Source organism: Aythya marila (genome assembly GCF_965140915.1).
Source record: "Aythya marila genome assembly, chromosome: 10".
Taxonomy (NCBI): domain Eukaryota; kingdom Metazoa; phylum Chordata; class Aves; order Anseriformes; family Anatidae; genus Aythya; species Aythya marila.
Window position 1 is genome coordinate 4,237,920 of NC_139051.1, and position 69,665 is coordinate 4,307,584.

Genomic DNA, 69,665 nt, shown 5'->3' on the forward strand with positions numbered 1-69,665 from the left:
CAGAATAATGGCAGTATGTTATTTGATTTATTTTAATATTATAACATTATTTTGTCACTGTGGCTTTCAATTTTTATTTGGTGTAATCTGTTATCACGTAACTCGATTCACCCAAGCTAGCAGAGCTCCTTAAAGGTGGCTTAGGAGAAGATGGTGTGCCTCTGCCTGCTGTTAGGGAAGCTCAGCAGTTAACAAGGCACGAACGCCTCAGCCGAGCTGCACTCTTGGATGGAGATGAGGGGGAATATTGGTGGAGCTCACATGAGAGGTTTTTCTTGGCACATGCCTCAAAGGATCAACTTTAGCCTGTCGAACATGTAATTTGTGGGTTTTCTATGAAATACCGTGCGACTTCATGTTTACTCGCCAGTCCCTGTAGCTGGAATCCTAATAGTTTGTGTGAGCTTCGCACATTTTTTGCTCTCAGACATGCAAACATATGCTGAAGCTGGAAAAGTGAAGTCATTCATCCTCCAACAATCAGTGCTTTTGCTGCTGGTGGCAGTGGGGGATTGAGGAGTTAGCACGCCTGTATGAAAGCAAACACCTGCAGTACTCAGAGAAGATGAGAAACGTCCCAGCGAGTTTACCAGGCACCTGACACTGGGCTCCAGAGACAGAGAGGAACCACTGGAGCAGCTGTTTTGCCAGATCCTTGTTCATCTTGCACGCATTAGAAAGGGAGGTGTCTAGAGAGATAGGATTGCATCTTCCTGACTCAAAGTGGCCCAAGCCCAGAGCTCCTCTTCTGAAACTTATGCATTTTGCTGTACCCTTTGCACTGGTGATAGAGCAGCTGCGCAGGGGGCAGCAGGCTTCAGTCCTGTAAATAAATAAATTAAAAAAAGATGGTTTGCATTCGCGTGGTCACGAATGGAAACTCTGGAAAGCTGCCCTGCCCTGACCTGGAGATCACAGACACTGCTGTGAGGAGATGATTAGGAGGGGCGGGGGTTGCTCTTAACCCAAAGGGCTGGGCTTGTCGATGAAAAAACAGCTTGTTCTAATCCTAATGCAGAAACCCAGGAGCACTGCAAAGAGCCTTCACCTGGATTTAAAATCAAAACTAAAACCTGATCCTACCACTGTCACTCAGTGGGCTCCCCAGAGAGTGAGTCTGCAGAGGAGGAACCCAGCAGGAGCCTGGTGTTGCTTTTCTGTCCTCTTCTAGCAGCACAAAGCTTGCTTAGTATCATCACGGGCTTCAGTTCACACCCAAGGGAAAATCAGGAATGAAAACAGAAGCAGCCCAAATGCGTGTGTCCCATCTCTTATTCCATTCATCTCCACCGAAGCACACCATCCTGGTGTTCGAAACAATGAGACACAGCAGGAACCACCAGCCCTGCTCCTCGTCTTCCACGGGTGTAAATCACCAGTGACCCCAGTGAAGGTAATCATCCTGGTTTATATCAGCACGAGCGAGCAGGCAATTACATCTGATGACTGCCTTAGACCTGCCAAGCAGGGCTGCTAGGAGAGTTTATCACACAAGAGCAGAGCAACTTTGTAGTTGTAATTCATGCCAATTAACTTGTGGGATCAGGCATTTATCTGGGTAATGAGAAGAGCCCCTGTTACGCTAGAGAAAAATTCACTCCCTGGTCAGGAGGGTGGAGTGCTCGTGCCTGGCAGCCTGTGCTGGTGAGGGCATTAGGAAGGTTTTTTTTTTGAGAGATGCCACCACCTTGCTGTCCTCGAGGGGCTTCTCCCACCCTCCCTGCCTTGGCTGCCCTGCCTGCAGCTGCTGAGCAGAAGAGCTAAAGGCAAAACCTGCCTGTCCTTTATTTTATTATTTTTTTTCTGCAGTGGAGTGAGAAAAAAAAATAATTTAACTTTGCTTTACAGTGATAAACCAGTGACCACCAGAGTTATTTCAGAACATAAATGGCTGTGTGTGTCCCTCTGCTTTTCCCTTGAGCAAGCTTTTACCTCAAGGGGCACTTTGCCCATGGTAATGGATGGAAAAGGTGGCCAGCCCCAAGCCAGCCCTGCCGTTAGAGGTTTTTTTCAGGGAGTTGTGCTACTCAGTTTGCCTCAACATCACCCCAGCACTGCCTTCAGGCCAGGAGCAGCCTCCTCATATGCCTGCAAGGAAGGGAAGGGGGCAGGCCCTTGCAGCAGAAATCAGACAAGAAAAGAGTGCAAAACTCCCACAGTCCTAGAAACACCTTTGAGGAAGGGAGAAGTCTCATTCTCAGCACACACAGCTTGCCAGGTGCTGGAGAGCCTGCTGTTAATGCCTGGCTTTATTCACTCTGCTTAGGAGATCTGTGCTAATGCTCAGCTTAATTTGATTAATACTGGAGCAATATTATTAATTATTAATACAAACATGTGTATTAATTTTTAATGTTATATTAATATTGATATTACAGATATGTTACAGAATAATGATGATATCACACCAAATGGGAGGAATTTCCATGTTTTTCACTAGGTTTTGGCTCAGCGGAAAGCCATCGCAGGAAGGGACACCACCATACACAACAGGCTGCTGCCTTCATTTGGTTACGTGCTTATTAGGAAGGGTGAAGTGAGGTGCTTTGGTCTGTGGGTGCACAGGTGGGAGGGCAGGTGTGCACCTGTAAGCCTGGGGGCTGGGGAGCAGGAGAAAACCCAGCTGAGGCTCAGCCTCATCTGCATCCTCCTGCCCACAATTCCCCCCCTGGGAAAGGTTGTCACTGCTTAAAAAAGGTTGTAAAGTCTTTGAGTGTAGGGGTGGCACAAAATAAATCTTCCTGGTTCCTTGGCAAGTGGGATTCAGCTCAGAGCAGGTCTATAGCGTGGACACAGATAACCCTAACTGCACTGGCTGTACAGGAGGGGTAAGTGAAGGGAGAAGAGTCAATTTAAGGATAGAGGTCATGCTGCAGGTTTGGAAAGCTCCAAAGAAGAGCGTGTATCTGTGTGGGGCAACTCTAAGGTAAGTGGAATGTACGGTTGTGGTTTTGTTCCTGTGTCTGTGTAGGTAACCTGGAAATCCTGCATTTCCCATTATATTGTAGCTCTAGCACGTAGGGTGATCTCATTATGTACCTCATAAAAAGGCCCTTTGCTGGCCTGCCTTGTCAGCATAACGAGCCGTAATGATATACAGCACCAGCGAGCGGGACTGCAGCCTGAGGGCCTCGCGGGTGCCCTCCCACCCCAGTAGCTCTCTGATTTGTTATTACTGCACAGATGGAAACTCAAAAGAAACAGAAGGTGCTAAGAGTCCCTTGATTTAAACAAGATGTCTCAGGAATTTGATCTTGACAATGTGTAACATGTTTTCCAGAAGGAATTAGAAAATTGCAGGAAGAGAAAAGACTGTGCAAATACAGGAGGATTTTGATAATAGCAAAATCAATGTGCCTCTCTCTATTAGATAGAAACGAAATGCCAAACCAGCAGGGGTGCAGCTGTTAGACTGATCAATGCTCTGAGCACGGGAAGGGAGATGAGTTTAATGCACATCAAACTTACAGCAGATCATCTTCCGCTTGTCAGGGAGAGCCGTGGCTGCGTGTGGAGCCAGCCCAGGGCAGGAGGCTGCTTTTTGCTGGTTTGGTGGGGAGGAATTCCCCGTGATCCAGCTGCCTGCAAGGACAGACAGCAGCCTTTGGGTCCCCCGAGGCTGTGAGGAGCCTCCAGGTGCAGGAGGCTGGAGCTGAGCGACCCCAGCCTGCATGGAGGGAGGGCGGCGTGCTTCGCTTCACGGTGCAGGCCTCCGAGGCCTCCCCGCCGCTGAGCCTCCGCCACCAGCTCGCAACACGTGGAAGGGATTAGATGTGGCTTTAAATGCAAGGCAGCTCTGTAAACCCCACGGCTGTAACGCTGCTCAGCGGCAGACTGGAAGTGTGGCCGGGTTCCAGCGACGCGAGCAGGACCCAGCCCTCCTTATGTACTCTTGCCCTCACACACGTGAGCGTGCTGCGTGCTGCTTCGTGTGGGTGGACACAGTCTTGCTGTGAGGAGCTCACGGATGGGCAGAGCTGCTGTTTGCTTCAGGGTGTGCCTGCTGGGGCCTCTCTCCATTTATTCCTCTGTTAGGGTACGGCAGAGCCCATCTCTGGAACGGCCAGCCTGAGGGGAGGCTCTGGTGAGGCAGCTGCAAGCGTGCTTGGCCTCTCCAAAAATTTCTCTGCATCCTGTCAAGTCAGCAGATTTTTCCCCAAAAATTTCTTCTCTCACATGGCTGAAACTTTAACAGGAAGGCACATATCCCTGCTCCTTTCAATTCCATGGCAAAGCTTCCTGGCTGCTGAGTTGTCATAACTTCACCTCCACCTTGGTCTCATTGAACTCTTCAGCATTGCTAACAAACCTTTCACGTATTGCCACAGAGCCCTCCATTACCTGGGTGTGGTTTCCAGCAGTACTTACACTCAGATACTGCACAAACAGAGCAAGGGGAAGCCCTCCTGGCTGAGTGTTTGGGATCTACTGGGAAGAATCACAGGGACATCCATGCCCGGCTGTGTGCAGGTCTTGCGGGGCCTGGTTTCTGCTGCCACCACCATCTTGGTGCTGGGAGGCAGCGGTGGTGTCGGCCTGGCCATGCCCTCCTCCCTGCCATGTCGCGGCTCCGAGCTGTGTCCCCACGTGTGGCACTGCCAGCTCCTTGGCTTGGGTGCCTGCCTTCTCCACCTTGAGTCACCATGAACAGATTGCATGGCCGTCCACCTTCCTCCACACCCAGATGTCTCCTGCGGGGCCTGCTGCCATGGCAGCTCGCCCCACGGGGATATCCCCTCTGCACCCTCCTTGGTTCTGGTGCTGGTGTGTGAGGCCTGAGGAGAGGGGGAAGGAGCAGAAAGAGCCCAGCTGATTTACTCGGCTATCGAGCTCGTCAACTGCTTCCTTTCCATCACCCTCCTTCAAGCGCTCGGGTGACAGATGGGAACAGATTGAGCGGTTCGACGGAGGGAGGTAATATTCCACTAAATCATTCCCTGCTCTCTCACTGTCTGAAAGCACCCAGACCTCAGCCCTGGCTTCTGAGCCATGTGTGTTTCCCCCCCTCTGGATTTTTTTCATGACAAAGCCATTTGAGCTCTACCTCTGCTAAAATTTCCAAGAGAAGCCGGTGCTGGTATTTATAAGACAAAATGGGTGTTGTAACACAGCGAAAGGAAGGAGTGAATCACCCTGAGACAGAAAGGACGCTGATGCTGTTTGCTGGCATCCCTGAATTTTGCCACCCCATGTGCCCAGCTGAGCCCCGGGCACAGCCCCGGCTCCCGGGCAGGCTGGCCGTGGGCTGGCACGCAGGCTCCTGCTGCACAGCTCACAGATGGAACATCCATTGCTTCCCTGGATGACTTGTTCCAACGGTTAATCATTCTCACACAAACACAGGGTTTTGTTTTTTAATGACACATCAGTCAGTAACATTGAGAGGCTTTAGGAAGGGGTTTCTCTTCACCGGGTGATCTCTTTTTTTTTTTTTTTTTTTTTCTTTTTTTTCTCTTCTTCCTACTTCATTAGCGCTGTGATGACTGCCTAAAATTAGCCGGGACTTCACAGCTTCCCCTTGCCCTTGCAAGACTAGCTTTGAACTTGAAAGCCTCCTACACGAAGTGCTCTCTGGTATCAACCTGGTCACAGCAGAGGTGAAAAATGTGGCACTGAAGAAAGTGGCTTTCCGATAAATACATCCACAGTAAAACCATGCATGACTCACAAGATCAAAGATGCAGTGCAAGTACCGAGGTCATTAAACATGAATAGAAATACAGAAATGCAACAGCTTGCATTAAAGGCTTAACTTGACTTTAAAGTGAAGTGATGAAAGCTTATGTAGTCAGTGATTGTTCACCCCTGATAATGCTCTGCTTTTGCCACCGGTAGTTCTGGGCTTTACATAGGTGAGTAGGAATAATTAATCATTTGTCGGATAAAGCACCGAGGCATGGGGCAATCAATGCTTCGTACCAAGTGAAGACAGGCTCAGGGCTGCTCAGCATCATCAGCCCTAGGGAAAACCCAGAGTGGTGCAGACATCAGGCCCGTCTGAAATTCAGCCTGAGGCTTCCAGCTCGACAGCTGACAGGTGAGTAAGGATTTAATCCACACAAGGTGCTCTGAATGACATGGTGCTGGAGGTCACAGGCAGGGAAAGGGATTTGGGGTAAGGCTTCCATCAGCATGGCCTCAGCCCAACGTGACTCTATGCCAGCTTTTACGAGCCCATCTGCGCTGCTGGTCTTCGGCTCCATTCCTTGGGTTGCTGTACGTGTTATCATACTCTGAAGCCCACCAACCCCACCGCATGGGAGATGTTTCCTGGTTCATGTCACAGCAGAGTTAATTGTAGCCTGGGCAGTGTTTTGAGCAACACTAAAAGAAGCTGTGCTAAAGTTGGAGATTTTAGCAGACCCCTGAGAGAAAACAGCCCCCTGCTGTGTTTCTGGGAATACTTTGATTTGAGGCATGGCTAACTAATAAGGTTTCTGGGGTATTCTGCTATCACAGAATCACCTAATCTGCAGCCTAAATTGGTGCAGTGCCTTGAGATGCCATTCCCTTCTGCCAATACGTGTGTGTCACTGTCCGAGCCTCTGCTCTGCTGGGGTGGTTTGCTGGCAACTCTGAGCAAGTGCAGGCGCTGCACTGAGCAAGGTAACTGTGTGCAACCGTGTGGGCAGGTGGCAGAGATCCAGCCAAGCCCTGCGCATCCTTTGCTGGGAAGGGAGGGACGATGCCAGCTCTGCTCTCCTCTGAGCTCAGCACAACGTGTCCTAGGGCAGCCCCGCAGCATATGGCAGAGCAGCCTTCTGGAGGTGTAGCTGTATCACATCCAGGTAGAGCCCTAGGAAAGAATTGTTGCTACCGGAATAAGCCAAAATCCTGCCCTTTTCCTTAAGGCTACTGATCTCACACCATTCTGGGAAGCAGCCTTGTCTCCCCTGGTGCAGACCTGGCACTGGCAAAGCAAACAGAGAGAGCTCGTGGGCTACGCATCCCTGCTCATCCTCCAAGGCTGAATATGTGACATTTACCCAACATCATAATTTGGCTGGGATCAAATATTTCAGCCCCTTTCCCAGCAAACTTTCCAAATCTGACCAGCAGAGACAGAGAAACCCCGCAGTACTTCAAGCTTCAAGTGTTGCAAAGCAGAGATCGCCATAGCCAGTACTTGCTGAGATTTCAGATCAGTGTCATTTTTCACGCTGGTCTGACATGTAAGTTTATGCTAAAACCTCCACTGACTTCAGCACAGCAAGATTTCTACTGGGAATATTTGCAAGGAATGTGTTAAATACCTGGTGAGTGAGTGAAGATGCCAGCAGCGATCAAGATTTTCCAGTGCGGCACGGCTCACAGAGCAACTGCAATTCTTCACCACAGATATGCAAAAGCAAGCGTGCTGTGACCTCTGAGCCAGACAGTGGAAAGTCTCCAGGGGAGATGATGATGGTATTTCCCGTGATACTGAGCACTCTTGTTGCCCAGAAGACGGAAAACTATCATATATATGTCCTGTACGGGAGGCGTACAGAGAGGATGTGATCTACATCAACCACAGGCAGGTGGAGGAGGTGGGAGCCCTGCAGCTCATCAAGCCCCCAAGGACTTTGTGTTTCGGTCAGAGGGGCTGGGGATGGGTTCAGAGCATCTGAGTTTTTGCAGATGAGCTCAGCACTTGCACAACAGGCTGCAATAGCTTCCCATGTGGATGTGGGAAGTAATTGTTAACACCCAGCTCCTGCTGAGTCTCATCCATTAGCACTTTGAGCCAGACCAGCAGCACTCGTGTTTTGGTGGGCAGCTGAGGACACAGAGGCTTGCAGCCGCTCCTCAGAAGTCCTAGCAGCATCAGGGAGGGCTCCCCGTGCTCAGCCCGTTCTCCTTCACTTTATTTCTCTACTGCTGTTATTCAGAGCAGGTTTGCATCCCCTCTGACACCCCTTCTCCGATCTTGGCCAAAGCAGTTAATCTCTGACCCACTTTCCCCACATGCAGATGCTGCGAGAACGTGTCGGCGCTGTGCTTTGGAAACGCTGCCTTTTTCCACAACTCCCTTATCTCTTCTCAGATTCCAGAAGGAATAGCTAGCCTCTGGTGTCCCTCCAGCCCTCCCCTGCTTGGCGTGCTCTCTCGGTGAGTGCTCAGCCAGCAGGCTAGACTAGCAGTGGTGTTTGGTGGTGTGCCTGTGCCGAGCACTGTTTCATTTTCCATCATCTATCTGTCCTTGGTATTTAGTTTCAAATTTTCTGGAGCGCAGCTCTATTGTACAACGCCTGCCCAAGCCTTGAATTAAAGCTACTGGAGTTCCTTCATGTTTGTACTAGCATAGCCAGGATCACAACCTGCTTTATATTAGAAGTACCTAACATATCAAATTAACCTCAAACAGCACCAATTCTGCCTTCAGGGTACATCAGAAGGCCTGGGACAGCCCAGAATGCTACATGCAAGAAAAAGGTACAGTAGAGATACCCATCCTAAACTTCTTGGCATCCTGTCACTGCAGCAAGGCCAGGTCTGGTTGCCCCTGATGGTGACAGCAAAGTATCTCTTCTTTTCGGCAGGTAAGAACCAGCCTCACCCCCCTGCGATGGCACTGCCGAGGTGCCCACGTGCACAGGCAGGCAGTCAATTCAGCAGCGTGGCTTCGGTTCCCCGAGTCTAAATACACCCAGCAGGTCACCCGAAGGCAACTTGTCATCCCGCATCTAGGACTGACTGTACGACTTGTGCCTAATCTTTCTAGAAGTGAAAATCATGCAGCTTTTAAGGATGTTTTAAAATAACTATTCTCCCATCTCTGTGGTTTAAATAGAATCATAACCATACTACTTATAGCTCGAATGCCAAAACATCTGACACTTTTAATAGACTAAGAGGGAAAAAAAACGTGGACTGTTTCCTAATCCTGCTGGTACCAGAAGGCAAGACTTTACATGGAGATCACAGTTCTAGCCCTCTGATAGATGCTTTTATCTGCATAAGAAGTTTCTTAAGTTTTAAGAAAATACGACTCTGTAAAAGTTGGAATTCCACTGAAAAGACCAAAAACAGGCATGAAAGGGATACTTGGAATACAATTCCCAGCAACAGCACTGATGCCTTGCATGTACATCTCCATAATGCAACCCTACCTGATTACTCATCAAGATTTACTAAGCTGTGATCCAGCTTCTCAGGATGAAAATTTAATTAGCACTGAGAGCCAGCTTCTGCTGTGATCTGAAGGTATTGACAGCTTTTCTTCGATACCCAGATGCATTTTCACTAACAGCTTTAGAAATTATCATTAAGACTGCTGCTGCTCCTGGCCCCTGCCCACCTTCTCTGTGGTTACACCAAAAGCTCAAACCGCAAACTCCTCCTCCAAGAAAGGTTGCCTTTGTGGTGTTCAAATCTGAGTTACAGGAGGTAAGGAGAAAAGGCAGGACAGCAAACCACAGGCTGTGCCTGGCTTTATTCCCTGCAGCTGCCACCTTGCCCCCTCTTGCTCCAGCTGTCACACACATCTCTGCTGCGCTCACGCCACAGTCACTACAGCGATGTCCCCACTGACGTCTAACGACTTTGGACTACTCTCTGCAGAAATGCTCTCAGCACAGACGCAATTTCTTCATGGAAATTGAGCTCATCTCTGTCATTTTGTGTGCGACTGGCTACAGAGCTGCGATGATCAATGTTTGTTAAATGTTACATGATACATCTGAAAGCAAGCACGGCTTCCTCCGAGACGGCTAAAAAAGTTGTGTCAGGATCCTGCCATCAGGCTGCCAGTTAAAGTACTTTCAAAGAAGTCTTTCTAGAACGATGAAGCAAGTCAACATGCCACGCTTATTAAACTTAAATGACCCGTTAAGAGTTGACAAATGAATACAGCATTAACCAAGCCATCATGTTACGGAACTGCTTTGCCGACTAAAATTAGTGATCCACAATTATCTGCTTTCCTCTATCGTTATCAGAGGAGTAGTTGTCTAAAACAGAAGTTTGCTTTCAGTAGACAGAGAGAATTGCGCTATTTAAACCTGTTGCCCATCATGAACTTAAGTCTCCTTAAAAATAGCATCAGTCACTTTTATTGGTATAAACACCTAAATTGAGATCTAACAGCAAATAAGGATTGTGCTTGTCCATAATAACTTCGGCTGTGAAATCTACTCAGACACAAGACATACAACCTTCCATATACATAAGTTATTTGTCAGCAAAAGCAGAATGCTGCCATTCTGAAACAATTACATACAGTAAAAGTTTTCAATATTTTATTAAAGAAAACAGTCAAAATGTACAAGTATTACCCAGGTTTGTAGATAACTTCCTATAAAGGCAGTAAAATATGAATTTCAATCTAGGTTTTAAAAACTGCTATAGTTGATTATTTTTAAAGTTGGTATTTTAAAATCACATTTCACAAATAGTTCTGAAATATTACCAAATGAATAGTGCAACAAGAAAATTTAAATTAGTTCTACACTGTTTGCATGTCAAGCAAAAGTTATAAGTAACTGCTTCAAATACTCAAACCGTTTGAGAATGAATGAACCCACAGCTCCCACCAAAAACTGACTTCTGACCACATTAGGAATGTCCTCTTCTTGTTCTTCACTGGAAATCAAATAATAATAAAACAACACCTCTTGAGGTCATCAAAAATAACTTTAGTATAAAATTGTCTTGGCCTTTATCAAATATTACATGAGTAAAATTGTTAAGCCTTTATCAAAACAGACAGGAATAGGAAAAAAAAATGTCATGGCCTTAATCCGTATCTGTTGGAATCATGTCTAGAAACGTTAGAAGCAAGACCAGAAACTTGGAGCCCTGTTTTGTTTTTAAAAACCACACAATCACAAAGAAAAACAGCTTCTTACAGCCTAAGGTTTGGGGGTGTTCTGCTCGAGTACCTGTTCCCATAGACAGCAATCTTTTATGTTCTGAAGAGAGCATACGCAAAATATAGAAAAATAAATAAAATAGCTTCTTACAGCCTAAGGTTTGGGTGCTGGGTGGTGGTTTAGTACGTCCCCCACAGGTCACACTCTCTCGAGACCGTATGCAGAAACATGGAAAACGATGTCCACCTTTCTTTTTTAGACTGAGAAAAGCCCCCCTACATCCCAAAGCTCTTGAGATCGCAAAGGATGGTGCCCTGGGTGCTCTGGATGCTTTGGCAGCAGGGGAAGTGGGCTCGGAGACAGACCCTGAGCTCCTTGTTGAAGATGAAGCAAAGGATGGGGTTGACCCCAGCCTGGGCAAACGTCATCCAGACGGAGGTGGTCAGGTAGACCTGGGGGATGGAGCTGGCCTTAATGAAGACCCGCAGGTAGCAGGCCACGATGTAGGGGGACCAGAGGAGCAGGAAGAGCAAGGTGATCATGTAGAACATCTTGCAGAGCCTTTTCTCCATCTTGAACTCCTCCAGCACCAGCAGCCTCTTGATCTGGCTGTGGGTGGCCTGCCTTATGCCCACGAGGGTGGGCGGCGTGGGCCCCCTGCCGAAGCCAGCCGTCCAGTTCGCAGCCGCTTGGCCCGTGGCCCCCGGCCCGTGGAAGGTCCAGTTTTGGCTGATGGCCGGTACCAGCTGGGCCGGCTTCATCTTGCGGTGGCCGTGGATGAAGAAGAGCAGCTTGATGTAGACCAGGTGGGTGGCGGCGATGACGGCCGCCAGCATGAGCATGAAGCCCAGCGTGTCGTTGGCCTTGACGTAGCGGTGCTCGAAGATGCACTGCTCCTCCTCCCGGATGAACTTGTAGGTGCCCACGTCGAAGACGGGCGGGAAGGCCATGGCCATGGAGAGAGTCCACACCATGCACACCACGGCCAGGCAGGTCCAGCCCGTCATGCGCTTGGCGTAGAAGCGGTGGTGGGCGATGGCCATGTAGCGCGTCACCCCCACACAGAAGAGCAGGAAGGCGGCGTGGAAGCAGAAGAGCACGGCCAGGAAGGCCAGCACCTTGCAGCTGAGCGGCCCGTGGGGCCAGGCGGCCCCGCTGCGCACCGACAGCATGACGAAGGGGAAGCAGGCCAGCGAGCGGAGCCCGTCGGCCAGGCAGAGGTCCAGCAGCAGGTAGTACGGGGCGCGGTGCAGGTGCCGGTCCTTGAGGATGAGCCAAGCGAAGAGCACGTTGCCCGCCAGGCTCACGCACAGGATCAAGCCCAGCGTGGCCAGCTTCAGCCCGGAGGCGCTCAGCAGGCCGCCAGCGCTGGGCAGGTGCGGGCTGCTGCTGCTCCCCAGCTCGCTGCTGTTCGCCATCGGGTCCTTCCTCCTCCTCCTCCTCTTCCTCCTCCTCCTCCTCGCAGCAGGGCCGGGGGCTCAGCGCCTCGGCAGCGCACCGAGACCCCCCCCGCCGCCCGGCGCCCCCATGCCCGCCGCCGCCGGCCTCCTCCCCGGCCTCCCTCCTCCTCCTCCTCCTCCTCCTCCTCCTCTTCCTCCTCCGCCGCCCCCCGGGCGAGGAGCGGCGCTGCGGCCGGGCTCCCCCCGGGCCATGCGGCTCCGCCGCCCCCTCAGGGCCGCGCCCCGCGCCGCCGCCGCCGCCCCATGCAGGGGGCCGGGAGCGGTGCGGTGCGGAGCCCCCCGCCCCTTACCGCCGCCCTGCAGCTGCTGCGGGGCCGGCGAGGACAATGGGGTAAAGCCCCGTCCGTCTGTCTGTCTGCCTGTCCGCCCGTCTGTCCGCCCGTCCCTCCCTCCTCTTCCCTCCGCCTTCCCTCCGCCTCCCCCCCCACCCCCCCCCCAGCGCAGCCCGGCCCCTGCGCAGCGCGGGGCTCCGGCGGGCGCGCAGCGGCGCGGAGCGGTGCGGAGGTCCCGCTGCTGCGGCGGGGATGGGGAGGGACAAAATGGGATGCGATGGGATGAATGGGATGGCACGGGACGCCGTGGGGTCTACGGGATGGGGATGTGCCGGCACCGCCCCCAGGGTGGTCCCCAGGAGCCGCCCAGGGGTGAAGGGATGGGGATGGGTAGGGGCGCGGTCCAGGTGGGTGCGCACCCACGGATGTGCCCGCTGGGACCTGTTGTAGGGCAGGGGGGTGCACGCCTTGCCCGTGCTGCAGCCACAGGTGTGTTGTGGATGGATTCAGGCGGCCCCGAGGGTGGTGCGCAGGGGAAGCGAACCCAGCAGTGCCTGTTGCTGCTGAGTGCCCAGGGATGCTGTGCTGGGGGGCTGAAGGGGTCGGAGCTCTGCAGCGAGCTCCCCTGCAGACATCTCAGCATGCACGACAAGAAAAAGCTGCCTCTGCGAGTCAGAACGCTGACATTTGGGGTCTGACACGGGTTCCTGAAAAGAAAGGGAGGGGAGGTGGCAAAGGGAGGGGAGACAGCAAAATGTCGCTAAGCCACACTGATGCTTTCTGTGTTTCTGCGCTGTGCAGGGGCTCGCCCAGCTCCCAGGCTGAGTTTTATGATTGCACAGTTCTGTACGGGGCATGGGGAGAGCTGGGGGTGGGTTCTGTGCATTTGGCCTGACTCACACAGTGCTGATGCCCCTGCACTCTTGGTGTGGGTTCACAACGAGCAGTTTAATTAGCACAGGCCAGTGAGGTGCAGGTGCTTGTCCTCTCTCTCCCACTTTGCCATCCGTGTGTATTTAGGGCAAGGCCTCTCCGTGCGCCCTGCAAGGCACACACCGCCCCGTGGCCCTGGGTGCTGGAGATGCTAATGCAATTATTGCACTGCTTCTGAATTTCCTTCATGGCCTGCTGTGAAGGGCAAGTCTGAAATGCTTTCACGCGTTCTATTAAAAGCCCTCAGTAAATTAAGCATTATTCCAGAAACGATAGCAATTAAATCATCTGCATCAGCCCCAAAAGCTGCATCAGCCCCAGAGCTTGCTGGCTGGTTGCAGAAAGTCTCCGTAGAGCCTGCCAAGGGCCAGGTCCTGGCCTCAGGTGTGCCACCAGCTGCCCAGAGCTCAGCTCAGTGTCCAGACGCTGGTGGGACCAACTGCAGAGTTTGGCCCAAAGTTTGGCTGAGATCTCCATCACACGCAGGACATCGCTCGCCCGTGGGTCAGGTTTTTATCTGCTCTTTATTGCTAGCTTTCAGAGAGCAAAAAAATCCTGAAAGGGGGAAAAAAAATAAAAAAGGCAGATAATTGAGGCTGCTTTTTGCTTCCTACCAGCACATCTGAGCTGTTCTCAGTTGTTAGGTTTCTCATTTGCACCGAGGTTGTACTGTGACAGGGAATTGCCCACGGGTTGTTCAGTGCTCTGTGCGATTTCCCAGGCGTTTCTCACATCACTGCGGCAGGCAGTGACGAGCATCGGGTGCGTGGTGTCCCCTCGGCAGCTGGCACCAGGAGCAGCCTTTCTGGAGGACACGGGGAACCTCGAGCCTGGGCTGTCCCCAGCACGAGGCAGGGCCTGGTTACAGGATGCCCTCACATCAGGGTGCCAGCAGCCCGAGCACTTTGCCAAGCCCAAGCACCAGGATTAATTGTCCTTGGGGTGTGTGGCTTTTCAGAGGAGCAGAGGAGACCTCATGGCCTCTGTGAGCTCTGCCATCTCTTGAGATCAAGCGAGCAAAAGGGCCCAGCACACCTGCTTCCCTCCTCCGTGCCTGCAGGAGGGCTTCTCCTCTCGCTGAACGCCCACCAGCGCAGCTGAGCTGGCTCGGGAGCTGCCGTAATTCGCTGCTATCCTGCCAGGTCGGCAGCAAATTGCTAGCTCATCTTTCTCCCACCTGTAGCAAGGGGAGGGCTGGTAGGGATCGGTGGTTCAGCCATCTCCCCCGGCTCCTGTGATGGGGCCACTGTACGGTGCTATAGGGTGCGAGGCAGGGACGTGGGGTTTCCTCGTGCAGCCTGCGGAGAGGTGTAGTGCTGTAGGGACAGCTAAAAGGAACGGGAAAATACGGGGCAGTTGTGGGGCTATCAGTCCTCACAGGAGCAGGTTCCTCACCTCCCCAAGGGGCTGAGGTGGGGCAGAGCAGCCACAATAACCACCCGTTACACCCCAGAGCCCAGCCAGGTGCTTGGTGCTGATATGAAAAGGACAGCCCTGTGCCCTTGGGTGCCCCACATCCTCTGTGTCAGACCCTCTGGGCTCCAGCAAGCACCTCACCCAGGCTCCGTCTCCGTTCAGATGTTTGGGCAGTGTCACATTTACAGCACCTGCAGATCAGAATTGGCTCCGTGGCCCAAAAATGAGAGCTGGGATATTCAGTGACCCCTTCACAAAGTTGCCTGCAGAGCTCTTCCAGCAGGCACTGGGATACCTGGGGAGGTGTGAGGAGTTGGCATGGCCTGGACACGGCACGGGACCAAAACCCCGGCTCTCACCTCCCTGTGCCCGGGCAGGGATGGAAAAATGAGGTGTATATTGATTTGGGCACAGCCAGACACGAGCCAAATCCATCGCAGCAGTCATGGGGAACAGTTAATTTCCAGAGATTGTAATGAGCGCGTTCAGCTATTTCCCTTTCTCACTCCAATCACTTCCACAAAACGAGCTTAATGAAGAGCTATTCTCTGCCCACAAAATGGTGCTGCACGAGCTAGATGGGTTCCTCTGACCTTTCCATGTGCTTTGCTTGAATTGGCTGCCTCTTCACGTTCTGCGCTCCCTGCCTCCAGTGAGAAAGGCAGCTGAAATGCAGAACCTGAAAGAAAACACTGTGGCGTGTTGCCTTTTTCCACCAGTCCCTGGTCTTCTTTGCTATTTATTATTGTTGGTGTTACTTGTGTTCTTGCGCCTGGGAGCTCTGCATGATGCTTCTGGAAAGAGCAACGCCCTGTGTCCCCTGATACCACTGTGGCAGGAATCAAAATGCTACCAAAATGCTAGTGGTGTCAGGGAAGCAGCAGGAAATGTTGGGGTATGCCCCAAGGTTGGAAACGAGCCCCTGCCGTGGCAGAGACACCTCTGGGACGTGGGGCAGGTAGGAGCAGGCAGCACAGACAATTTTGCCGTCACGTACAGTTCAGGCAAGGAGAAGTTTCCAGGCAGAGCAACCAAGGAGATGCAAAGGCCCGTCTGTAGCAGCAAAAGAGAACAGGGACCTGAGTCTGAGAGTGCACAGGAGAGCTCTGGACCCTCCTTACCAACTTGCTGCGAGCCCCAGACAACTCTTCTGACACTCATTATTCGTGTTATGTGAGTCAGGGGCAGGATGCTACAGCAGCAAAACAAAAAGCTCTCCCCTTTCCAGGGGAACTTAAAATCTGACTGCGAGATGAGAGAGAGCAGAGCCCTGGAGAGAGAAGGGGGAGTGGGAACGGCATCGGCATCGCCACGGCCATCGCTCATCGCTGCCAAGGGAGGAGGGAGCGCGAGAAGATAATGAGGCAGTTTTGTGGGTGTTTACAAGGATCATGATAATGCCTGGTGACAGCGGCAGAGCAGAGAAATGACACATTAAGGTAATGTTTGAGCACTGGTTAATGCGAAAATAGTGCGAGAAGTTTTAAGCCTGCAAAATTTGCACTACTACCTAAAATAACTGCTTTGCACGGGAGTCATGCTTACCCTCTGTAAAAGCAGGGCACAGCCACGTTACACGCCACCAAAGAATGAGGGCAGCTTTGAAACAAGAGTGAAAACCTCTGGTCCTACTCCTTGCCTGCGGAGGGTCCAGATGTCAGCAGAGCAACCACAAAGGGCTTGGGATGCGGTTTTGTTCACAGAAGTGTTTGTGCAAAATGCCCTGATGACACCAAGGCGGGCAGGGGTATCGATGTCCCCGCTGAATCCAGACCTGCTGCATGGCAGCGCCGACTCTGCGGGCGAGCAGTCCCCGAGCTGCATGCGGCTGGAAGAGCAGTACCTGGCAGCTCGCTCTCACACCGTGCTGGGGCTCCTTCCCGGCTGTCTAATACTTCACACGCTCTCTTGGGGAGGGAGGAGAGAGGAGTGGAGGAGTATATTTGGCACAGCAGGGAAGTGGACTCGGGTCTTTTCCATCCCTGAGCGCTGTGCTGCTGCGGGGAGAGCCAGCCTACTTCCACGCCGGCACTAATCCTCCTCCACAGCGAGCTGAACGTTTTGAACTCCAACAACTCCTCTCATTTCTCCCCCATGTGATTGTGAGTCAGGCTGCGATTCTCTATTCTTCTCCATAATTGAGTAGGAGATTATTTTGACTGGAAATAACCAGACACAGGTATCATGGCTGTGAATGCCTCCATGTGTGCCACTTGCTGGAAGTTCAGAGCGTTCTGCAGAGGGAGCTGGTCTTGAAAGAGTTTGCTCAATGGAGAGGAAAGAAAAGCAGAGGGGAAGAATAGCTCCTTGTGCTCGCTTCCCTTGCTGCCTCTTCGAAAGGTAACCCTCTGCGTGTCGGTGACACGCTGTTCTTCAGAAGCGGCCCTTTTGTGGAAGAGCTCCCCAGTGACACGAGGCACAGCCGCGGCCAGACAGGCGATGCCACCGGCATCACGGCTTTCCACGGGCACTTTTAGCTGCTGCTCCAGGCCCACGGTTACAGAAAATTACAGAAAGCCATTCCTCAAAAATTCTGGGGGGAATCTCCCCATGCCCCCTGTTTCTTCTCTTCCTTTTCCCTTGGCTACAGGCCACCTGCCTGGGTTGCACTTCACACCTTTGTCCTGGGGCCACCCAGTGACTGGGTGGGGCGCTGGGTGAGACAGGCAGATGTGATGCATCTGACTTCTCCTCCGCCTTTTATGCATTAGCTGGGTATAAATTAGCCCTGCAGCACTCTTGCAAGGTATAACTAGGAGCAAAAACTCTGTATGCATCTCTAAACTTTTTGTTTGGTTGCTTACCTTTGAGCAGTGCTGGCATTAATGCAACCATCACAGAGGGTTACTGGAGGTGCTAGTACTGGGATCCTGTCCTGTTGGCATCATCAGTTCAACAGGGGGCTTACCAGTAAAAATCTTTCAATATAACCTCTAGTGAGATCACATGAAATAATGACTTAAGTTGCAATTATACAGTGTTGGTTTTGTTTTCTTTCTTTTTTATTTTTCTTCATAGCTCTATAGAAAGTGCTCAGGCAAGCATTTTGCACTGTTAGTTGCACAGATAATATTTTTCTAACATTTTCTAACATTTTCTAACATGCTTGTTGCCCAAAGGTTTTTCCATACTGACATTAGGTGCTGGCATTGGTTCACTTTGCTCCCACTTCCAGTGTCCAGTAATTGTTCAGAGTCTGCCTCAACTCTCATTTTCCCTTTTTTTTTATGTGATAAATTTTGTTTGTGCTTTTTTCTAACGTTATGCTCTTCCCATACAGACACTTCTGATACCATCTTTTAACTTGAGGAAATACAATCTGAGATCTGATGTCTTTGCTGCTGTATTGTCCTTATACATCACCTTTCCTCTTGATTTATACCCGGTGCACAGCTTAGGCTGAAGCCAGAAGGACTTTCTCCTAGCTCAGCACAGTGCAAACGGACATCCCCTCCTTTCCCACACACCGGTGGTTGAAACGAAAGGAAAGACAATGCAAAAACTTTCTGTGTGACTAAAACTGTAAGATTTAACAGCATAAATGAGCCCATGAGCACTGCTTCAGTGTTAAGTTCTTAGGTAAACTGCTGCTGTTTGTTTAGAGGAAGCCTTTGCCAGGGTGTAGGAGTGGGATGCAATTAGCACGGTGTATTACCGTGACCCTAAGCGGAGCAGAACAGGTGCTCGGATGTCGGTTCAACTCCTTCCCAAACTGCTTCTGAAGCAGTAAAAACCAATTCAGTTCGCTGTCTGGAATTAAAATCAAGCCGTCATTGGATTCATGTTCAAGGACTGGGAGTCGCTCACTAACCCTTCTGTGTTTAAATTGCTGCTTCAACAAAGGCGTTCGCTCTTCGTTTAATTGTGAACTGTAGAAATAGCACGTAAAAGGGATTTGCAATTTGGAAGCATTTGTGGGTCTCAAACAACTTTGTGGGCTAAGTAAAGTGTGAGCAACATTTTTTACCATGCTATTCTATCAACTGAGCTTTTAAGACAGCCTAATGAAAAGGAATTTAATATTTTAATAGCATTTTCTCTCTGGAAAAAAAAAAAAAAAAAAAGGTCTTGCTAACTTATTGAAGCAGGGCTTGAAATAACAGACAAAAACTGTCAGCAAAGCTGTGATGTAGTCTGGAGCTAAGTGAAAATTGTGACCAAAATCCAAGCCTACCCAAGCCCTGAGTTAAATGCCAAAATGCCCCAGGATTCCTCGGATCATCATGCAAGCTGTTAAGGATAACAAGCAGCTTATTTGTTTGACGTTCTACCCCCAGCCCCCCACCATTATTTTTTTTTTTTTGGTTGTTCCTTTTGTGCTAAGTTTTTTATTTTGGGAGGATTAGGTACCTGGCAGGAGGAGGGTACAGCCTTTTGGGAAGACCCAGCAGGATTTCAGATTTTCTGTGGTCTTGAAAAAAATTGTGGTTAAATAAAAGCAAAGCTTAGGAAAAGTAAAAAAGAAAAAAAGAAAAAAAAAAAAAAGGCATTGGGTATGTGCATAGTACAAAGCCTCTGTACAGCATTTAAATGCAATTTTTACCTTTACAGAAAGGACGTGGTGATTGGAAGGGCCATGGAGAGCTGTGTGGATTTCATCCATGCAATGCGTGGGTCCAGCCTTGGGAAATAAACCCCATTTGCCATGTTCTTTGAGGCCATTTGCAGCTTTTCTTCCCCGAGGAGGGACCGGGCTCTGTTACCGATAAATAAAGTGGAAATTTTGACACCAATTTCAAAGGGAGCTAAACTGAGCTCCACGAAAAGGGAGTGCTAGCATGCAATGCTCCTTTTCTTTTTGCTTATTAATGCAACTAATTAAATGTTTGTATTTTTTAAGCACTAACTGGTTTTTGATGGTTGTTTAGAGACTTTGAGAAAGTCAATAATTTTGATGAAATAAGACTGTAGGCTCCAGAACAAAGTCCACAAGGAATCCGTGATGTTGCTAGGATACAGCTATTAGTATTTTCAGTGGCTGGGATATTTTTTGGTGGGTTTTGTTTGTTTGTTTGTTGTTGTTTAATAGACTGGTCCTCACTTCTCCTACAAACAATAAAATATGCGATTGCCTGATCTCATTTACATGGCCTTGTCTCAGTCACAGCAACTCAGCTGAATTTGACCCATGAGTTTCTTTTATTTCAGAAGAAGCAACACAAGGAGTAATTTTGACCTGAGCTATACAGAGCACTTTTTATCTGGAGCTGGATGTCTTGGAGGTGCAGGATCAATGTCACAGTATGAAGTCAGTCTCCCTCTAGTGGTTCATTTCCAGAGGGGCCCTTGGTTTTACTGGCTTCAGTGAGAACAGAATTTGCTGGCGTGTGATGCAGAAGGTTCAGTGACCCTCTATGAGCAGCATCGAACTAATAATGTACAAGAGGTGAGTATAAAACCTGCTAAAACAAAACCAAAAACACTGCATTTTCTATGTTTTTCTATTTTACAATCTTTATATTTCTTGCAATATCAGTACAAGATGAAGCTTTCCATCCCTGGCTTACTCTGCAGTCCAGGCTAACATGCTTGCTCGGTGTGTAGGATGAGACCCTTGCACATTGTTTCCTTCAGCTGTGCACCAGGCTGCCTGTAAAAAAAAAGATCAGTATTTAATCTCATGTTCCACATCAAAGCAGCTGCCAGATGTGGTGCCAATAACATTCTTTTTGATTTAATATAACACAGAATAGCATGGTGGATGATGCTATTTTGGGATCGCCGTGTTTGGGGAAGCAATATCTAAGTGAAACACTGCAGATATTTTACTGGGAAATAAGGAAAGGAAAGCTGCTTGGAGCTTGTTTCCAATGTATAATTCAGCTCAGATTTGAGGTCTGTCAGGTTTCTCTCATTTCTGCCTGTAATCTCATCTTTGTTAGGCATTTGTTTCTTTAACACCTAAGATAGATCCAGTGCCTTAAAAATGTAGGCAATGGGAAGGTGGAGGGATGAAAGCAGAAGCCTACAATCTAAAGCTAAGTTAGAAATTCAGGTCTAACACCTGATGCGTGGGTTTTGATGCTGAGTTGAGCCAGTTCAGCTCCCCAAAAATGGCTGGGTCAAGAATAAAGATCTAATGTAAAGCACACTTAGTTCAATAAATTACTTTACTTAACTGTAAAGGGCTTTGGACAAGGCTGAACCCTCCTTCATGAGCAATGGTAACCAACAGGGCTGTGACTGCAATGCATCAAATTGCCTGGAAAGACTGATGTCTTGAGCTAGCACACTGATCTGAGGCAGGTAGAGAGCTGGTGCTGCTTTCTTCATGAGTGTATTCACTTCTGGCAAAAATCCTCCTGGATTTTCCTTGCTTTTTCACATACCAGGGATGCTATTTGGCCTGGCTTTTTGCTTTATAAACTGTAACAGAGAGAAAGCTTGGAGAAATTTAGGATTACCTGCCCCAGAGGTGAGCAAGCTCCCATTCAGTTTTCATAGGCCCCTGGAACTGGAGGTTATAAGATGCCAGCATCTCTCTGTGCCGCACTGTACAGTTATGCAACAGCTTTAAGGGGCAGGTTTTACTTTTGTTTGACTTTTACTTAATTGCCAGCTTCTGTTGGGCAATCAGGACTTCCCCATCCCTTAGGAGATTGTTTAAAACACTTTCCTTCATACTCTGCTGTGTAAAAGCGGCACAGTGGTTCCTACATGTATTAGAGTGGTTTTGGGGCTTTTTTTTTTTTTTGACCTTCATTTTTGTTTTCACTTTTCAGGCTGAAGTTTCCACATATAATGTCTGGGCCAAAGGTGATTTGGTTTTGCTTTTTAACTTGAGCAACTACTTTTGTTTATGTAAAAAATAGGCCTTTACTCCTTTTTCACAGCTCCACAGCTAAAAAAGTGGATGCAGAAATTCAGTACGCACATACTCCTGCCTGAGATTTGTTCTAGCATCACTCAGAGACAGAAAGTTAATAGTAGCCCTATGTTTGTGAGGAGGTTATGGACATTTACAGGATGTCCACAGATGTAGGTTCATGCCCCTGAAGGAAGCCTTCGGTGGCAGGCAGCTTGCAGCAGTCGGAGGGGTGAGCAGCCCGTCCCATGGAGCAGTGCTCGGTGCTTGCTGTCCCAGGCAGGACCGGGCTCAAGGCTGCCAGAAAAACTGGGGCAGCGAGACAGTTTGTTTTGAACAAAACAAAGTTATGCAATACCATTTAGTTCTGACATGTTCCCAATAAGCAGCAAATGAAGAACTCACTAAATACAGTATATCTCTGGCCATATCATTTGAATATAACTTGTTTCCATGACAACCTCCGCTTAACAGCTTGGCTGATATGAAATCATTCCTAGATGGGGGAGCTTTTGCCAAAAGCATTTGGATTCAACACTTTAATATCATGCTTTAGGTTTTAAAAAACATTTATTTAAGCCTTTGGAAGCAAATATCAAATCAAATCCCTTCCTCACCTCTGCTTTGGCTTTCGGTTGATCAGTTTATCTTCCTGGGAAGCTATCAGAAGCAGCTCCCGTGTTACTTAATATGCTTCTGAAGTCACAGGCAGTGTTTCAAGAGCCAGCGATCGTGACACCAGCGTTTGGTACAGAAATTACATTTCATGGCTGTTGGCTCAGTCTGCGAGCCGGCGGGGCACCGGCAGCAGCAGCTGGGCACAGCAGCCAGGGCTTGTGCGCCAGCCAGCTCCCAAGTCCATGAAGGTTTTATGCTGCAGCTGGCTCCGGCTCGAAGTAAAAGACCAGCTTCGGCTAGGCAGAGGTCTTCCCCAACATTTCACACGGTTATTTTTTTATTAGGAGCACCGAATAAACAAAAGCAGGTTATCTGCTGGGTGTTTGCTGAGGTGCCATACCTATCGCCTCGGAAATAGCCGTGGGAGGCTTCCAGCGTGGAAGCGCAACACGACTGCTCATATGGCGCTTGTTCCCTTCCTCGCTCGCAGGTGCTAAACTGTGTTAAAACGCAGCTAAAATAAGCCTAATGCTTTGCTAATATTTCTCATGCATGCAGGCATTGTAGTTGCCACAGCGATGTTATACAACTGCCAGCAAGGGAAGGGATGGTCCTGAATGTTTGAGGAGGCTGCCTGCCCCTCCAGCCACGGCCACGCTACGCTGCAGGGATCCTCCCCTCGAGCTGGGAGCAGGGGCTGTGCAAAGAGCCACCCGAGCAGGCAAATAGCAGCTCAAGCACGTGTGATACAGCCGGTGCTGCCAAGGCTCTGGGATCAGCACAGATGATAAGGGCAGGGTGTTAAATGTCAAGTAAGACCATGGAAAGAGTTATGTTCAGTGTTCCAGCTATAGTGTGCTTGCTTCAACTTTAAATAGCCCCAGCAAAAAAGTACTTGGACCCTTGGGGCAAAGAGGTTCACGTGCTTAAAACTGAGTTCAGGAAAGCAGTGGCCCACTCAGAATGGGCCAAAATGGTATTACCCACACCACTGTTTTTCCCTATTATTTTTTTTTCCTCTTATTATTTTTTTCTTTTTTTTTTTTTTTTTCTTTCCCACCAACGGTTACCTGGGAATGTTTCAGCTGTTACCCATCTGCAATCAGCTGATCTGATCTGCCTGCTGACTCCTGCTCTTGGCTGCCTGGTTCTGCTTTATAAGACCTTTCATGGCAGACAATCCCCTCTTTGCCTAGAGATTCTGCAAGCAAAGTGAGGATGTAGCTGGGATGGGACAAGTAAGTAAGGGATAGAGACAGGCAGTCCTGCTGTGGTGGTGAGCTGTAGTCACCTCGTCTCTGTGCTGCCTTGGAGCACGGAGTTGCACTATAACACAATTTGTGTATTGTAGGTCTGCTTGAGAAGGTGCAAAAGCACAGGAGATGGCATCAGCAGGGTTTCTTTAAAAATGAACATTCTAGATATGAGGCAAATATCAGTAAAATACATTTTTAATTAAAGTTCATAAATCTGTCTAAAAGTGCTACTAATTTCCTGGGACTCAATCTCCAAAATGTTTTTGTTCAAGGCATGCTGGCAACACGGGGAGGCTGAGCAGGATCAGGATGTTGTTCTCACCACGGTTTCTCCTTGTGAGAGCCACCTCAGGAGACTTGTTCTTGCCTCTGTGTCACGACTTCTTAGAAATGTCTGTAGGCAAGGGCTGCATGTGCTAATTCAATGCATCCTGTGATTGCCCTTCCTCCACAGCCAGATTAATTTACTGTTATCTGAGATTCCCATGATGTACCTTGTGCCGCTGTGAGGCCTGGTGTTTACTGCTGTAAACAAGAAACAAATAGAGGCTTTACATGTCTCATTTGGAGTAATGATACAGGCTCTGCTGCCTGGTATTCACTCAGTGTCTTGGAGGTGTGGGGGCTGTACTTTGATATTGTTCCTTACAGCTCAGGTTGTTTGTAGCATGGTAATTTGTTTTCAACCTGAGCTATAATGTTTTAAATGATGAACCGCTTGCTGATGGTGGAATCTGGAGGCTTTCGCTGGAGCGTGTGGCTCCTGACAGAGGCAGGCGGTGGATTCAAGGGAGTTAGCTGTGTAGTACCTGCTCGTGGTCTTGGCCTTATTTCCAGTGAGATTGGCTGCATAGACAAAAATAGGCACTGCACTGGCAACCTCAGCAGGACACCAGAAATGCCACTGGCATGGAGGCTGTCTGCCACAGGCCCAGAGGTGAAGTGTGCCCTTCAGGAAACCTCCACCCTCCTACCTTCTCTTCTTCTCCAGCTCTCCTGTGAAAACCCAGGCCTGCTGTGCCTAGATACAACCATTTATTGTAGTACTTTGTTCAGGATGAATGTTTTTGGTGGGCACACCATTAACACAGCGGGAGAAAGCTTGGAGTGGGCATACCAATGAATTTCAGACTCCAAGCTTTCCCAAGCAGTCATTATCTTGTCTTCTATTTAAAGAGCAGTAAATTAAATTGCAAGAGATGGTGCAACTGGTTTTCCAGATCTTATTTAATTTGGCTAAGTAGTTAGCATTTTCCATCTGCACAACATAATCATTAACTTTTTTTGTTTCTTCACTGTCACTGTACAGACTGCTTTTTATGGGTGATCTCTGGCCTTACTTACTGTTAGATTTCATTTTTTAAAGGAGTGTGGCTTCACTGATTTTTCTTTTAGGAAGAAGTGCATATAAAATTATTCATCCTACTAAATGTGTTTGCAAGGAATCCTATGTGATTCACGGTCTTTGATCCTGCTATCGCTTATGTGGGTGTTTAACTTTACTATTGTGCATAGTCCCACCGGGGAGAATCTTAAATTAAGAAATACTATTACAAAAATAATGTGAGATTTTTAAAGCACGCATCCATGCTGGATTATGGGAAACGTCTCCCTTTAAAAGAAGCATGTAAATTAAATAGGAGGGGGAGAAGATGAGAAGACAGATAAGTATCGCCCTGTCCAAGTCAGCTGTGTGCTCAAGTCACATCTATCGCTGCCTGTCACCACCTCTCTGTCCCTATGTCTCTCTGGTCCCTGTGTGCAGTTTGGGGCAGTGGAATGGAAGAAAGACATAAAACTGTGTCCAAGGGAGGTTTATGAAGATGGGGAAGGTGTGTGGGAGTGCTGAGGTCTCTGAGTTGAGCCCCAAGCAGAGCAGGCCGAGGGGAGGCCTCATGGCGGCCTGCAGCTCCCTCACAGGGAGCGGAGGGGCAGGCACTGAGCTCTGCTCTCTGGGGACAGCGCCAGGACCCGAGGGGACGGCATGGAGCTGGGACAGGGCAGGGTTAGGGACAGGGTCTGCACCCAGAGGTGGTCAGGAACAGGGACAGGCTGCCCAGGGACATAAGCACAGCCCCGAGCCTTGAGTTCACGAGGCGTTAGGGCACGGCTCCCAGCCACGGGGTCTGCTTTTTGGGCTGCCCCCCTCCACCAGCCGGCTCGTCCCCTCCCGTCCTTCCTCCCTTCCCCTCCTCCTCCTCCTCCCCGCGTCCCTTGTCCCCTCCCCGCGCCCTCTCCCGTCCCGCCCCCCCGATGCGGGCGGCGCTGCGGGGCCGGCCGGGGCAGGGACATGGCGCTCAGCCCCCCCGCCGGCCCCCCGGGCCCGGAGCCCCCCAGCTCCCCGGAGGGGCTGCCAGGAGGGCCGGGGGGGCTGGGGCTGCCGCTGCCCCTGCACTCGCCCTGGACCTTCTGGCTCGATAAGTGAGTGGGGGAGCCGGGGGTGGTGGTGGTTATCGGGGGGCTGGCTTCGGGGGGGAGAACTTTTGGATGTAACATTCATTTGCTGGGTGTCCCCTCCCCTTACGCTTTCAGCCAGCTGTTAATAAAAGCACTTTCCGAGCCAGTTTTGCTTTTGTGGTTCCCGATGCCGGCGCCCCGGGTGTTGCTTTAAGCCCTAAATTTAGCCGTGACGCGAGGGAGGGGGCCCTGGGCTGCCCGGGGGTTTGGGGTCACGGTGCCGAGCCCAGCCCGAAATTGAAGCTGAAATCCCGGCCTGCTCGCCTGTGTGCTCCCAGACTGTGCTTTTTGTCTTGTTATTAACCTTCTGTATCGCCCCTTCCACCTTCTGGTGTGTTTCTCCTCTCCCTCAACCAGGAGGAGAAGTTCTCTCCCCGCAAGCCTTGCTGCATGCTGACCGCCTTCCTCGCCCTGTCCTGAGCTTCTCCTCCCCTCTTCTGTCCCTTTTTTTATTTCCTGATGGAGAAATAGCATGACATTGACGAAAGCAGGCAAATGGTCTCAGGTCCGGCAAACCAAACCTTGTGAGTGACCCCGCAAATCATGCCTGGTTTGCCCCTTTGAACCCTGACTTCGTTGTAGTCAGGCTCAGGGTCTGAATCGTGTTTTCTGTTTGTTTGGTTACTTCTAAAAAAACAGTGTTTGGACCACTTCCGAAGCAAGCTATCACAAAGATCTGCTTGTTTACACGAGCACGGGGAGATAAGCATGTCCAGCTTGTATAATTTATGCCAGAAGTTAAAATCCATTTCAAGTTACTGACCTGTATCATGAGCCCCTCACCCCCAAGTCCTGGTTCAGCTGCATTTCAGGCTTTAAAACTCAGTTACTCTGTTTGCTTTTCTTTCTCCCTCCTTCTGATGCCTTCTAAGTATTTAATTAGGTAGTGTTGTTCTTCCTTACTTTACAAAACCAAAAGTGAATGTATGTTTTAAAAAAAATTGTCACCAGGCGTCAGCATGTCTTTAGCCTTACCTACACTCAGCACAGTTTTGTTTACCAGCAACAGTAGCAGAATAATGACAGGGAACAATATTACTATTTTTTTTTTAAATGTAAGTCATTAAAAAGCACACGAGAGAGCTCTTAATGGATGACTAGGAGCTTAGATTACTGCAGTGTGTGGAGGTTTGTGTGTCCACAGAGTCCCACTGAAGCATCTGTACTGTTTATTGGTACACCCACACGGTTTGCTGGGGGACTGGTGCTAAGGTTTGCATGGGATGAACTTTCTGTAGAATACAGCTGAGCATTTTTAACTTACTTAAGTAATACCTAGTGTGGAGCAGTGTTGTTGTGTCATGCAATGGTCTTGCTTCTGAGTGCCTCTACGTATTACAGTGGTTTGGGGCTGAAATGCAAGAGGAAGTGAAATTTGAGGGTAAGTAGATGTTGAGATGGATATGTAGAGGTAGGCATCTTTCTGTCCCTCTATGGTGAGAGATCCATGGCATACGTTCTAAGATCTCCAGCATGTGTCTTTTCATTAAGTCACACTCTTAAAGTAAATATCCAGGAAGCAGCACTTCCTCTAGCAGCTTGTGACATGCTTCCAAGTGATTCACTTGGGTTTAATGGCCTCATTTTTACCTTAGTGTCCCGGATTCATCTTCCACCTCAGGAGTAAATGCCTTTGTTTTATCCACATTAGCACTTGTTTCTCTAAATGCCTTGGTGTAGGTTTAAGATTTGAGGTCTGCGATCCTGTGACCAGGTTGTGGTTCACTGTCATTATCACACGCATGTCATGGGCCAGTTGCATTTCCTGGAAGTGCTAAGCCTTCTTTCTTGGTACATGTCTAAAATATTAACAGTCGGATTTCACTTTCTTATATCTGACCCCATATATGCTTTAGGAAAGTGAGAATGATGAAGGTGTTTGGGAAAATATTATTCACTAGTTTGACAAGATCCCATGAATGATCTTCAAATGCTCACAGGCCAGCTGTTTCACATACAGAGACAGAAGCTGTCACTTTTTCCTGTTAAAAGAAATGAGATTTTTTTTTTTAACAAGTTAATGTTTTAAGGTGATGTACCAAGTGTTCTAAATCAGAGGCTTTAGATCTGCTGTTTTATGTGTCCATTCTGCAGGTCTCAGAGTTGATACCTGCATGTCTTATTCATAGTGCTTTGCGTGCCATACCCTGGTGATGTTACAAAGTCTGGAGAATTTTATCAGGTCCTGAGGATGCCTTTGGTACCACCTTGGGAAGCTGATTCCTGCTGGTGGCTCTTCACACTCCTGCTCGTCTCAGTGTAGCTGTGAATTAGTGCACAGTCCTGCTCATAGTTGTCTCTGGCTTTTAAACAAAAGATTGCATGATTGCATTTCTAGTTTTTGCAATACCCTTTATTGTTAAATAAAAAAATAAATAGACGATACATGTACTGTGATAATACCTCAGTGAATGTAATAATGTAAAAACAAACCAGGTTAGGCACTTGAAACTATCCTTTAATGGGATTTGTGATTGTAGATCTAGATACAATATGTGTGTAAATATGAAGATGGTGAAACTGATTTGGCTTTTTGATGCGTATGTTTGGGCACAATGCAAGTAATCCTACCTGGCGTTGTGTGCCCTCTCATGATTAAAGCTGCACTAAGTAAGCCTTTCCCTGCTAAAATAATAGAAGATACCAGTACTAATAGCTGTCTGCTTTTTTCAGCCTCTCAATGAGAAGCCAGAGTTTTTGTCAGTGGTTACAGTTCGTGGTCCAGAGTGTGTGTATGCACTTGCAGTGATGAAGATGTCACACGTCCTTGCAGAAAGACGTCTTTTGAAGATCTAAGTGCGTCTGAGCTGACAGTTCTGCTGACATGCCACTTTCAGTCAACAGTGAGGAAAATACGGGTACCCTTCTTTACAAATCGCTGCTATCAGAAACTGAACGCAGATCACAAAAGCCTGGTACAGAAGTCTCATTTCCAGATAAGCGCTGTCACAGATGCGCTCATGTCAGTGGAAGTGTGTGTGAGTGTATGCACACAACAGTGCTGGTTTCATTGTAGGGGCCTGTCTGCCTTTTCTTCTTGCCTCGCTTCAACAGTGCTTTTTAGGTAATTTTGTTTATGGTTCAACTCTTCTGTATCTTTGAGAGGAAGAATACGCTAATGAATGTTGTCAAATGTAATGCAATGTTAATAGACAACTCCAGGAAAGTGAAAACATTCTCACATAAATACACCCCTATATGCTGATTTTCCTCTCCCCAGTTTATAGTGATGAGATCTATATAGATAATGCTTAGTAGACAACTGAGCTGTTTTCATAATAATTGTGAATCATTATAACCGAACACATCAAATATTGGAAACTAAACTTAATAATTTCCCTTCTTCCCTATAGCAAAATCCTATTTATCTGGAATCATCTATTTCATCTATTAAAGCTCATGAGTAGGTGGCTTACAATGAAAAATGATGGTTAATATTATAAAAACGTTCAACCTGGTAAATGCATTTTGACAGGCTTTGATGGCTTGAAATCAGTCTTTGTCTGCATTCAGGATGGATTGCCAGATTTATTTAGTTGCCACAGCATGTTTTTGAGTTTAAGCTTTGCAAGTAAATATTTTGCTTATTCGTACCCAAACCAGTGTGTCTCAGCACTGACAGTGGTATCTTCAAAAGTGCTCGGCAGCTTTTAAAGCTCCCGCTAAAGCCGTGGAGCGATTCCCGCTGGGAAACAAAGGCCAGTGTGAGTATGTATGAAAAAAAACTTCTATCCTTGGCTCTTCGCAGGGAAACAGAAGAGCTACAGTTCAGCGTCACATTAACATAAGCACAACCACCTGGAGGTTTATTCATGCATAAAACAATGGAATTTATCTTTGTCTCTTGTTCTTTATTCGTGCTGGAATAATAAAGGAGTAGCTAAGCAAGCTGGCAGTAGGATTCAGCTTGGGTAGGTTATTTCTGTTTCCATGCTCCACCTCTTCCTAATGCTCCTGCAGTTTACAGGGGTGGGCCTGACCTCGTTAGGCAGCTCAGTTCTTCCAGAAGTTGCACTGAAACTTCTCCCATAAATATTCTGAAGGTGCAGGAAGGTGCTGGGAGTCGCAGGGCACGGAGCAGGAGAGCTGCTGAATATTTCATGTGCAGGCTCCGTGGGGAAGCTGGGTGTGCATTAATGGGTTGGTGGCCCAGGGGCTGACATGCCCACCTCCAAAAAAGCCTTCTGTGTCCAGCTGCTTTCTGACACAGCCTTTTCCCTCCTGCTCCTTAGAGTTTGCAGTGCTTGTTGAGTTGATTCAAAACAGCACCATGGCAATAATTCAAAATTCATTGTGGCGCATCAGCTTGATGTTACTGTCGATGGCAGTAAAAATATCCCAAATGGAGGAGCCCCACAGTGACCTGCAAATGCAGACCCTTAAACAAAGCTTTCTGTTTTGTAGTAGAATATGTATTGAGTTTTTTTCAGCAAGGTACACAAACATCTTATTACTCCTAGCTTACATTGCAAGTGTTTGTTGCAATACGTACAGAAATAGGAATATCTACAGGTTTCTTCATTAGAAACTCATCTAACACTTGTGCTAGTTGAATCTAAACTTATTCTGTGTACTTGGTTAAAAAGAAATCATTTCCTGGGTTTCGAGGAACAAAACCCGCTCAGTTGTCATCTGTATTGTCTGCTGAGTTCCTGGGAGGCTGTGGCAGAACAGCTGCAGTTCATTGCTGTCAGCAATCTGCCATTTTGAATGAAATGCACTTTTTCCTTCTCTGGCTGTCTGTGATTTAAAATACCATTTCTGTCCTATACTCACGCGTTCAACCCAATTTGTGCAGGTGTAACTTCTGCAGCAAATGGTCCTGAAACTTTTAAATTGCTGCATGCTGTCATTTTATCATTTACAGCGCCTTCTGTAGTATTTGCTTAATAAGGTTTAGGGGTTCGTGCTCAGACCCATAAATCAGTGGCACTTCGCAGAGCTGGGTGAGAGACTGACATAATGCAGTGTAATCTTGTGGGCACAAAGTGCTTGCCAGGCAGGTTACTAAGAATAAATGAGTAGTCAGGCACCTTAACTTTTAAAACAAATGATTTGCTGTTTGATTGGTGTTTTCTGCCAGCTGATAATGTTTTTTTTCCAGACAAACCATGATCTGCAGCTATCAAAATGAACCATTTGATGACCTTGGAGTGGAATATTGTCTTTCATTCTTAGCTGATCTTTAAAATGGCGTTAAAATAACTATGTGGCTACCGTGATTATCTAGATAACCTTTGAAAGCTATCATTACAGGCTGGATTTCTCTTTCATTTGAATAGACCTTACCATGGCAGCATCTCGGGAGCAGTATCAGTGTGAGTGTGCAGAGAGGATGCCACACGTTGTACAGCAGAGTTAACCCCGTAGGTGTTGGTGATCTGCAGTCAGCAAACTGGCAGTAGTATGTAAGAGAAGAAATTCTTTGAACGGTGGTATGAAACAAGAAGAGGCAAAACTTACTCATGTTTTGCCTATTTAAGGTCGATAGTACATGACACACAGTGAGATGTGCTACTTCTGGTCAGCAGCAAGGAAAAAGTAAGTGATAGCTTGCAAATCCACAATTCCTCATTGACAAAAACACCTGCTGAGTTTCCATCTCCTTTAACTTACTACTTTCATTGTTTTGTGTGTTTGAAAGCTGGCTTTGGTTTTGTTAAATACTGCGGATTTTTCTTTTTGCTCTTTAGTAGTGAGTGCAGAGCACGAAGATGCCACCAGTCACTATAATAATTCCTTCTGAGCACACTGAAAGCTTTGTTTGTTGTTATTTTCACATTATCAGTCTTTCCCGTGGGAGTTTCTGTAGTTCATGAACCACAGGACTCAGACCTGCACTATATTGATTTCTTGTCTGTTTTTTTATAACCTCTAGTTAAATTAATTACTGAAATTGGGGCATCAAATGCCCTGTTTTCTTGTTGAGTCCATTACAGTGATGTGGTCTTGTATCCAGTGATCATTAGCTAGGCTGTCCTATGCTGGAAAAGACGGAGGAGTTTCTCTGCTGCTTTTGTGTGCATTTTAAAGTCATTTTGCTTTGATAGGAGCCCCCCGAGAAACCTGGGGGCCAGCATTAAAGTTTCGTTGATCTGGTGCTGCTTCAGCAGTTTTGCTTGTTTAATTATTTCATTTCTTCTGTGGGGATTCCCCTTCTGCCCCAGAGCCTGAATTACATCTGTAACAACTGAGAGTTATTGTAGTGCTTTACATGCCCATCAGAGGTACTGGGACAAGCAGCTGCAGAGACAGGAGGGTGACTGGGGTCTGGTTTGCCCTTATCCTGGGATCTTTCTCCAGAAGGTACCCCAGCATCAGCTGGATTCCCATGTCGTCTCCTCTGCTTCTGTTTTGGGGTTCAGTCTTCTGAATGCCATCCTTCCTGTGCAATGGGAGGTTGCTTTGTGATCTTCGTTCTGTTTTACAAATCCTATGTCAACTTCTGAGGAGGAAAATGCTTCTGGTTTTAACAAATTGAATGAGCCCTGGAAATGTTGACCTCGTTCCCACTAAGTGTGCCGGAGGGTGTGTGCTGGGATTGTCAGGTGGGTGGTGATGGAGCGAGGACACCTGGGGATGTGGTGGATGTGCTGCCCTGCATTGCACACACCCGAGAGATGGCACAAAGGCTGAAAAGGACACGGTACTGCAGTGCCTGAAGGCAGCAGCCCTGGTTGGGATGGGAACTTGGGAATGGTCGGTGTGAGGGTGACCCGGAGAAGCTCACCCTGTCTGGTGTACAGCAGCATAGCCCTGCGCCCTGGGTGTGAAACAAGCCCAAGCACCTCCTGGCTTTGTGGCAAGTGCCAGCAGCAGACACAGCTTGAAGAATGAATTGTTGCTGGTGGAAGGACTGCCTGAAATCCCAAATTTGCCGTGTGGGTTGTGTTAGGTGGCTCACAGCACTGAAACCAGGAGCTGTCCTTTGGCACTCCGTATTCCCACAGCCCGTACGCGTCTCCCATACAACACTGAAGTGCTCTGCGGTGAGATCAGCTCAGTGTAACAGCAGTACACCAGTGAGCCCTGCATCTTTTTCTCCTTCCATCCATCCGAGGGATGCAGGAGCAGGGCCGGGGGCTCCTGGTGCTGCGCTGGGCTGGAGCCCGCTGCCACCTGGCGGCCGCTGCCCCCCCTGCGGCACGCCGGGGGGCTCGGGGTGCCGGGGGTCTCGGGGTGCCCCTGGCTCTTGGCAATCACTGGCAAACAACCTGGGGATGCGAGCTTGGGTCTGCAGGTTCCAGACAAATAACTTTTTTTTTTTCCTAACAGCTGAGAAGTGTGGCGTGGCAGTTAGCAGCATCGATGTTTTTGGTTTAAAATCTGAATTTTATCTGCTTACTGAAAGTGATTTCATAAAACAGCAGCTGGGGTTGGTCTTTATAGGTCCCTTCCAACCGGATGACTCTCTTCAATTCTATTCTAAAATCCCAATTTACCTGGCAAATCTCTATTTACTCAAAAGTACTCAAAACAATGGAATTCCTCTCTTTAAATGATTAATTATGATTAAATTGAAGTTTACTGGATAACTTTGATTTGTGGATATTTTATCTTCACACTCGTGTGATTCACTTCTCCCTGTCTCCCTTCTTCCCCCTTGTTAAAATTCATTTTTATTAATCCCTACTTTCTTTTTCCCCCCACAAGGTCACTACCTGGTACTACAGCAGCCGAATGTGCCTCCAACTTGAAGAAGATTTATACAGTACAAACAGTGCAGGTAAGGCTGGCTTGGCTCTAGCGACTGCCACACAAGAAGAGCAAAACTTAAGGTGTGAAGTAGGATTAACACCCATCTGGGTGAGTCACGCCCATGGCTTTGCTCACCTGTGGTAGGAAGTGTAAGCATTATTGTGCGTGATCGTGTGTGGTATCACATAGTCATTGTTTGAATTTCATTTGGCTTTCCAGACCAGAAAAGGAGGAAATGTTGGCTTGATCAGGCAAGCCCACCCATAAACTTTCCAAAGTTTCCACTTGTGCCTGTGCTGCGCTGTTATACTTGATGTGTTTTCAAGTATTTTTCCTGACTTTTCTCTAAGTTTTAATACAGAAAATCATTGCATGAAGACTAAATGTTACAGCCTGTGTTTTTTCTTCTTTCTGCCCTGGAGCATGACTTTTTTCTTAAAAAACAAAAAAAAAAACAAAAAAAAAAACTAATCTATCAAACTGACACATCAAAAGGCTTTTATGTGTACATCATGCAACAATGAGAAATTCTGCATGTTTGTGTCATCTGCCAGTGCCCATCAGCGGGCATCTCTTGCAAGTACATTGCATTTCTGTTTTATACCAGAGTTATCATGCCTGTGTTAGCAGGAATGGTTGCATCAACCGTGCATCGGAACATCTCTGTCAAGTTTGAGCTGACAGCACCAGTGGGTTTGTTTCAAAACCAGCTACTCTGGCTCTTGTTTGAACTGTTGGAAAAAAGGTCAGCGTAAGACCACAAAACAGTGTACGCAGTATCTGGTAATGGCCATTTTCCCACTCTGAATCCAGCCTTTATTCATTAAATTATTGGGCTTTATTGTTCAAAAAGCTTAAGTTTTTCTTTTCATGAATTTGGGGCTGAAAACACAAAGAATCCCTCTGGGAAGACCCAGGCACGAGGCCAGGTAAGCTCAAGGGGGAAAGCTGGAGCCAGTGCTTGGTGTTGGCTCTCCCGTGGGAGCCCCTGTTTGTGCCTCTTTTTCCATCTTCATTGGTGAGAGGAGCAGCACTGCACGATGGCCCAGAACTTAATATAAATGTTCCTAGTTCTCTCCAATTTTTCATACCCATTTTTATATTTTTAATAGTTTTTCTTCTTTTGTGACTGGATGTTGGTAATGGCTGTTAAATGGAATTGCCAAGGGCTACAAAATCTTATCGCATAATGTTGCAGTCTTTGTTTCTAAGTCGTGCTAATGATTAAGTATTAGATGAACTAATACTTAATTAGTTGTACTAATGCTTAATGTTGCATCACTACATGTTGATGCAACATAAGTCTTTAAAATCCTTTCTTCTTCCTGGCTGTTGGATGAAGAAGAAAGGGAATTGGGATTCCTTCAATCATCCCTCCCTGTTGCTCACCACCCTTTCTAGGTGCCTTTTATCCACCCCAAGCACATGTGACAGCTGCTGCTCTTACTACCAGAAAAGCTGGGATGTATTCTGATGGATCCTGCATCTTTTCATTTCTCCCCCATTCCTGTATTAACGTGCATCTTAAGTTCTTTGTCTCATGAAAATTTGAGAGCTAGTTAGGGATTTAGTTCAACGGAATTATCGCTGTTTCTTTGTAGTTCAAGATGATCCCAGTGAAGTTTTAGACTAGTTGGTAGTGACACAAGGTGGAGATTTTATGTAAGTATTTAACTTCAGTATGTTAAGGAAGTTTAGTGTACTGGTTTGTTCTGACATACTTCAGTATAAACACACAAAAAAGTGAAATTGCAGTAAGTTTCATTTTCTTATAATGCAGAAGGTGACAGGTCTCTAGGAGTAAGATATGTGATGGTTTTAGAGAATATGACCAAGGAAGTAAATTCATTTGAAATGTATTTTCTTGTGTTAATGCAACTAGTGTTTTTTTCTTTTATAAAGAATTTCTGGAGTGTCTACAACAACATTCCTCCTGTGACAAGCTTGCCCCTGAGATGTAGTTACCACTTAATGCGGGGAGAAAGACGGCCGCTTTGGTAAGTGTGTTATCATCAGACACTGCTGGGAGCGGGCACTGGGAAAACCTGACATGGGGAAAGGAGGCAGGGAAAGGAGGTGTGGGCCAGGAGCATCACCTTTCTGCTGCCCGCAAATGCCTGACCTTGAGACCTGCAAAAAGTATCCTAGGGGTTATGTTAAGCTTAAAAGTGACTTGTACTAAATAGAGTCATTATTAAAAGTGCAGGCTGTAATTTAATTGTCCACCTTTGAACATAAATGTCAGAAATTAAATCATGGATTAACAATTAAGAAATTAAAATGTGCCTTTGAAATCTGGTTCAAGACTGCGCAGAACGTTACTTGTCTTTGAAACACGCTATTACCTTGCAAATTTTTCTTTGCAGTGAAGGTAGCGTAATAATGATGCAAATAACTGGTGTGTCCTTAACTGTTCTTCACCTGTACAAAATTATGGAGTGTGCATTAAAATCTACTTACAGGCTTGGGTTAAAACCAACGTAAGGCATTATGAAGTGGTGCATTGCAGCAAGTCCCTACTTGATTGTGGGATAGTAATGAAATAAAGTATAAATCACTGATGTTTTCCTTTCAGAAATTGAGTTTAGCATACCTTCTTCCTGATCCAGTTCCTTCACATCTTAATTATCTTAAACATTTACTGAAGAGATTTGATCTTTTTGACATCATTTGCACTAGATTGTAATTGGATTAGGGTTCTCTAACTGGATCATCGTGTCTCTAACTGGATGTTGAGTTACTACAGGAGGTTTCTGTCCTAATCTACTGAAGAGGCAAATACTTCTTTAAAGTGAAATGCATCTGAAGATCTGTGTTAGTTTTCTAAAAAATACTGTGACTGGCCAGAATAACTAAATTGGGTTTGAACAAAATGTTGGTGTCTGTATAAATCAGCTGGGCCAATATGTGCAGTTCCTTGATATTTTTGAATGGATTTTTTCCTTCTAGTCTAAATTCTATTTTGATAAATCACTGTTAAAGGTGTAAAATGCAAGGGCTTTTCCTGAAAAAGATACATGTGTTTTAAGACTAGGTGCGTGCTGCCTCTTAGGGAAGGGATTGTAAGAGGTTGGTACCATTGGTAACCCCCTGACTTAACAGTAATTACTGCAGAGAAGCTTTTCTCAGATTGCAGTTATGCTATACTGGCTAACCACAGCATTGGTTTTTAGAGGAAAAACAAATTCAGGAGAACGAATTAGGGACTTGCAAAGGTTTCCCTCCTTCTGCCACAGGTGTTTGTGTGGACCAGTGGGACATCACTGACCTGAAGAGTCTCTGTGGCTTTCATAATGGCTTTACGCTGCTCCAAAAGTGACTTTTAGGTTGTGCCTATAACTTTGCTTTTACAGAGCCTTAACAGAATACTAGAAACCCTAAAATTTAAAATTTTACTTAAAGAATTGTAACAAAAAACTTGAAAAGTTCAGAAGTTTATGTTGTACCTTTGTCTTTAAAAGACAGTTTACAGGTTGTCCTGGCCCCAGACAACTTCAGTCTTTTTAAACAAAGACAATTTCTAGTTGTCACAAAACTGAAATGAAGTATGCTCACGTTTTTGTATTGAAATGGATAAATTTGAGACTAATAAGTTGCTTTTGTGAAAATATGTGCCGGAGTTCTTCCAAAATAAAAGGTTACCATAGTAAAACATAAAATTGCTTTGTGGCTTGTTCCCATATCGTGTGCAGCCACTTCAAAGCTAGTCTGTAGCCAGGGAAAATGTATATATTTTCCAACACACAAAACTTGGGAGAGGGATTAGGTGTTGAGAGATGCAGTTCATATGAACAATGGAAGAATTATGTCTGATGTCAGAAGTCATAATTTGAGTCATGCTACCCGGGGTTAGTAATTGCATTTCCAATGGGATTTTTCTGGGAAAATTAACCCCTGAACGTAGGTTTATCTTGATGTGGATCTGAATGCTTATTTTACTGATCTATTTCCCATAACCAGGGAAGAGGAAAGCAATGCCAAGGGAGGTATATGGAAAATGAAGGTCCCTAAAGAAAGTACGGTATGTAACACTGACTCTTTCCTTTTTGATTTTTTTTGTAAGGGGGTTCCTTTAAATTCCATTTGATAAAGCTGTTGTAAGACTTCCTAGTTTTGACATCACCCGATGCAACAACCAAACACCATTTTAAAGTCTGTAACCTTTTGCTTTAAGATGGTGAGCAAAAGTTTTATTTTCAGCTAATTTAGTATCTCTTGGTTTTGATCACATTTGTCAAGGTATTATAAATCAATTGAAAGCTGCAGCATTGTATTCCATTTGACAAAGATGGTATTCTATAAACACCTTTGTTTTCAAAACTCAGTTTGATTATAGGCATGCAAAACAAAACACAGAAACCTCCTCCTGTTAATATTACAGCCAGAACCTCAGTAATGCTCTTCAACAGTCCTCACGCGTGGTTCAGCACAACTTCCAGAGTTTCACAAAGTGCTAAATGCTCCCAAGTTTTGTGTCAAACTCAGTAGGACTGCTTGTGCTTGGCACTGCTTGTATGTGCTACGTGTGGGAGTGAGGAGCACTGTGCCTTCCTCAGGACAAATGAGGACTAAGGCTTTCTCTCCACAGGTAGCGAGACCCATCTAATGTCTTTCTTCCCTTGAAAGAGGGAAGGTTTTGTTTGTGCTCTTTTCCTCATCCCCCTTGTGAAGGCTCTGGTGCTCACCAAACTGTTTTGTGAGCCAATTTAGCACACTATGATTCAGGGGAAAAAAAAAGCTTATTTTTAATTTGAGTGTATAGCTAGGAGAGTTCATTTTAATGAGTATATAGGGTAAAGGGGAGAAGAATCATCCCCTTTGGCAAGATTGAGTTTGAGGTTGTCAGTCACCTCACTTGTACATCTTGTGAAAATAGTGCTGCTTAGTTTTCTCTTTTCAGAATTTAGAAATGCAAAAGATAAAATGTACAGGCATGTTGTCGTTCTAGCCCTGCTGAAACAAATGACTTTCTGTATGCTGAGTGTCACAGCGCTGTCAGATGCATGCAAGTGACTTCAAATGCCTTTTCCTGTGACCTGCCACAGGGAAGAGGCCTGACCTATTCACATGTTGTGTGTGTGCAGGTGGGGTCTGGATCAGGCCTTTAAATGCTAAACATGAACTGTAAGAAAAATCTGACAGCCTTGCAGAAGGCATTAAATGCTGAAAGATGGTACTTGAAACTTCAGCCAAAAGCTAATTGGTTTTGCCTGTGGGCTCTTTTCCATATGTGAATTGCAGCTTTCCTGCCTTCAGTCCCCAGTGATCACAAAAGACGCTGAAATTTTGTTTTTCCTATTATAACCCAAGGTGTGAAGATTGTCAGCAGTGATGAGAGGTTTTGGGAGCCTGCATTATTGTGTGGTGCATTTAGGGACCCCAAAGAAGCCTTGTTTTTCATAGAATGATCACCACTTTCTGCCATGAGGTTATTTTCTGATATCTCAAACTAAGTACCACATGTCCCTGATCACCTCTGAAAGGTTTAATGGGAGATGAACCTGAGTCAGCTTTTAGTACCTTTGTAAATGGCATAAAATATTATTTATGCCTATTTCTCAGTCTTGGCTTCGTGCTTCTAATCACCACACACCCAGACCGCATCTCCTTGGCCAAGAAGAGCCATCTTGTACAGCCCTCACTGGAAGATAATATGCTAGAGCAGTGCTTGCAGAGGGTGTGGAGGGAGGGAAACGTAGTTATTTCTGAAGATACCAGTCTTAGAAGTGGTATGAAAAACTGACCGACAAAATACTGACACTTCAATGTTGTTGCATGTGTACGGTGACCCTTCTGTATGCTGGTTTTTAATACGAAAACTAATACTTTTTAGATCCTTATAAGCCTGATCCTGCAACTGCTTACTACTGGATGAAGTGCTTCCTACCCATGAGGCCGTGAGGACAGCTCACGGTAGCGAGCACTGCGCCCGGTAATGACTGTGCGTGGTCATCTCACCTTAATGTACGGACTGGACGCTGGCAGGCAAGGGCATCATTTCGCAGGCTCACTCTGACATCCCCAAGCTGCCTCGTGAGGCATGGCAGCAGTTCTTCCCATAGCGTAGCTTCATGTTATGGATAGGATGAGGTGGTAATGAGTCACAGCAACGTCTGGTCCTTTGTAGTCCAGAAGATGGCTTAGGAGTACTTGGAAGCTCCATTAAAGCAGTTTATTGGTTTGTCATCCCCATAGCTGCTTGCTTTTTGTTTTAACCCTGGCGCGTTTAATTGCTATTCCTTCTGCTTTTGTTTTAACCGTGGTGCATTTAATTGCTCTTTCTTTTTAATAGTACTAAAATTCAAGTTAATTTCAAAGAGCAGAAAGGCATTCCTTAAAAGAAGTGTATTAATAAAATCTTTATGGTGATATAGCAAAATATGTATATTACAGAATACATCGATGTCTATATTTTCCGTCCCTGTAAATGCACACCTTGGAGCATATTACTGAACGTGTTGATCCAGAAGCATTCCAGGATTTGTATGGTCTTTTGCTTAGGTAATAAATGCCAAAAGCAAATAACAGTGTAATTGGTCTAGCAGAGCCAAAGAAAACTGGCAGATAGTTGTTGTTCCCCCCCGTTTTAACTCTCTAGTGTGCATCTGAATCTGTTGAAAGACAGGCTTATTTCGTAGTCAAGGCAAATCAGACTTGATGTTTAAATAATAAATCCATTTAACTTGTTGGTAGGGATTTCTGATGCTTTTTGTAGCATGGATGGTAATGCTTTTTCATAGTAAGGCTCTACTTGTGATCATTTGTTTCTGTCTTTTATCATGGGAAATTCTTGGGAATTCTACTTCCATGCTGTACGTTGATTAGTGCGTTCAGGGTGGGTCATGGACACAGACAAAGTAAATAGAGTTAAATATTAAATATCTATTTTAACAATTCTTTGTAACAGTATTTATTTCCAGGGTCTAAACTCTTGCTCTGACTACATTGAAGAAATTATTAATATAACACAGCGTGTAATTGCAACAAACACTTCTTTGTTTAGACAACCTCAGAAAGCTCAGTTTTGAGTACATTCTCTAGCAAACCAAACTTTTAAATTAAGAGATAGTAAAGCAAAAGTAACTTTTCTTCTTCTTCTTAGGCAGCAGTATGGAAAGAGCTCCTGTTAGCAACTATTGGAGAACAGTTCATGGATTGTTGTGCAGCAGGTAACTTTCAAAAACGCTATTGATATCGTATCCATACCTACCCTCAGGAAGAGGAGGATGAGATATTTCAGCTGTTCCAGTGCAGAGCTACCTATGAACTCCAGCTGAACAGCCTGTGTTCCTGGGAAGCCAGCGGATTATCAAGGTTTTAAATGTCTATCTCTGCCAGCATTTAAGTGATTAATATTAAATTCTACAATGCCAGAATTCTGGAACACCAAATAACATTTCTATACCAGATTGTTTGTACTGTCACAGTTGGAAGCAACTGAATTAGATGCCCATTAGCTATTGTGGTGTATTCTGGTTATGGGCTGTTTGGGGAAGCACCAGAGCAGACCTGAAGCACAGAGAAGCTGTGTGGTTTGACTATGGTGGTGTTAAAAACCCATAACAGAGCTGTAATGGAAACCTGGGTCTTCTGAACCCCAGCTTAGCACTCTAGCCAGAGGTGATGCTTTCATTATCACTTAAAAGCATTGCTTAGGTCAAAGTAGTCTTTAGTGTGATTTAATTTACGTAAAATTCTTGAAATACCTTACTGGCTTACCGGAAAACAGTCATTAATTATCCAGAAGTTCATCTGTGGTTTTTGTTCAGATGTAATGATTTAATGCAATCACTTTCAGAATAAATGTCTCTTCTGTGCTTACACATTTCATTTGGAAATGAACTCCAGGAAGGTGCTGGGAATGCCAGCATGCTTAAGGTGCATCAGCAAGTGCTGCCCCTCACACACAGGCAGCAAGTATGAGCCTGTGACCATCTCATGCGTCTGGGCTCAGTTACAGAGCTGCCTCTTCTGTCTGGGTGATGTGAATGGTTCTTTTGCATCATCTCTTGTGACCCTGCTTGCCTCTCCTAAACACAAATATTAGATTAAATTAGCTGTTACAATGATACTGAACAACCAGTTAGGAAGTGTTCCTTCACTGCTTTATCACAAAGGAGAAAAAGCCAGTTTCTGAGGAGAAATACAAGACAGCTAATCTGCCTCTGCAGGCTTTTGCTTGCAGTATTATTTAAGGTAGATTTCCCTTAGTAGTTTATATTGCTAAACAATCTGAAGAATCACAAGATTACCTCCTGGTCAAGGGTAAGTGTTAATAAAGATAAATTTTCTCGAGGCACTTCATTAAAACCATTGTGAGGTAATATTTGCAATAGTTACTATAAATAGTGTTTGTTTCTTTCTGGTAACTGTTTTGTCTGGTTTGAACACTTGTATTCCCTGCATTGGAGAATGTTCTTTTGTTGCTTCACTTTGTTCAACTTCTGGACACTTGCACAGCACATAAGTATCGAATTAGACATGTCTCACTTTTCAAGCATTTTTTTTAATGATGCTTCCTCTTCCATGCAGATGATGAAGTAATAGGGGTTAGCGTCAGCGTTCGTGACCGTGAAGATGTTATACAAGTCTGGAATGGGAACGCTTCCTTAGCGAGTGAAGCAAAAGTTTTAGAAAAGATATATAAACTTCTGCCACACACCTCCTTTAAAGCAGTGTTCTATAAACGTAAGTATTTTTACTAGTTCATTTCCACCACTGTTTGAGGAGCGAGATGCTGGTGGGATATTTCCATGGGAATAACCTCTCTGGTTCCTCATTAGCCATTTAGAAACACAGCATCTCCCCTTGCATTGAAATTTTCGCTTAAGAATTACAGATGGTCCTGTGCCTTCAATGAGGGTTAGCTACCATTCAAAGCATAGAATATTTTAGATTTAATTTTAGAATGTTTTTAGCTTTATGCTTAATACACCTGATTCCTAAAGTTATTGAGAGACATCTTGATAGCTGCCAAGACTGCATGCTTCTTAATGTGTGTATTGATTTAGTGGAACCAGTTACAGATGGGATTTTTCAGGGGTCCCTTTCTTCAGACTCTCTATAAATGTGTAATCGGAACAGTGTATTCCCAAAGATCACTCCTTGGCACATTGTCTTCCTCAACTGCTTGTGCATCACTGTCTTTCCTCTTCATCTTTTCAACCCCCTGTCAAAACTTACATGTTTTCTTTTTATTTCTCTCCCTTAGCACACAGAGAGCACCATGCTTTTGAAGGCAGACGTGGAAAACATTAAGCGCAGTCTTGTGCTTGACACTTAGTGTTTGGAGGTGGTCTGAACAAGCAGAAGGATGGCTGGAAGTCCTGCAGAACCACTATGTGCAGTGGCCCTCTTGAGTTTCTAACACTTCAGATTGGGCTGTTGCTGCTGAAAATGAGGAAACATGGTTACCCTGCCTGCCAAATGTGCCATTCATTACTTTTTGTTTGGTTGTGTTTTCAATTCTTCATTGTTTCTTTAAAAAGTTATTTTGGCCACTATTTTTTTTTTTTTAATCAGATCATATTTATTCCGATTTCATTAAGATAGAATGCTTTGTTTTTCTGTACTGTACTTAGTTAGATGCAAATGTGCACAAACATGATATGCTGCTTTCTCTAGATGTGCTGTGCATAGAGGAATACTGGCTTGGTGAAATGTGTTTTCAATTTTCATTTTGAGACATTCCTATCATGCTAAGATTTACTCACTGTCTTTGTCCCAAGAGATGAAGGAGTTGCACTGCATTATCCTAATGGACTATGTAATCTGGTCTTGCACTGACAACAGCACACATGCTGTAAGAGTAAAGAGTGAAGAATTCACTGAATGAACAACTAAAGAGACACGTTTATATTGGAACTGACCCTCTGTGAGATAACATTAACAAGTGTTTAAAGTGTGATGACTTCAAAAAACTCTGTTCAGGCTCGTATTGAGAGATCTTTAGGTAAGAAACCCTGCAAACTCTACATCTGCTATTTAAGAAGGGTTTGTGTCTTTATTTTTTTAGTGTGATATTTTTCTGTACACTTGGAAAAAGTCATGAATCATTTCTAATGCATTTGACTAACTGGATCCCCATCCCTCAGACTTCTGCAGTTATTTTAGTCAACAGAATTGCTGTTGACTTCGGTGCAAAGGAAGAAAACCTATCACACAGTTTTTAAGATATCAGGGCTCCTTCGGTCTTTTTTTTTTTTTTAATTTAAAGAAAATAAGTGGATTTTGTTTTACAGCATGAATGTGAACATTAACTGTGCTACTCTTTAAATGTTTGTCTATATTAATTATGAGGTGTCAGTTTGCTTTACTATACTACCAAAGATTTAGTTCCTTTTGCGAGAAGAGGCTGCAGCGTAGAGAGGAACGTGTGCTCCGCTCAGCATTACTTCATTGGTAAGAGTTCTTGTTTGGCAACTGTTCAAATTGCACTGATTTCCACATGTTTGGAGTATTAAGAAGCAGCCATTAGAATCAAATTTAAAAGTAAGGATTGCACATGAGGTTTTTTTACAACTTTGTATTTATGAATTAAAACTGCAGTTAATGAGATTATTAATTAAAGAAATAAAGAAGTTTTCTTAGATCAAATGTCTTGCTTCTGTGATTGATTTGAGACAAAATGTTACCAGACCTGCCTTTTTAAACCTGTGTTTTTCAGTGAAACTTCTCTTAGAAGCTATCTACATTTTGTTTGCAGATTAAAAAAATATATATTTAAAATAAATAAATTATATACATATATTTTAAAATGTTTTTTGTTCTTAAACCAGAAAGGCATGAAGTCCACTAGTCGTATCTCTTGTATATATTCAGTTAATACTCAAGGTCTTTTTTTTTTTTTTTTAAACGAAGGTTTCAAAATAAATAAGACCACTAGTGTGAATGTAAAATGTCAGAAACTTCTCAGAATAAGTGAGAGAACGCAAGCAGGTGCTTTACCTCCATGGTGAAGTGGAGTCATTACTGCAGCACTGAGTGGAACTTCAGTTAATACAGGTATTACTGGATGGGTTTTAGTGCAAGTGCACACTTGGAGGCCCTCATTTCTATGGGCAATGAGTGGGTTCCTCGGGACAAGACAAACTGCATTTGGGGATTTTGCAAGCATTGAATGTAAAAACAGAAGAACTTTTGCAGTGGCTGCCCTCACCTCCCTGGAGCTCAGTGTTACCCCCGTGTGCTGCCCTGCAGCTTCCCTGGCTGCGGCACAACTGTGGGGATTAGTCGGGAATTTCACTTAACGGGGATGAAGGGCTGCCTTCTGGGGCAAGCTAATTAACAGGATTCCGTGCTGGTAATTAAATAGCAGTTTGTTGAACATAACTTGTTTGAGATCTTGGGGAGGCATAACAATTAGCAGGCAAGGGAAAGGCGGCTTTGCCCCAAAGCTTGTACCCAATCAGTTGCTGCTCCAGCTTAAATCTTTCATTCTCCAGCAAAGATATGTTTGAGTCAGTTTGTTTTTTGCTGCTGTCCTTTAGCAGCAACTTCTCTCTCTGCTGTAGCAGCTGCTGGTCCCTCCAGGGGCTGTCTCAGCCCTGGGATCTTGAGATCTCCTGCCTCACCTGCTGCTTCTGCAGCTGCTGAAATCTTGCTCTTCTATTTTTTGTCTTCATGACTGACTATAAAATATCTGTTCTAAGAGATTGCAAAGCTTTGGGAGTTCTGTTTTTGTTTTTAATTTCCCTGTGAATTAAGTAATCTCTGGCACACTCAGTGTTTGTGTTGTCTTCCCCAAATGCTTTTCTCTCCCTGACTGGTGGTGGTGTCCCCATGGGGTGGTTGTTACACCTTGGGGATGCCCGGGTGACAAACGAGTGTTGGCAGAGCTGGGAGCTGCTGCCCTGTCTGCTGGGAAGCCCTCCCTCCATGTCACTGTCCCTGCGGTGTCCCTCCTGCTGCTCCTGCACACAGCACAAGGAGCTTCCTCGGCAGGAGCCGCTGCGCTTGCGTGCGCCAAAACGGGCTGCGGGTGTGTGCTGGTGTTGTGATGTCTCACTCCTGGGCTCTCTCACTTAGTGCTGTTTTTTTTTTTTTTTTAAACAAAACTTGGTTCAGGAAATGTGAGATGTATCAGGATTAATGATTCCGCTCTGCAGCGTATTCGCCCCCCGGAGGTGCTGGTGGCGTTTTGGTTTGGAGAGGAGCAGTGAAAAATGGCACGGTGGGAGCAGGCGTGAGTGGCAGGAGCATTTTTGTGTTGTGCAGTGTGCCCGGGTGATGCTGCCTGATCACTGTGCAGGAAGACATCAGGGCATCTTCAATGAAAGCCACTCCGTACTGTGGGCTTTGCTCAGCCTCCCGTGAGCTTCTGTTTTAGCGTGGCAGGCTGGCACGCTCTCCTCAATAATAATTAAGGAACTCCATACATCAGAGCGAGGAGCAAAAGGCTCTGCAGGGCAGGATGGGCGCAGTCAGCGCTCTGCTTTCGCCAGGTGATGGGAGCACAAAAGAAATCACTTTTTATGTTTTGCCTATGCCAGGCTTGGCTGCAGGGGATGAAGCTTAAAAGCTAAAACTGGGCAAGAAGGGTTTCCACTGGTGCTGCTGCCACGGAGGCTCCATAAATAAGCAAATCGGAGCAGGCTGAAAGCGAGGCCTGAAGTAGGCATCATTCATCATGCGAGGGGGCCTGGAGTTTGTTCCAGCTCGTAATGCGTAAGGGAGAGCAGTGTTATGAATAGGCACGGGATGAATCCCCTTCTTTTTGGATCGGGATTCTGTGCAATAAACATGCAAGACAATTTGTATAAAATAGTGAGGATTCTTTCCTAGAGAAGTCATTTAAAGCTGTATTTGCACATCAGGGAGTAGTCTGAAGGAACTCTGCACAGTTAAATTTCTGTACAAGTGTGCAAGGGGAAAGCAAGGTGCTCAACAAGGTGGGGCGTGCAAACCTGTGCCACACCGGGCTGGGATTTGCATTGGGATTGCCACGATGGGGGAGAGAAAGCATCGTGCCATGCAGAGCGGTGCTGGTTCTGGGGCAGCACGGGGGAAAGAGGCTGGTGCTGAGGCACTAATAGGGAATAGTAAGGTGGTGGCACCACGGGCACAGGGACAAGGCTCTCTGGAGTGGTGACGGCCACCCAGGAGGGAGGGATGTGTCCCAAAAGTTTCATGGCACTGCATGGCTCCAAACTGCACCGAGCGCTTTCAGCGTGTCCTGAATGCCAGCTGGGGGAGGAAGGAATATTCTTGAATGTCTTCTGGCCACAGAACATGAGGTTTGGAGCAAGAAAATCCTGATCCAAAATGCAACAGCACTGCTGGCCCTTAGCAATACTTGAAAATAATATTTGCTGGTCAGAGGAGAGGGTGGCTTACCAGGTAAAATGTGAAATGATCCCGTGATGGGCAGCGCCCACGAGTTCTGCACGCAAAGCCTGCTGGCTTGCTTCTTTTTCCTTGGGCTTATTTTTTGGGGACTCCTGTTTTGTTTTGCCTTCGGTATTTCCCAACCAGCTGTTAGTCACCCTCCCCTCCCCGCCCCGCAGCAGCTGCACCACGGCTTCGCCCATCAGCTCCCATGCCCTGTGGCTGTGTGCTGGGGACACCGGGTGGCACCGCCTGGTACCCGTGTCCCTCCCCTAATTTCTCACGGTGGGACACCCGTGCCACGACCCCTCGGAGACCCAGATCCACCCCCAGACCCTCAGCTGGGTGCTGAGAGGGGCCAACCTGAGCCTGTCCTCTGCGGAGTGGAAGATACCTGGTGGGGAGCAAGGGCAGTGCTTGGCCCCAGGGCAGGGTGCTGAGCCGCAAGGCCATGACAGTGACCACGGGACCTGAGATGTCCTCAAATGTTTGGATAAAAAAAAAATAATTCTGTTTTTTTCTGGGTTTTGCCTGCTCCAGCAGAGTCCCCCCTGCAGTGGCGAGGAGCAGAAACCTTCCTTCCGCCAGCATCCAGGCCTTAATCTCCGGGATTAGGCCTCCTCTGATCCTCCTGCAGGCACGGGATGAGCCGAAGCCTGGAAGAAAAGCTCTTCTGGCAGCGTGGCTTGGCCAACACACCCCATCGGCCTGCCGGCACGCCATGGGACGGGGAGAGGCATCTTGTTTGGGTGTCTGCTACTGCTGGTTCTCCCTCTCCTCTGGGCAGGGGGTGCTGGGGGCTCTGCCGTGCACCCATGGGTGCTGGGTGGCTGTCAGCATTTGGTGCCCATGGACAGGGGGTTAGTGCTGGAAACGTCTCTGAGCTGCAAGGAGGTGAGAGTGGAAGTTCAACATTTGCAATAGTTTTACAGTTCGAAGCCTGCAATGGCTTCCAGATTTAAGTATGGGTTTTTATCTCTCTCTCTTTTTTTTTTTTTTTTTTTTTTTTTTTCTTTTTCCTTTTTTCCCCCCTCTCTCTCTCTTGAAATAAAGGAGCCATTAGAGATGGTCCGTAATGTGGAAGACACATGTTTGTATAGTGTTACCATTTATATAGCAGCAGTCTGGACAGGAAGGTCGCTCGTCTTCGAGGAAGATAAATGATCTCTGCCTTGTGCTCCAGTCTGGAGCTGCCTTTGAAGGCTCTTAGGTTCTGGACACGGAGCGTTCAGTAATTAAAAACTTATTTAATCTCTGGATTTCGTTTGGCTTGATAGATCTGAAACCTTTGCAGCTCAGCAAGAAAATACCTGCGGAGCTGAAAGCCAAAGGAGCTGCTCAAGCTGGCAGCGAGGCTGCCATGAGATGGCAGTGCAAGACAAAGGATGGAGCGAGCAGCCCGGGGCTGCAGGGACCAGCTCGGCTGCTCTCGTCCTGCCAGGCTGCAGAGAAGCACCCTTCCTGCTGGGAAAAAAAAGTGCCAAGGAAGAGAAAGGACTTATGTAAGGATAATTCTGCTATTAGTCAGGGGAGCCTGTCACGGAGCTTTGTCTGGACTGGACTTTTCCTGCTTACACAAAGCACATAATGCTGGAGGAATTCACGTATAAACAGTGCGAAGAAGGGGGGAGGCTATCCGAGTCGGGAGCAGCCGTAAGGAAATGGATTTTCTCAAACTGTTGCTGGCAAATTCAGAGGGTCTTTGATTTCTGGGGGGTTTCGGAGCTTAAGTGCATGTCAAAAATAGTCACAGCTTGTGCGTTTCTCCCCTTCTCTGAGCACCCACGAAGCTCAAACCCAGCCTGGAAGAGCAGGAGAGAAGCTCCCGTGGCCTCTCCCCAGGTCTGCGCTCCTGCTCACGCCCTGTAAAGGCACTTTTTTTGTCCTGGGGGTGTGATGCAACCCTCCCCAAGTCACCTCTGAGGCCTCCGTCACAATCGTGATCTCCCTGACACCATAAAGGAGCAAAACGCTCTTGAAAACAACTTTTACCACCACTTTTGCCCAAAGCCACGTGGGAAGCAAAGCTACAGCTACGACTCCTAATTAATTGCAATTAGAAAGCACAAACCACGGAGGACTCCTCATTATATATAGCAAGGGGCTTGCTTCTAGAGCTGGACTGAGTCGCTGCCTTCCCCCCTCCTCCTCCCCTGCCCAGAAAGAAGCATTCGCAGTGCTCAGACAGGGCCTTGGCTCTGCAGCTCTCCCAAAGTAAACAGCGGCACATCAAATAGCTCTGTGCCGGCAGGAGGAAAGAGGGGGATGCGTCTCCCTGGCTGTCCTGCGGCACCGGCAAGGTCAGGAGCGATTCTGGCAGCAAGCAGCACAGAGCAGGCGGTGCAGCAGCCTTCCCCGCCAGCACACAGAGCAGGGCTGTGCCGGAGCCTGCCCCACGGCACAGGGGTTTTGGGGGGGCAGCAGTGGGGCTTGTCCTGCTGGTGTGGTTGGGCGAGGGCATGGGGCAGTGCTGGGGGAGTTGGATGTGTTGTAGGAATGTTTTTATGGAGTGCAAACCTGCTGCTTGCACCCCCAGCCACTGCCTGCCCAGTGCAGGGCAGAGCCCGCTGCCTGGCATGGTGTGGTGAGGTGCGCCCCGAAACCCCAGCCAAGGGGGTGTTCTCCTGGGCTGGCAATGGGAAAAGGGCTTTGGTAAAGGGCAGCCTGGTGCCAGGACCCAGCCTGTCAGTGCAGAAGCTATTTCGTGGCTGTGGCAGGCTGCCTGAGCTCAGAGACTTCGTTGCTGCTGCTGGAGGGCTGCCTTTTGGGAGCACCACGTTGTGAGCAGGACCCCTGCACATTACATAAAATGCACCAAGTAAAAGCAGCCCTTTGTACCCGACCCACGCCTTTTCAAGGTCCCTGGCTTACATTCCTTTTTTTTTTTTTTTTTTCTTTTTTTTCCTTTTCTTTCCCCTGCCCCATCAAAGTTGTTTTCATGCGTGCTGGCCACGCAAAGGCTCAGCTCTAACCCCAGCCTGGAGAAACCTTCTCTCCTCCCCTTCTCCATGCTCAGCACCGCTCAGGCACTCTGCATCTGGGCAGCTCCGCTGTGGCCTTGGGAAAGGCAGCACAGCGTCAGGCTCAGCCCAGACACCACCCAGCAGCCAAGGCTTGGTATGCCTCGTGCTGCCCTGCCTCTCCGTGCCTGCTAGGAAAATCCTCGGGCTTCAGCACCCCGTGAGTGCCACGAACTTTGACTGATGGTGCTGGGCGCAAATGGGCCAGCAGTCATGTGGCTGAGCCTCCTGATGCCACTTGGGGTATTTTTGCACCAATTGCAGCCTATTCATCAAAATAAAATGCCAATAAGTAAAGCACTACGATGCTTTCAGAGGGGAGCGCGCAGAGGAAAGTAGGTGAATCCTGCCCCCAAATGGATATTCAATCTTATAACAAGCACTGTGTATTAACAGAGAGGGAGCCTGGCTCCTCGCCACGCTGTGCTCGCGGGGCTCATGCTTTATCCCCATCAGCTCGTGGCTGTGCTTCTGCCTTGGTTGCATGTGGATGTTGAAATGAAGCGACCTGCAGAGAGCTAATTGGGATCTGTTTCATTAGCCAGCCCTCCGAAAATGGCAGCAAGGAGAGGAGCTGCAGGGCTGAGGGGACCCTGGGACAGGCAGCTGTGCCCCTGCAGGGACACCGGGGGAGCCTTCGTGGGGGGATCAGGCAGGGCAGGGGGGGAGAAGGGGAATGTCCACGGGGAGCATCTCTCACCCATGGCGCTGTGAGCAAAATGTCACCAGCTCAAGGCCCCAGGAGGTGTCCCCCAGCCCAGCCAGGGCTTGCAGCCATCTGTCCCTGTGTTGCCCCCTGAGATGCGTGGTGGGGCTACCTGGCGCTGCGGGGAGCTGAGGGTGTCACCTCAAGGGGACAGGACACTGCACTCCAACCTGTTACAGCCAATCCCCGTGGTAAATGGTTTTTAAGAGTGTTTTATTTTGTCTTTTTAATTTTTTTTCCATCTGTGCCCTGAGGTCCCGAGTTCGTGTTCTCCAGCTTTTTCTCCACAGCACTGAGGATGCAGCAGATGCCTTTCCTATCAGCATCACCCCTCCTCAGCCTTTCTAAGGGGGTGCTGAGAGGCTGCCTGCCCTCGGGACGTGGTGCTTGTCCCAGATGTCAGCAAGGGCATTTCTGGGCACCGTGGGCATGGCATGTTGGGGCTGACACCCCCTGAGGGACAGCAGAAGGACAGGTCTGGCAGAGGGTTCCTATAGGTGCTGAGGGCAGGGAACTGCTGCTCAGCCGATATCTTTGGGATGCTCTGGGGACACCAAAACCAAACCCTGTGAGGCTTTTGGATGGGAGGGCAGCAGTGACCATCCCTGTCACATCCCTGTTGGTCCTGACCCCCACCGCAGCGCAGCGAGGGCCCGGCTCATCACACCCACACCAGCAGGTGTTTTTTTGGTTAAACCATTATGAATGTAAATGATCCTGCTCAATTACAAAAGCCTGCGTGAACTGGCATCTTTAAAGGAAACTCTGAAAGATCTCCTGGCACGGTGCTTCTTCAAATAGTTGGAGGCTTCGCTGAGTCTTCTGAAACAAAGGCAGGCGCCGCCGCCCGCGAAGAGAGCAGGGGTGGCCAAGAGCAGCCCCCTGCACCGGGGTGGCCACCAGCACGCACCCAGCACTGGTCGCTGCTGGGATGGCAACTGGGTGGCACGAAGGGCGAGAAGGGACAGAGAAGCCACCTGCCCTGCTGTGCCAAACCTGTGGCTGGTGTCCTGGCTGCCTGCTTGGAAGACGTGCTAAGCATCTTCCTTGCTTCAGTGTATGTTTTCCTCCTGATATTCATGCTTTCACCCTGCTGTGCTAAACTGAATTTATAATTTTTGCTTCTTTTGGGAAGCTAATTCTGCAATAAGGTGCCCGGTGCAAGGAGACACAGCTGTGCTGCTGCCCTCTGCCCAGTCTGTGCCTGTGGCCGATGGGTGCTCGTGCCAAAATGCCACTTGTGCGTGGTTTGGGCAGCGCGATGCCCGGCCAGGCAGGGCCAGGTGGAAGTGAAATGAATGGTTAAATGTGTGGGGTGGCCACCTTAACACACTGCGACAGCGCTTCCAAAACAGCGAACCGCTTTATTTCAGGTTTGATATCTGCTATCAATTGAGATTGAAAGTATTGATCCGGGCTGATTGCTGGGGACAATCAGAAAGCGGGAGGGTAATTGGCTGTCATGTCCCTCATCGATCGGGCCCCGCAGTTCGCAGCCGCTAACGTTATTTCGAGTACTTTGCAGCGTCTGCTCTCACAAGGAAGCGCAGCATTTAGCTTACAAAGTGGCTCGCGTGCTCTGCCGGCCAGAGGGTGGGTGAGGCCACTGCTAGCCAACACAGCACCGCCGTAGCCAAACAGAAAGGTGGCAAACGGGAGAGTGAGAGGGAAGGAAAGCGTGGATTTATGCTTGTACCATTGAGATGCTGCAGGACCAGCCCGCTCGCCTTGCTGTTCGGCTGCAGCAGATATTAAAGAAGACAAAGAAGGCGCTGCATGCAGGCCATGTGCCAGGAGAGTGTGACCTTGTCTGTCTAGGTTGTTTGAAATGTTAAAGCAACAAATACTTTATACCATGTGTTCCACCAGGGCTCGCTAGCAGCTGATCCAGAAAAACTATCCTGGGAGAGGAACAAATTGGGAAACATCCCAAGTTGCTGCAATCAAATCCACAAAAAGCTCATATAAAATTTTTACATATAATCAGAAGGATGGAAAAATTACCTTATTCCCTGCTGTGCACTTCAGATTAATATAGCCAAACATTATTCAGTCCTAATACTTACGGTGACCATGAAACCTCTTCCAGTACTTACTAGCAACAGGCAGATAAAATGGCTTTCTCCTAGAGGACACGTATCTGCTGCTGGCTTGTAATAGTCTGCGGTGTGTGCTGTTGGATTTTAATAATCCTGACTGCCTGACATTCCTGCTCCTCACCTGTGAGCTCTTTTTGGTGGGGACTGCTCCCTGCGATCAGAGGTGCAGTGCAATCACATGGGATTTAGTTGATCCGTGAGATTCCTGTTCACAAACACGCTGAAGAACCTGAGTGGGTGCAGGGATGGAAGGTCCTAATTTTGACTATGCCAAACCCCAAGCTTGCTGCTCCTCATCCATGATGGGGGATAGCTCAGGTGCTCCTCACCCCACTGGGCTGTGCTGCTTTCCCAGTAAGGACACCGGCTGCTCACAGATACGAGCAGCTGAGAGCAGCTTCAGGGATGCTCTTGCCTAAAACCCAAGCCCGCAACAAGCTCTGAAGCAGGACTTGGCAAGCTCACTGGGTGCTGCCAGCCCAGCTCCCAGCACCACAGGTGTCAAAGCCCATCCCAGAACAGGTTGCATTTCAGTCATGGCTAAAGCAAAGCAGAAGGTTACCATGTATGCAACTTTCCCCAGACATTCTCCATCTGAAAGTTGTGTACAGGCAGATCTGGAGGATTTTGTGTGTTTGTCTCAGATTTCCCAATGTCTGGCAGCCTGTTGGGAGCTGCCAGATGTCCACAAACGCTGACCTCGCCCCCTAGGCATGCACGAGCTCTTTCACCGCAGTCTCAAAGCAAGTCCAGTGCCTCCAGCACCCCGGGGTCGCCGTGTGTGTGCTGCTTGGTGCCTTTCAGAGCCTGCAGGAAGCCCAGGAGATGCCAGGGCTCCTGCCTGCACCCTAACAGCGGTACAGCTGGCTATCCATTCATGTGATGCACTCCTGGCGTGCAGCACTCTTTGTTCAACATTTTGCAGTGTTTCAGGGGCAATGTTCCGGTGAGAAACCATACGCAGGAAGAAGCCAATGGATCTTGTGCACAAAGTGTTGACTGAGCTGTACCTGTCTCAGCCTCGTCTCTGCTGCTGGAGCACTTGTGCTAAGCCCCAAAGCTGTCTTCTAGCTTATAAGTGAACTGCCCTTGGCTGTTCCCAGACTTTCTATTTCCTTCAGATGGCCAAACCCCATTCAGGTGAGCGTTGGACCCTTCCCACCCCCAAAATCACCCCACTGCCTTGCTTCGCCTCAGCTGCTTGGTGCCACTGGCGGAGCAGAGCAGCCGGTGGTGGCGAAGTGCTCGCACCTCGGGGTGCAGCCCCTGCGGCGGGCGGCAGGGCTCGTGACTCAGCCACGTGTGTGGGATGGTTTCTCATCCCACCCGAAGTTTCCCTTCCTGGGAAGCGGGGTGGCTGCGCCGGGACGCGTGGGCTGCGCTGGCCCCGGGGAGTAAAAGCCAGAGTGTGCCGGCGGAACGGCTGTGGTGTGGGGCAGCCCGAGCACAGAGCCACTGTGGCGGAGGCCTCAGGCACCGGGTGAGGGTCACGGTCGAGGTGCTGGCTCAGGCTGCGGTTACACATGCAGGAGAAACAGGAAAGTTGCTGCACTAGGTCAGGTCAACAGCTCGGCTGCGCTGAGGCAGTCGGTTCAGAGAGGGGGAAGTCCTACCAACAGCACCCGTGCGCTGCCATCCTCCCCCGTTTTGCTGCTAATCCCAAACTGGTGTAAAAATGGAGGTGGAGGAGTGGGGTCCCCTCTTCAAAATTGCTTCCCTGAGGGTTGCATGCACACTCCTGAGTAAGGAGCACATCTCTTCCCACTAGATCGCCTGGAGGAAGGGAAGGAGGAAGAGAAATGCTGGCTGAACCAGCAGCTAGCGCTTAGGGGCAGAAAAATAAAAAATAAAATGTCACAGCATTCATTTACACAAGATAAGAAGCATTTCTCCTTAGCGAGTGGATATATTGCAGGAATATATTGCAGAACAAGCAGGGCAAATGCATGCCACAGCTTAGCGAAACAAGAGTTAAACAACATCAAATCATTCCCCGTGATGGATCATTAAGGATGTGGAGTCTAAATGTGCAGTAAGATTACAGCATCGTGCAGATGTTCCTATACTGGCAGCTTATTTTGCATATTGCAAAGTATATAGATAATTCCTGGTAGCAAGCACACGCAAAGTCTAGCCCGTCCTATGGTGAATGCACATTTGGATTGTTCTACAAGGTGAATTTTGTGGGGTGGAAAGGACTGATCTAAACTGCTCACTTGGATTACAGCTGCCTTCATCTGGCGGCAGGACTTCCCTGCCTATGACCTCGCCACCTTTGCCCAGACAGAGTTTACAGGAGGGACAGACGGACGGTGAGTGAGATGGGTTAAGTAAACAAGAGAGGGGGACGAAGTAAGTGAAGGCTGAGGATTTCTATTTTTTTTTCCCCGTGTATGATATTGTAACAAAATTTAAGGCAACATTCCTCCTGCTAATTAGTGTTTCCACGGCACTGCAAAAACTACAGCTGTAGGAAGAATTCAGGAAAAGTAATCAGCAGCACAATTAAGCAATCTGCCATAATGACAGAACACAACATTAGGGTAGAATAATCAGAAACATATATATTTTTCCTCCTTGATTTTCACATCCCACCCAATGATTTGCTTTTGCAGGGTGTATATAAAGCGATGCCTGATAGAAATGCCCGTATTTATCTGCCACAGCTCGCAGACTGTGCTCCAGTGAAGATGCCCATGTTAATTCTTGCCAATCACTTATAACTGGCATTGCTTTTAATATACATTTCTTTGAAAATCCAGTGTTTGACGCCCTGTTTGATGTTAAGAAGGGCCCAGCTCCTGTAACGGGAAGGTGTTAGTCCTGACAAGGAAGCCTGGCACTGAGGCCCCTGTGTTTCTGCCAGCCTTCCCCCTCTCAGAAGCAGATCAGGGAGGTGGTGTGGTTCACACAGTGTTTCTGCAGCCTTGATCTCCTGTTCATGAGAGGAAAATGCCACCACCTTTGTGCAGATGGTGAGGGGACAGCCTGACCCGCTTCACCTGCGCTGTTTGCCCAGAGCTCCCCAGGCCTGGGGAGCCCAAGAGGCAGGTAGGCCCTGCCTTGTGTGAGGGGGGCTTGAAGGGGATAAAGTACAGTTTCTTGAACATGGAGGTTCAAGCATCTTGGTTTTCTGCTAGCTGAGATCAAGGCTTGTTAGCCTCAAGCCAAGAAAAGGATCCCGTGTTGCTGTGGGAGGTAGGTCTTCCTAGACTCTGCTTCACAGGGCTTGCTGGCCACTGGGGGGAAGCGGCTGTGGAAGGGCTGGGGGCGATCTGAGTGTCCTGGGGGGCTGAGAGGTTTGTGGTGGTGCTTCTGGAGAAGCCTGGTGGCTTTTTATTGAGGTAATGGTGCTGTGTGATGCTGTCGTGGGGCTCCAGAGGTCTGCTCTATGGGTGCTGGGGGCTGTGGTTAGGAGAGGGGGCACAGAGCAGCAGGCTGGTGAAGCACACGGGGCTGCTGCTGGAGGTGGCATGGTTTGGGTGGTTGTGCTGGTGTCCTGCAGTCGTGCTTCCTGCCTCTTGTTTGCAATAAAGTTCTTGCTTGTTGGTGGTGCTCCTTATGGAAATAGCTGGGTGGTTCTAGAAGTTCTTGGGAGGAGCAGCCCACCTTTGTAACCTCTGGTGCAACGGCAGGTCTGAGGTGTTTGAATTCATGTCTGGTTTATAAAAAACATCTTCTGTCAGAAGTAAGCTAGAAAATGTAAATATGTTCCACCAATGAATCTCTTTGCTTTGCGGCCTGTATAACCTAATGAAATGGCAATTATAAAATTCTGTATTTTGATAATGAAAATCTCCTGATAATGTCATAAGATCAGCTGGAAGCATGGTACCTTTATAACGTAAGATTAGTATTTTGGGCTTCAGGAGAAAGTTTAGAGTAAGAACTACCGAAGTCACATAGGACTGAAGATAGCTCCATCAGGCCCTGCTGAAGATCTCAGTTCCACTTTGTTCAGTTTTCAGTATTTGCTTTTGCACGGCTGGTGCAGGTCAGGTATCTGGTAGCCAGATTCTGCCATCACTCAAGCTGGGGCACAGTCCCGTTACCATTACTGCTTCCAGAAAAGCTCTTCGGAGTTCAGAGCTGCTGTTGTTCTGCATGGTCCCGTTTCATCTGGGAGACCATCCCCACCAACACGCACGGAGCTGTGCCTCCCTTTCCTGTGTGCTCGTGCAAGTGGAAACCAAGAGCACCATGTCCAGAGATGTGCCTGCAAAATTTGTTCATGAAATCTGAAGCCATGGAGGAATGCTGGGTTAATTTTTCATCTGAGTATCAACTGAGAGTAATGTATACCCCAAATTAATGCAGACAATGCCTAGTCTGGTCGGCAGGCTCTCTGTATTTTTGAATTCTTTTCTACTAAAACTCAATAAAAACATGGGGGTGGAAGGTGCTGCTGGGAATTTGCTTTTTGTTCTGCTTAAGTGCTGTATTTCTCAGCAGTCTTCAAGTTTCTCAGCGTGAAGATATTGTTACCTCAGAACTACCGTGGGTTTAACACAATTCTCAATTTGCAGGCAAATGGATGTATTGTGTTGGGGCTTATCCACAGAGGACTGTGAAACTACAAATTACAATCCAGCTGCATTTTCTTATCTGGATTTTTTCCCCATGTGCCTGTGAGTCCTCCCCTCTACACAAGTAGAAGGTGCAAAGAGAAAGTTGAGTGGGAAAGCAGAGATGTAAGCCCAAAGGGACCCTGACAGTACAGGAGATCCTGTCTGTGTCTGTGGGTGCTGGGTTTGGATGGGATGGTGTGGCTGGTGCCTCTCTGGGACTGGATGGAGCTACCATGTTTTACATTCACAGTGGATGTGATGTCTCTGAATTTATTTTTTTTTTCCTCTTTTTCTTTTGTGACTGCCTGGAGACTTTGTTTCTGTAACTGTCCTTAATAAAAATAAATCAAGGCAGCCAGAGGTAACAGTCAATACATCTGCTGCAAGTCTCTCCACCCAGGAGGAAGGGAAAGAAGAGGGCTACCCTTTCTCTTGCTAATTATGGCAGTGAAATAGGGGATCCACCCACTCAACTTCCTCAGCTGTTCTCCATCCTCACCCCCCTTCCTTGAAGGGAGTATGCCACCAGCAGGTCCCCAGGGGCGAGGCAGCACTCAGCAGGGGTTTGAGACAAAGCTTTCCCACCTCTTGCTGGGCCCCAGCCAGATCTCAGAGCCTCACCTACCTTGTCACAGCTACGTGGTGGGGGCCAGGTTGGGTACCAGAGCCCTGTGCCTGCCAGGGGACCCCTGGCTCGGATGCAGTGCTGGAGGGAAGGAAGCCTGACCGGGGCTGCTGACAGCCAGGGCAAGCTCTCAGCCTGGGTTCTTCAAAGCACAAGGCTGTGTTACCTGATTCTGGTGACGTTTGGGACACCTGCTAAGCAGTAACAGCGAAACCTCAATGACTTCATGGTAACACTAGGTTTATTTGCTTCCTTTAAATGGCTGTGGATGTACAGGATGCTGACAAATGGGAGGTGAACTCATCATTTAGTTGGCCAGGAAATAAATGTATCAGAGTGGCAGTACTTCTTTTGGGGCTCTTTTCACCATTTGAGGGTTGCTGGCCACTCTGTGTGCTGGCTCAGCTGAGGCAGCAGCAATGTCCATGTGTTCTGTCAAAGCACTTTACTTGTGACAGGCAAAGTGCTGCCCTGAACTGGAAAACCATTCAGAGCAAATAAATGCATTAGTTCAATGCAGAGTATCTTATATTTGATACACACCACTTCCTAATCACTTTACTGAACATCTGGATTGCCTTGAAATGAAACCAGTGCTGGCGTCATCTTCAATTTGGACATGGGATCCATTTCTGGAGCCTTTTTCCAGGAGAGGGCCTCTTGGATCTCAGTGTCATTTAGGTTGGGTCCTACAGGTCTAATCTATAGCAAATAAAATTAATGATTGCTTCAGTATTAAAGGAGAACAGAAAGTAGCAGGCAGGAGCCAGCTGAGCCCTTTGGTACTCGTAGCTGAAATCGTAGAATCGCATTAAAAAGTGTGGATGTTACTGAGGAGGGGGCATTTTCCTGCCCCTTTGAAACCGGGTCTTAGGGAAGTACCCAGTACAGGTGTTTTCTGGCAGAATAAATGCTTAATAACTAATTGCGATTGTTAACGCGGCATACAGGAGATCGTAATTAAACTCACTGTGCTGGTAAAAGATGTGAAAGAGCACGCAGCACGCGAAGGCACTGGGCTGCTCGGGGTGTGCTGAAAAGGCAGAGCGAAGGGGATGACACAACGGCGCAGAGATGCACTCGTATCGCTGCGGGCTGGGCTCGGCTGAGCAGCAAAAACTGTTTGCAACATCTTTTTGTCAACATCTGTTTGTCTTCGAGTTCACGAAAGTGGAACAAATCTCATTAATTTTTTTTGCTTGCCCTGGAATTTTGCACGATTGTTTCTGTTATCTTGGCAGCCAAAACGATGCTGGAATGTTTCACCTTTTTCCAAGTTTTGGAGCCGAGTTGTTCAGTTGAGGTTTGTCACATAAATCATGAGGTTTTACTTCTGCTGCTAGCCAAATCATAATCCTTATATCATAAGCCTTTTGTTGTTTATTGTTTCTTTTTCCTTAAAGCTCCAGCTTCTGGAATCATGAGAATGCATGAAAATCTCTACTTCTGCTTTCTGTCATGTGTTTGTTTTTCCTTGAGTTTCTAGCACCGCGAGCTGTGGAGAAACTTTTGGGTGTCATCTGAAATACGAAAAGACAGAATTCATTAATTTTTTTTTTTTTTTTTTTTTTTTTTTTTTTTTTCCCTTTTATACCAGTTAGATAATTTTTGGAAACTGTGACTCATGACTTTGAACGCGTCGATCTGGCACCGCTGCAGCTCCCACGTGACGGGGAGCGCTGGAAGGAGCCGCGCGGGGCCCGGCTGCGCGGACAAGTCGCGGCACAGCGAGCCGGGTGTGGGGCTGCGGTGCCCTCCTTGCTCAGATTCCCCGCGTGGATGCACCGAGCGCAGTGCCTGCCCCGTGGAAGCAGTCTCAGGACGTGTTTCTATGCGAGGAACAGACGGCGTGAGGTTCAGAGCCCCTCTAGGTGACAGCCACACGCTTGTGAGCCGGAGGTAGCTTGAGAGTTTCGTGCTTCAGAGTGATTTTGTTAGCAAGGGCACGGCTCCGAGCTGCTGCTGCCATGGGGGTGCTGAGCACCTCCAGGCTGGGATGTGTTTGGGGATGCTGAACATGAGGCTGTGTCCCCACCTCGGGTGGCAGGGGTTGGCTTCTTGTAGCTCCCATCCCCTTCATCTCAGCGGCTCATTTGTGCATCCTCTGAGCCTGTTGGAGGGGACAGGGGTGAGGACCTTTGTTTTTTCTGCCTCAGCACAGGCAGGCGTGCTCTGCGGTACCCCAGGGCCATGTGTGGGAAGGTGGTGACACCCGTGTGACCTCTGGGGGACTTCCTGAAGCCTGGGTGACTGCACTTACCATGGAAACTCTCCTGCGGGCTCCCCACCTCCAGCAGCTGGCTGCCACGGGGGCGGTGTGGCTCTGGGGGAGCATCAGGGGGATGGGGACAGCCCTAAACACCAGCGGGGATCCCTTTGGATGAGCTTGGGGCAGCCTCGAGGGAGCAGTTCCAGCTCCCTTCTGGGTGTTCACATCAAAAGGAGACGTCAAGGCAGACCTGGCAAGGGGAGACCAGGGGAGAAAAGCCTCTCTGGGTGTAATTCAGCCCGTGAGCAGGGCAGAGCTCTGTGCTGACCGCATCAGGGCCTGGACTGAGCAGGGGGCATGGGGCTGGGAGGGGAGCTCAGCCTGGGTGCCGGCCGGGCCGAGGTCTCTGCCCCTCAGGAAGCTGCCAGGGATTTGTGTGTTTTCCATGCAGCACAGACAGGATGCTGAGGGGTGGGAGAGAGACAGATTTCCTTCTGCTGTGAATAGGCTGGGGGTGGGGTACGGCGGCTGGGATTTAACCCTTTGCCTGCTCCTTTCATCTCCAGAAGGAAGCAACGTCTTAGGAAGCCGTGCCAAGAAATGGCAGGAATTGGAGGCACAAGAAGTACGAGGCTGTTGGCACAGGGGTGATGCTGTGAGTTTTATTACCCTAGTTCTCTTCCCCCCCCAGGCGCGTCTCCCTGGCTCTGGCATTGCTTTTTGCTTTGAAGTTTGTTTGCTCAGTGGCATCGCTAGGACCCAAAGGAGTGCTGGATGTGCCAAGGGAGAGGCTTATAAAACGGGACGTTGCTTTGCATCAGGTTGTGGGAGACAGCTGTGGACTGGGGGGCTGGGACGAATTGCCCTCAGAAGCCTGGGAAAGATGGGATTTCATTCCTCTCTTAAAGGGAGGAAAAAAAAACAACTGGGGAGTAACTCCTGAGATGGTCCCGGTGTTCAGAGTGAGGTCTCCTCTGCATCTGTGGCACTCGCTAACAGGATGACCTGGAGGAACAGCAGCCACCCATGGCCACCCCCAAACCTGAGCCCCCAGAAGTGTTGCAGACACAGGACCTGAGTGCAGGAAGCCCTTTAGGGTGCGAGTACCTACAGACGTTTGGGAGAGGTGCCTGCTACGAGGGAAGCCAGGGCAAACGATGTTGTTTACCGCAGCAGAGCAGTGGAGAGTCCACATGGCTGAAAGTTGGCAGCCGGGCTGCAGGTGTGGTGAAAGAGCCGTGTTTTCTAAACACATTAAATACTTATTGCTCTGGCCTTTTGTAGATAAGGATCAGCTTCGACTTTAAAAGAAATTATAGCAAAAGTGCTTGTAGATGGGAGGATGAATGCCTGCTTCCAGGTTGGGCTTTGTAGAATAGGACTTCATAAACAAAATATTTGATGCGATTAACCAAGTCAGAGGGTTGGTGGAAATGTGCCTCAGACTCTCACAGTATCGGGGTGGAAGCTGTAATGTGTCTGCCAGAGAATTACCCTGAGCAGGAATAAACAGCCAGAAGGTTCTTGGGTGTGAGGATTCCCATTTAAATAATGCCTTCTCTCTGAAAAAAACCCGCAGCAGAAATAATAACCTCCTGAAAGTCAGAAATTTCGGTGAGATTCAAAACACTCTCTTTGCTCTGCGGACGTTTGATGTGCAAAGATGGCAGAGAGCACTTGTGCACCACCAAGAGCCAAAGAGTTTGTAGGAAAACATCTGGTCCTAGGCTGAGCAGATAAAGAAAGCTTTCGGTAGCTCTGATAATGCCTCTGCCTCTATGGCTGTGCTAATTTCACCGGGAAAAACGGTCCCTCTGCTGACCTCGCTGAGTTTTATGGAGCTGGGAGGTTGGATACAGAGATAGCAGCCTGCTCATCCCTGTGGTAAGCGTGACTTACAAACAAACTTAAAAATAAAGCCCCCAAAAAAGGCTGGACAATCCACTTCACCTCCACTGGGCTCACGTGCTGCTGAGGATGGGATGCGAGTCCCACCACAGCTCTGGTGGGTGAGGGTCGAGTGAAAAACTCGCTCGTGGTGGCTGGAAATTGCCTAATGGGGTGGGCTTGTATGCTCCAGGGGGAGATCTCCATCCACAGAAGCCGGCCAGCGAGGTGCTGAGCTCTTGGCAGAGGCCAGGCTGGGGGAGGTGGGACACGGGGCTGGGGCTGGCGGGTGCTCGGGGCATCCCTGCGGGTGCCGTCCGTCCTCAGGTGAGGCCAGGCTGTCCCATCCGCTCGAGCCGAAGCTCCTGCCCTGTCCAATTGCTCCAATTAGCGCTGTGGTTTGTTTTTCTTTCTTAAGGGTGCTTGAGACCTGCCTGTTTTTGAGCCCGGCTCTCTTTAATCTGTCCCTGCCATCATTGAGGTTAAGTGAGCTCCTTGCCCAGCAGCTCCTTTGGCAAATTAGAGAGAACCGTGGAGACACTGCCAATGAGCTTTCCGCCGTGCAGATCTTGCCCAGCAGAGCAGGAATTAATTAGGTCATGCTGCCATATGCAATCCCTGCACCTGAGGTTTGACCTAGCTCCTGTGAAAGCCGGCGGGGCAGGGCCGTGTCTGGGAGCTGGACAGGAGCTGTGGCTGGGGATTTGGGCAGGCCAGGGCGGAGCTGTGCCCTTCATTTTTGTGGACCAGTTTCATTTGCCCGGGAAGATTGATGTCTTCCTGCAGGAGCTCTGTCTGTGCCGAAGCGTCTGGAACAACATTGCCAACGTACCTTGGGGCTGGGCAAGGTGATTATTGCGAGATCAGGTGCTGAAATCAAATAAATAAGTTAATCATTTTACAAGCTCAGAAGAAAATCCATTTATTTCATCCGAGACTTCTTCGCGGCAGCTGTGTGTAACTCTGTCATCTTCTGCGTAACGTTGGGCTAAAATCTGACAGTTTTCACCCGATGACTCTGGCTTCCCGTGGGCCTGGCTACCCTAAGGTATCTGTCGGGGGAGGCAGGATTGTTCTGCTCGGCCTTCGTGGGCGTTTGGATGTCCGCCTGCGAGCGGTGGTGGTGGCCCACGCGGACCCCTCCACATCCCAACCCGCACTAACAGTGCAGAAAAGATCAGCACGCTACAAGGGGAGACTCCTCTTTTGAAAAGAGGCTTTAAATGATGTCAAGAACCACCACAATGATATGGTTTTTACATAAATAATAATTAATTACATGTAAATCAGCCTTTTCCCCACCCCTTCCATTAGTATCGTCTTTGCGGAGCTCTCTGTCTTGTTGCTGTCCGCTCACTTTGACTAGTTGAATGGCAGCAGACATCATTTGCAATGCTAACGTCAGATACGGGTCAAAATGGACAAGGAAAACACAACCCGGGGTTTTATCAATGCAATAACAACCAATTCTGTCTAGAGATGGCAGCGTACTGGGGCTTAACCTCTTCACTGCCACGCAGCGAGAACCACCAGGAATTCACTTCTCCGGTCTCTTCTGCTGTTCCTAACTCGATTTCATCTCTCCTTCTCCCGACCACTGTGTTTTTCCCCCTCTCTCCCCTTTCCGCTGTTTACTAGAGCATCTGGTAGTGTTTATCTCCCAGGACACAGGAGACTGCTGTTTTCAGAGATATGTAACCAGAGTAAAAGCTTTAATCTTTGTTGATGTTGGACCTTTGGATTAAGAAAGTCATAATAGTGGAAAAGTTGGGATGGAATAAGACTTAGCCAAGTACACTTCTGAGACGGCATCAACAGAAAAACCTTCGTGGGAGAAGCTGCATCCCCTTCCCAGCTCAGCTCTGGGGAAGGATTAGTGAGGGAGGCCGGGCAGGGAGATGATTTGTGCTAGGATGGGGCTGGTTTGGCCTGCTGGGGGCCGGAGGAGCACCGCAACCCCACGGGGACTTGTGTGCACCACAGCAGGAGTTAGAGCAGCCCCAGAAATGGCAAGGTGATGCGAGAAACACGTCTCCATCTCAGCTCGCTTCTCCGGGCAGGGCGGGGAAGGAGCAGCTCTGGCCTTTGGCAGATGCAGCCGGTGCGTGGCTAGAGGGTTGGAGCCCCTGGGGAGCCGAGGCTCTGCTGGCAGCTGGAGGAGGAGAGGAGGAGATGGTGGTGTGAATTTCTCTCTTGCTCTAGAGAAGCACTGGAGCTTTCTGCAGAAGCTGTAAAGACGCTGAGCCTGGCTGAACGAGAAGCTGTCGAGGTGCAGCGAGAAGCAGAGGTGCAGGAATCAGGCGGCACAAAGCAGGCAGGTGTCTGCTACCAGCACTGTGGTGCTCGCAGGGAGGGAATTTTGTTGTTCTCTGTGGGGACAAGGCACTGTCCCAGACCTGCAGCAAGGTGAGCCGTGCTGGAAGCAGGCAGGTAAAACCCAGCTGGCTGCTGGTTTCATGGAGAGGATAAGTTCAGTCACCAATATTGGTGCTTCACAAATTTGTTAGGAATTTTTTTTTTATAGCGGTAGCATTTCACGTAATTCTGGTTTTAAACTCAGTGCCCTGTTTCAGGTGCTCCTATTTCCACTCCTGCCAGGTAAGTTGTAAACCTGGCTGGAACTTGGCAGGAGGAAACCCCGCTGGAAAAGCATCACTTTGGGTGATGAAGCTGGGGAAACGGAGCTTAGCCCGCAACTTTGTTCCTGCAAAGGCTGTAATGAACCAGGCTAATGAGTTACCTGAAGTCATCCCGGGCTAGGTACGTGGCAGGCTGTCACCCAGCAGCGCGTCAAGCCGGAGACGTGCAGTCAGGCTGTCCTAACCTTTGCACCTTCTCCCGCTAACTAGTGAACTAGTTCTGAAAAAGCCCAGGCCCGTGGAGTCCTGCAAACCCAATGGTGAAATATTAATAAGCCAAAGAGGAGATGACAGGTGTCACCGGGGCTCTGCGGCAGCGCAGGCGTCGCGGGAGGCTGCCGCTGGCCTCCTACGCCTCCAAACAAAGGGAGCTGCACAGGGGGCTCGTGCTCAGAAAATTTCACCCAACCTCTTTTCTTTTTTTTTCTTTTTTTTTTTTTTTTTTTTTTTTTGCATGCAAAAATGCAGATTCAGCAGCACCAAAACGGTTTGTGCACACATGCCAAACTTGTCATTTATAAAAACTCAAAAAAGCTCTGACAAATGCTGAAGCTGTTAGTTTTGACACTTCTGACATGAAACACTTTGATTTTTCATTTTGAAACTACTTTGTGTTCAAAATGTCCTTTAATTTTATTTTCAAGCAAGGGGGTGTGTGTCTTTTTTTTTTTTTTTTTTTTTTTTTTATTCCCCTAAAACTCAAAATTGAAATCTTTGGATTGACTCAAAATGAAATTGTTCTTGGATTTTGGTTTCACCAGCTTTTTTTTTTTTTCTTAGATGTTTGAGTTTGGCTTTGAGTAACTTTTTTTTTTTTTTTTTTTTTTTTTTTTTCAACCCCCCGAAATTGCCAGTTGGTTTATCAAGGGCTGCAGGGAATGTCGGCCCTCCTTGAGGGCCACGGCCTGCACACCAGAATATACACACATATATATATTTTTTGGTGGCTGTCAGTTGCAAGAGGGGGAGCCTCACTTTCTCTTTCCAGGAGACGGAGTTCATTGTGTGTCTAGCTGGGATAAATAAGGACCTGTAGCTCTTCTCGCTGCAGCGGGTTTTGTTACGTTATCTGCTGCAACATTCCGCCCTGTGTTAGCAATGTGAATAATGATTATTCCCTGCTTCTGAGCTCTCCCTCTTGGCTCGGGAGCTGGGGGTTCAGGAGACACCTGGCACTGTTGACAGAGTGCTGAACTCGAGCGCCGCGCGCTGTGACAGGGCAAGCCCAAATATTTTGGGAAGAGTCCTTGTTATGTTACGCCAGGGGTTGGTAGCGCGGCTGCTGGGACTGCTCTGCTCGAAGAGCGAGCCGCTTGCTGCTTTGTTGTCAGAGGAGCAGCGTGAGCTCTGGCGTGTGGTCCCTCTGAGGAGGGTTGGACTCGGGCATTTCTTTTCCTAGGAGGTGCCAAGGACCTCCCAAAAGGTGCTGGTTCGCGAAAGAGGCCAGGAGGAGGAGGAGACCCTGAAAGGTTTTATTCTAGGAGCCAGGAACTGGAGAAAACCGAAGCAAAACTGAAGCTCTTCTGTAAGAGAGTAAGAAGTGCGGTCCCTAACTGTAAATGAAATACCTGAGGAAGAAGAGCTTGTACTGCAGTACCTTTTTAAGCATATTTTCCACTCTGCCAGGTGCTGCTTGCTGCCTGCCCCTTCCCTCAGCTCCCTGTGCACCCCCAGTGCCGCAGGTGCCCGGGGGTTGGCGTTTCCCATTAAGGGGCTGGTGGGTCAGAGACTTCCAGCAGGACAGGACATCTGCTGCTGTTTGCCAATCCACGTGTTGCACATAACTGCGTTCAGGAAGCAATAAGAGTTAAATGACGTTAATTCCCATGAATATTCAGTTCAGGGTCTCTACCAAATTCAGGCAGATTAATAGCCCAACGTGAATACAGCAGCCGCTCATGGCCCCCACAGGAAAAGGCAACAGGCAGGGCCTGGCAGCTCAGGGCAAATGGAAACTACAGGAAAGTTAGCTCGGGGTGGCTCCTGACACTTGGAGGGACACCTCGATGAGCAGAGGACAAGCTGCTGCGGGGCAGGACAGCAATTTCTGTCTGCTGCTTGGCTCTGAGCAGCGGTGCGAGGCCACAGGGTGGTTATAGGGTGTCCTCTTGGACGTGATTCCCACCACAGCCAGGGCAATGAAGGGCTTCTGGTGCAGATCCTGCCTTCCCATGCCTGGTGCAGAAGGCAGGACAACATCCCAGTGCCTCCACGGGCCCTGCTGGAGCACCAGGAGCTCCAAGCAGCCCTGAAAGCAGCCGCGCAGCCCGGCGAGGCGTTCTGCAAACCTCGTAAACCAGTGACTAAAAGGGGAAGGACTGGGAGGCCTGGCTGCGGGGCCACCGGAGGTGTGGCGTGACAGTAGCTTGGAAAACATTCCGACTTTAAAACAAGTAACACCTATAATTACGGAGGCGTCATCACCTTCATCATTTTTTTTTAGCAAACAAGCTGTAGCCGTAGCCTGCGCGCACCCTTGCCAAAATCTGCTCTGGGGATGGCTGTGGGGGAACAGCGAGCAGCTCTCTCTAGGCACAGCAATAGGGCCCTGAGCAGCTCCAGCACCAGCAGCAGTAGTGGTGGAGGGGGAGCCGACCCCATGCCCGTATCCTTAGGGGATTAATTGAGGTTTTCCGGGGCTGATGTGCCGCGTTGGATGGGCGAAGCTGACAACAGGAGACTGGAGGGATGTCCAACAACCACTGTTTATTCCAGGATGAATACAAAACAACCCGAAGAGCAGGAAGGGGGTGCTTTAGGAAAGTTATCTGAGGCTGTTCCTCACTTCTTGCTGCAGACAGGTGCCGAAACACCTCCGCACCGCGGCGCTCCCAGCGCTTAAAGCCCCTGCTCCAACCGGGGCTCGCCGGCGTCCTGGCAAATATTTATGAAATATTTATTTGCAGCTCTTTTTTCCCCTTTTAATGACGGAAAACACAATGAATGAGGCCTAAAGTGCCTTGCCCTCGCAAGGCATTTCAGGTGTGAGTGCTCCCGGCCGGGCTCCCCGCGCTGCTGCCGAAAGGTGGCGCCGCGGCCCCGGCCCTGCCCGGCCGAGCCCCGCTGGGGGGGGGGGGGGGGGGGGCGCGCTCCGGGGGCTTTTGGGGGGTCCTGTGGGGGTCGGGGGGGTCCGTGCATGGGAATAGGGGTCGGGTCCTGCCCTGGGGTGCGGGTGCTTGTGGTGTTTTCAGGGAGCCAACCCTTAAAAGGGCTGGGGAGCTTTGTTTGGGACCCGCTGGAAGCCCCAAAGTTGCAAAAAAAAAAATAATAAAAAAATAAAAAAATAAAAAAAAGGAAAAAAAGAAAAAAAAAAAGGAAAAAAATGAAAGAAAGGGGGGGAAAAAAGGAATTAAAAAAAAAAGGAGTGGGGGAAGAAGCTCCGTCCCGGTGGGGGGGGCCCCAGCCCTGGCCCGCAGCCCCCTGCGCTGCCCGCGATTTTCAACTTTGCGGAGCTGCTCCCGGCCGGGCGGCACCGGCAGCTCCCCGCACACAGCCCCCCCCCTCCTCGGGACCCCCCCAGGAGACCCCTCCGGGCCCCCCCCACTCCTCCTACACCCCCCCACGACCCCCGTCTCGCCCAGCCCCCGCTGCGCACCCGCGCAGTGCTTGCGCGCCCGGCGCAGGGGGGGCGGGGGGGTGCGGGCGGTGCGGGGCCGCCTGGATGCGGTTGGGGGGGGGCAGAAAAGTTGCGGAGGGGCCTTGGGGACGGGGGGGGGGGGGCGCAGCGCAGAACCGGCGCAAACCCCGCGCAGAACCCGCGCAGAACCCGCGCAGGGGCGCGCAGCGAGCCCGGCTCTGCTCCCGCACCCCCCTAAATCCCTCCCTTTTTTTTTTTTTTTTTCCTCTTTTTTCCCCATTATTCCGATTTCCCCCCCCCCCCCCTCCTCCTCGCACCCAGCCTTGTTTACCCAGCAGGTGGATGTGACGTCAGGGACTGACAACAGCAAAAAATAACAACATCTCCCTCCGCGGGGGCGGGCCACCCCCCCCCCTCCCCAAAACGGCCCCCTCCGCGCTCACCTCCCCCCTCCTCCCCTCCCCCCCCCCCCCCTTTCTCCATCCCCCATCCCCTGTAGGGCCGCGGCCGGGCTGCGCCGCGCGGGGCTGCGCGGGGCGGGCGCGGGGCGGGGGCGGCGGCGGCAGCGGCAGCGTGCGGGGCCCGGCGCCGAGCGGAGCCGGGAGCTGGGAGCTGGGAGCGGAGCCGAGGGGCGGCTCTATTGTTATTTACCGAGCGGCGGAGCACGCCGCCGCGCCGCCCGGGCTCGGCGTGCCCGGAGAAACAGAGAGAGAGGAGAGAGAGAGAGGAGAGAGAGAGAGAGAGAGAGGAGGGACGGGAGAGGGGACAGGGACGGGACGGAGCCAGGCGGCCCCCAGCCCAGCCCAGCCCAGCCCAGCCCAGCCGAGCCGGGCAGCGGCAGGGCCGAGTCGTGCGGGTGAGTCCGCCCCCCCCCCCCTCCCCTCTCCCCGTGCCACCCCCCCCCCATCCCATCCCATCCCATCCCATCCCATCCCATCCCATCCCATCCCATCCCATCCCATCCCCCGGCACTTTCCCTCTCGCACTTCTCCCCCCACGTGTGCCCGCCGCGACCCCTTTCCCCTTTTTCCCCACCCCCCTTTTATTTTTCTCTCCCCCCCCCCCCACCGCCACCCCGGCTGCGCAGCCCCCCCCCCCTGCCCACTTTGCAAACTTCCCCCCCCGCGGGGAGGGATGCGGCGTCCCCCCCCCCTCCCCTCTACCCCTCTCACCCCTTTATCCCTTCATCCACCCCCCCCTTTCCCCTGTACCCCTCTCCCCACCCCCCTATTTTCAGCGCTCTCCGCCGGCTCCCCCCGCGCAAGGGGCGCGCAAGCCCCAACTTCAGCGCTCGGGGCAAG

At 48.6% G+C, this 69,665-nt stretch overlaps 4 protein-coding genes across 11 annotated transcripts in view; 3 read left to right on the forward strand and 1 right to left on the reverse strand.

The window, feature by feature from the left end:
• The window catches only part of PROK2 (prokineticin 2), a 6,385-nt gene extending 6,358 nt beyond the window's left edge, over positions 1-27 (forward strand). The window contains exon 3 of the mRNA XM_082768620.1: positions 1-27. This exon is cut by the window's left edge and continues 863 nt beyond it. The gene's annotated coding sequence lies outside the window, so the exon portion shown is untranslated.
• Positions 28-10,107: 10,080 nt separating this feature from the next.
• GPR27 (G protein-coupled receptor 27) lies at positions 10,108-12,211 on the reverse strand (the record flags this gene model as incomplete). Its single annotated transcript, XM_082767794.1, has 1 exon — positions 10,108-12,211. One exon carries the CDS (start codon positions 12,209-12,211, stop codon positions 11,069-11,071), a length of 1,143 nt encoding a protein of 380 aa, XP_082623920.1. The 3' UTR covers positions 10,108-11,068.
• Positions 12,212-25,796: 13,585 nt separating this feature from the next.
• EIF4E3 (eukaryotic translation initiation factor 4E family member 3) lies at positions 25,797-44,305 on the forward strand. Of its 4 annotated transcripts, none has more exons than XM_082768590.1 (8): positions 25,845-25,974; positions 28,684-29,074; positions 33,664-33,736; positions 35,611-35,705; positions 37,669-37,729; positions 40,811-40,877; positions 42,241-42,396; positions 42,920-44,305. In XM_082768590.1, the coding sequence occupies exons 2-8, from the start codon at positions 28,971-28,973 to the stop codon at positions 42,964-42,966; spliced, it is 603 nt and encodes a 200-aa protein (XP_082624716.1). In that variant the 5' UTR covers positions 25,845-25,974; positions 28,684-28,970; the 3' UTR covers positions 42,967-44,305. The 4 variants fall into 4 exon arrangements, with proteins under 4 accessions (XP_082624715.1, XP_082624716.1, XP_082624717.1 ...); XM_082768592.1 differs by lacking the exons at positions 25,845-25,974; positions 28,684-29,074 and adding exons at positions 31,363-31,376; positions 31,494-31,551; XM_082768589.1 differs by lacking the exon at positions 28,684-29,074 and having other exon boundaries at positions 25,797-25,974.
• Positions 44,306-68,765: 24,460 nt separating this feature from the next.
• Positions 68,766-69,665, forward strand: part of FOXP1 (forkhead box P1) — a 364,978-nt gene continuing 364,078 nt past the window's right edge. For 2 of the 5 annotated variants that reach the window (XM_082768404.1, XM_082768400.1), the window contains exon 1: positions 68,768-69,220. The gene's annotated coding sequence lies outside the window, so the exon portion shown is untranslated. Of the gene's footprint in view, positions 69,221-69,665 lie in introns of all 5 variants that reach the window. The other 3 variants (XM_082768411.1, XM_082768410.1, XM_082768401.1) reach the window with 3 other exon arrangements.

Excerpts from the sequence above, each read along its gene's own strand:
- EIF4E3 (XM_082768589.1), top strand. The coding sequence starts at position 25,844 with ATGGCGCTCAGCCCCCCCGCCGGCCCCCCGGGCCCGGAGCCCCCCAGC. Across the intron at positions 35,706-37,668 it reads GGAGAAAGACGGCCGCTTTG|GGAAGAGGAAAGCAATGCCA; the intron begins GTAAGTGTGTTA and ends TCCCATAACCAG. Across the intron at positions 42,397-42,919 it reads TAAAGCAGTGTTCTATAAAC|CACACAGAGAGCACCATGCT; the intron begins GTAAGTATTTTT and ends TCTCTCCCTTAG.